Raw genomic sequence first — 72,089 nt, 5'->3', positions numbered from 1 at the left:
TTGTTTTGTTTCACTTGTTTGTTTGAAATTTGAACTTGAATTTGAACCTGCATATGTCTAGAACAAAAACTTCCATACAAAGCATTATGCAGTTCTATTTCCATTTCTTTCTTATACAATACATAAACAACCATATAAACATTTAATCAGTTTCTCATGAATTTCTCCCCCTGTTTGGCTTAACCAAACCAAAAAAAACAGAGTAAACAGAGAAATAACATGATACTTATGCAACAAAAACAACAAGCACTTAATAAGACTTTCATCATATAAGCATTAAAAATGTTCAGAAGCATACAAATACTACAACTATTACAAACTTTAAGTCTGAAATATAAATCAAAGTATTTATGCAGAACAAATTAAAATGCAGTGCCTAAAATGTAATGCATAACTAAAGTTCTTCAGGGTAGGGTATGTTCATCGCATCCAGTCGTTCAGATATAGATTCAAAACAAGCCTTCAGCTCTTGATAATCTCTTCTCTGAGTTTCTCTGATGTCATCTAGCTTTGCCAGAACAGATAGCTCAAAAGTAGAAAGAGGCTTGGGCTCTTCAGCACCTTCCTCTTCTTCAGTTTGAACTTCAGGTTGAGACGGCTCTGTAGTCTCAGCAGTAGGAACATCTTCCTTTGCTATCCAACCAGCATCTGTTTTCACTAGCTTCATCATTTTCAGAGCTCGATCCTTGATATCATGAACATCTCTGGTGACCTCTCTTGCTTCACCAGTTAAGGGAACTTTATAGAACACCAATACCTTGCTTATGAACACAGCATATGGACACTTGCAGTCCATTAACCTCCTTGTCTTTAGCATTATGTCTTCTACCACATATACCCAATCAACTTGAATGTTGTTCTTAAAAGCTGCGAGCAGTGCCATATCTTCTTCACTGATTTGTGCGTGATTGCTCCCCCTTGCTGCCAGAATCCAGACAATTACATAATGTAGGAGTCTATCTTCCATTCGTAGACCTCCAGCATTATATGTAATTTTCCTCTTTTCTTTTCTTTTGTATTCTTTATTAGCCTCCCAGGCTGAAACATCCCTCAGCATACTCATAAAAAACGTATCTTTACCTATTGAGAAATTTTTCATCTTTAATTCATTGAAGGTAGGTTTAATACCATTTCTGGTTAATCCACCAATCTTCAAAAATACATCAGCAGATAGAGTAACTTTTATTCCTTTAACTTCTGAAACCAAAGCACCATTTTCATCTCTTCCCAAATTTGAGTAAAAGACCCTAACAAGATCAGGGTAGTACAGTCCACTTAACCCAACAAATTTGCTAACTCCTTGACTAGATAACAGAGTAGGAAATGTAAAACCTTGCTCTATAAGCCAAGACGAGTAGAGTACCTTTGGAGCCACAATGTCTTTGCAAGCAAAAGACTCATTGAAAGTTTCCTCTTGAGACTTCCTTGTGAACCACGAATGAGAATATTCTTCTTCAAGTTCTGGACGAGAGGACTCTTGTTTCTTCTTTTTAGATGTACCTTGACCTTGAGTAGTAGGACGAGGGTAATCTCTGTTGGCTATGTGCTTTACACGCTTTCCTTTGCCAAGACTTTCCATGAATGGGGCTTAGGGTTAGGTTTTGAAATAGATTTTGAGATAGAAAAGGGAACCAGGGGTTTCGTTCGTTTTAGTTTGAAGTAAAAATGGAGAGAGTTTTGAATTAATTTGAATTCGAAACAGATTTAAAGAGGGTTTTTGAGTACAAAAAAAATAGGGGTTCGCGTCAGGTAATCGATTAACCCAGTTGGTAATCGATTATCTCGCAACTGAAACAGGGTAATTATGCAAGTGAGTGAGTGGTAATCGATTAACCCGATAGGTAATCGATTATCACAGTGAAATGTGTGCAGATACAGGGCATACTGTGTTTTGTGTGATTTCCTATTATGAGTGCACATACATCAAGTTTAAACCTATAAGTGCTTAGCAATTTCATGCATATTCACACAATCATACTTTAATTATGAGATTTAGGATAGATTGGACTCACTAATGATACCAAGATTGGTTCTTAGCTTGAGAAATCTTTCCTTTGGTAGAGGCTTTGTAAAGATGTCAGCAAGTTGATCTTCTGACATTATGAATTTGATGTCACAGTCTCCTTTCTCTACATGATCTCTGATAAAGTGATGTCTAACTTCAATGTGCTTAGTTCTTGAGTGTAGAATAGGATTCCTTGAAATGTTAATTGCACTTGTGTTGTCACACTTCAGTGGTATGTGATCAATCTTCAAACCAAAGTCTTGAAGTTGATGTTTAAACCAAATTGACTGAGCACAGTAGCTTCCAGCAGCTATATACTCAGCTTCAGCAGTTGAGAGTGCTACACAAGCTTGTTTCTTGCTCTGCCACGATATGAGACATTCTCCAAACGTGTGGCACGTTCCACTTGTACTTTTCCTATCCAATTTACAACCAGCAAAATCGGAGTCAGAGTAACCAGTTAAAGATGGAGAAGTACCTTTAGGATACCACAATCCAACATTGATTGTGCCTTTCAAATATTTCAGTATTTTCTTTACAGCCTTCAGATGTGATTCCTTTGGTTTTGATTGGAATCTAGCACATACACATACACTGTACATGATGTCAAGTCTGCTAGCTGTTAGATACAGAAGAGATCCAATGATCCCTCTATACATTGATTCTTCAACATCTTTTCCTGCAATATCACTATCTAGATAACAATTAGTAGACATAGGAGTATTTGATATCTTACAATTCTCCATATCAAATTTCTTTAACAGTTCTTTACTATATTTAGTTTGATGTAGAAAAATTCCATTTTCCATTTGTTTGACTTGTAGTCCTAGGAAGAAGCTTAATTCTCCCATCATAGACATATCAAACTCCTTCTGCATATTGGAAACAAATTCTCCACAAAGAGATTGGTTAGTTGATCCAAATATTATATCATCAACATAAATCTGAATCAGCAGAATATCTTTTGATTTTCTCTTTATGAAAAGAGTTTTATCAACATTACCTCTTTGAAAGTCATGAGTTAGTAGAAACTTACTTAGCCTTTCATACCATTTCCTTGGAGCTTGTTTCAGTCCATACAAAGCTTTCTTGAGCTTGTAAACATGCTTAGGTAATTTGCAGTCAACAAAACCAGGTGGTTGAGCTACATAAACTTCTTCATCAATTAGACCATTTAAAAATGCACTTTTCACATCCATTTGATATAGTTTGAAATCAAACACACAAGCAAATGCAAGTAAAAGCCTAACAGCTTCTAATCTAGCAACTGGAGCATATGTTTCACCAAAGTCTATACCTTCCTGTTGATTGTATCCTTTGGCTACTAATCTAGCTTTATTTTTAACTATAACACCTTCTTCATTTAGTTTGTTTCTGAAAACCCATTTTGTACCAATGATATTCATATTCTTATTGAAAGGAACTAAAATCCAAACATCATTTCTTTTGAATTGATTCAGTTCATCATGCATGGCCATTATCCAAAATTCATCTTTTAATGCATGTTCCACACATAATGGTTCAATTTGAGAAACAAATGCCATATCATCACTTAGAAGATTAAAAGAGTGTCTAGTAGAAACTCCCTTATTTATATCTCCAAGAATGTTATCCAGAGATAGATCTTTGGGTTTCCTCCATTCTTTGGGTAGTGATGTGTCTTCAGATGGTGTTTTCTGCTGTAGTTCCAGTTTTTCTTCTTCTTGTGTAATACTGTCACCTATCTCATCTTCATCATTAAGAGATTTTCCTTTTTCAAGGATGTTAGTTTCATCAAAGGTAACATGTATAGATTCTTCAACAGATAAGGTACTTTTGTTAAAGACTCTATATGCTTTGCTAATTGCAGAATATCCAATAAAAACTCCTTCATCAGCCTTAGCATCAAATTTTCCAAGAGTGTCTTTTCCATTATTCAGAACAAAACACTTACAGCCAAACACTTTAAAATGTGAAATGTCAGGCTTTCTTCCTTTGTAAAGCTCATATGGTGTTTTCTTTAACATAGGTCTAATCAAGATTCTATTTAGAACATAGCATGCAGTGTTTACTGCATCAGCCCAAAAGTATTTTGGTAAACCATTTTCATTTAACATGGCTCTTGCTAGCTCTATTAGAGATCTATTTTTCCTCTCTACAACTCCATTTTGTTGAGGAGTTCTAGGGACAGAAAAATTGTGATTAATACCATTTTCTTCACAAAAAGTTTGAAAAGATTCATTTTGAAATTCACCACCATGATCACTTCGCAAAGATTTAATTTTCAAGTCCTTTTCATTCTGAATTCTTTTTGAAATGATTCTAAAGGCTTTAAAAGCATTGTCTTTATGGGATATAAATGCAACCCATGTGAATCTGGAGTAGTCATCAATGAGAACTAAAGCATAAGTGTTTCCACCTAGACTTTTGGTTCTTGATGGTCCAAAGAGATCCATGTGCAAAAGTTCCAGCGGTCTAGAGGTTGACATAACTTTCTTTGATTTAAAAGAAGCTCTAGTCTGCTTTCCCTTTTGACATGCATCACAAAGTCCTTGTTTAGAGAACTTGATCTTTGGAAGACCACTAACAAGATCTTTAGATGCAAGTCTATTTAACTGATCTGCATTTATATGTGCAATGCGTCTATGCCATAACCATGTTACATTATCATGTGATGTGAGACAAGAATTGGATGATGAATGCTCTAAGTCTAAGATGTATATGTTATTGACTCTTTTTCCTATAAGCAGGACTTCATTTGATTCCTTATCACAAACCATACAGCATTGATTATTAAAAGAGATGTTGTAATTTTTGTCACAAAGCTGGCTAATACTAAGCAGGTTATATTTGAGACCTTCTACATACAGGACATTTTCAATGAGAGTATTGGAATTGTTACCAACACTGCCCGAGCCTAGTATTCTGCCTTTGTTGTTATCTCCATATGTTACAGATCCTCCTTCTTTTTCCTGTAATGAGATAAATTTGCTTTTATCTCCTGTCATGTGTCTTGAGCAGCCGCTGTCTAAGTACCACATTGATTGCTTTGCTCTCAAGCACACCTGCAACACAAGTTATTTAATTTGATTTTGGTACCCAATGGATCTTGGGTCCTGGAGAATCAGTGAGTACATAATCTAATTTCTTAATCCATTTATATTTTCCACTAGGAATGCCAAATTTCCTTATCATGCATCTGTAGTAGTTATGACCAGATTTCATACAATAGTTACATGAGTGGGAATTAATGGATTTCATAACATTAACATTCTGTTTTTCTTTATCCTTTGCTTTTAATGCAGCATACAATGTTTCACAGTTCTCACATGGTGACTTTAGTTTAGAGATATCTGAAAGTAGTTTCCTGTTATCATTCTCTAAATCAGAAATTTTATCTCTCATGTGTGTCATTTTCTTTTTGTAAACATTATTTGATTTTTCTAATTTCTTTGCTTCAGCATACAGTTCAGCAAATGCATTTTGCAATTCATCATACGAGTCAATAGATGAGTCAGAATCATATACCTCATAATCTGAATTATGTTTGGTCATGAGACAGAGATTTGCTTCCTGATCCTCATCACTATCACTTGAAGTTGTTGAGGCATTCTCTTCCCATGCTATGTATGCTTTCTTTTTCTTTGATCTGAACTTTTGTTTCGTCTCCTCATTCTTTTTCAGGCTTGGACAGTCAGCTCTCACGTGTCCAGCTTTTCCACATTCAAAACATTTGAACTTTGGAGATGAGTTTTCATTCTTCTTGAAGGATTTCTTCTGACTGGAGAATCTCTTATTGTTGTTCTTCCTTCTCATGAATTTTCTGAAATTCTTCACCATTAGATTTAATTCTTCTTGTTCAGAACTTTCATTGCTGCTATCCTCTTCATCACTTGAGGATTCTTTTACCTTTAAGGCCAGACCTTTTGCCTTTTTATCTTTTTGTTCTTCATCAGCAATCCTTGACAGATCCATCTCATATTCTCTTAGCTTTCCAAATAACTCAGCACTTGTCATCTGAGCTAAGTTCTTTGACTCTGTAATTGCTGTGACAGTTGGTTGCCATCTTCTGTTTAGTGACTTCAGGATTTTGACATTTACTTCTTCTTCCACGAAGTCTTTCCCTAATCCTTTTAGGTGATTTATTATGTGAATGAACCTCTTTTGCATATCCATGACAGTTTCACCTTGATTCATTATGAAGGTTTCATATTCCTGAATGAGTGTGTTCTTTCTAGCTCTTCTCACTTCTGGAGTTCCTTCATGTGTTACTTGGATTAAATCCCAAGCTTCCTTTGCTGTAGAACAAGCTGAAATTCTAAAAAATTCATCAGAATTTAGTGCAGAATGTATGATATTTAAAGCTTTTGCATCATTCTCTGCTCTTCTAATTTCACTTTGATCCCAGCTATCATATGGTTTCTCAATTTCTTTTCCTCCCTCTATCTTAGTGGGTATTTTGTAATCTGTGATTACAGCCTGCCAAATATTTCTATGAACAGATTCCATGAAAATTTTCATTCTAACTTTCCAAAAGGGATAGTTATCTCCACAAAACAATGGGGGTCTGTTTATAGAAGCACCTTCAGCAAACGGTAATTGATTACCAGCCATCTAACCTTTCTAAAGATCTAGTCTTGAATGTTTTACAAGATACAGCTCTGGTACCAATTGTTGGTCCCTACGGTTAGAATCTAGAAGGGGGGGTTGAATAGATTCTATGTTATTTTTCCTTTTCTTCTTTGCTTTCTAAATCTTTACCAAACAAATCTTGATTTAAAACAAACCTTTAAACATAAAAAGTAATTCAGAGTTATATATGCACAGCTTATCCAACAAGATTTGAATAACACAATTAATACAAGATATGTAAAGATTGAATTTATCAATTACCAAGAATCTTTAAAGTTCAGTTTCTGCAGATAATGTTTTTCTTCATACAACATTAATCATGAAACTTATACAGAATGTAAAGAGTGTAAGAGTTAAGAAAATCATGCACCAAGATATATACTGGTTCAGCCATCCAAAGGCCTACATCCAGTTTCAGATTTAGATACACCTCTAAATCCAGTCAAATCCACTATTGATATTCTTTACATGCACCCTGCACAAGCAATATCCAATCAATGAATTTAACAAGCAAATCTTGACACCTACAAGATTAACAAACCATTTCTTGACTCCACAAGAAACATATAACCCAAGAATATTGATCCCACAATATCCTACTTGAGAAAAACCTATCTCAAGATTTCTCTTTACACAACTCTTCCAGAGATTCTCTAATCTCAAGAGTTAAAACCATTCAAACAATAACAAAAGATCAGAAACGAGTACACCTGTTCGTGTAGATATGATCTTCAACAACGTAAACCAGTTTAGAATGAATTTTCTATATGAACTTCATCTTCTTGAATTGATCTTGCACACTTCTTTTTCCAAAAGTTGATTTTCAGCAGATATGTTCTTTCTTTCTTTTTCAGAAAATCTTTTTCTCTTTTGCAGTAATGTGTATTCTAAAAAAAAGTCTCTCTTGTTCGTGTAAGTATTTCTCTTTTTTTCCGTGTGTGAAAATTCTCTTTTAAAAGCTTCAGTTTTAATCTTATTTAAAGACAATTTTCATGTGCAAGGAAACAGTTATTTCAGTTATATTCATAACGGAGATAATCTATTACCTGTGATGGTAATCTATTACCACGAGTTAGAATAACTGAACTAATTGTTTCAGCTCCTGTTTTAATCTATTACCTAACATGGTAATCGATTAACACGATGCCAAAATAACACAAAACTCACATTTGGAACAGAGGTAATCGATTACTTTAAAGAGGTAATCGATTAACACGATCCTTTTTCCTCTTGAAATCATCAGAATCAGTTTGGTAATCTATTACCACACATGGTAATCGATTATTCCAGTATCAATCAGTTTTTCAACATGAGTCAGGTAATCTATTACCAGTTCAGGTAATTTATTCCTTAACTCAGAAAATTTCTGATGTTTTCAAGTTTTCATTTAAAGTCTCAAACACTCAGTAAATTAATACTTCATGTTCTCAACAATGAATGAAATAAGAAAAATGAGTATTATGATATTTTCACCTTCATGTTAATTACTAATTTTTAACACATAACAAACAAACACATACAAGCCTAATCTTTTAAACAATCAATACATTATCCTTTTGACATAGGCTTAAAATAAAAAGCAACATGAGCAAAACATCAAAACTAAAACTTCTAGGGAACATCTTCCAGATGTAGATTCTTCAATCTTCAACAAATACAGCCGTATTGAGTTCAGTGCGGTCGTATTGAAGTTTAGAAACTTCAATACGGCCGTATTGAGTTCAGTGCGGCCGTATTGTAGTTCAAAATGTTCAATACGGCCGTACTGAACTTTTGGGAGGCCGTATTGAGCTTCATTCCCTCCACTTCCTTATTTTGAGCTATTATAAGACCTCTAGACCTACAGAGAATCCTCCTAGGGCCTTCCATGAGTCCTTCTGGCTGACTTTCCTTCAGTCTTCAAGAGTCTTCAAGCTTTATTTCCTACCCGGACAATTTTAGGGGTCTACACTAGCGGAACTTGCCCTAATTTTTGCGCAGCCCCCTTAGTGAGTTTCCTACCAGGCTTTTGTCTTTGCAGCATTTGTGATTATTTTTCATTCCTTCATTGAAGGGGGATGCCCCTTGCACTGATTTCATTTGGACTTTTATCCACAAGTCATGCCTAATTTGCTTGATCTTTATGTGTTTTTTTTTATTGCGTATTAAGCCATTATTTCTAATGACGTCCTTATTTCAAATGTACTTGTTCATTTAAGGTTTGTTGACGAGGCTTAGAGTAGATAAGAGGAAGAAGAGAAACGAAGTAGAAAAATGTATGGCATTAAAATAGAATTTTTAATCTACACGTGCCCATTTAATGTAGCTTGAGGGCCCGGGCATGCCCCAAGTTCGTGATTTGTACACAAAGAAAAAGAAGGAGGTTGCCCCTTAGAGAGGCCTAAGTCATCTAACCGTAGAGTTAGTTCTCCACTTGCATGGATGTGGCGCTTCAGAAGATCTCGTGTAGTGGAAGGGCACTTCAGAAGATCTCGTGTAGAGGGAAGTCCTTTGGCTTCTTTCTCATGAAGGTGTTTCCAACCCATATCTTGAGACTTTCCTAAGAAGTAGGAATAGGTAGAGACGATGATAGAGCTTTCCATGGAGTCTTGCTTCTCAAGAGGAACATTCAAGCTGTCTATCGATTTTCAGCTCGAACAAACATTGCTTTTTTTTTTTTGCCTAGAACGCCCTTTGTGGGTTTTCATTCTAGCAACTTCTTAACAAATAATGTTTCTCTCTTGTTGAAATCACTTTTCGAGAAAACTCTATTCACTTGCCTCGGTGTTTGAGGGATTCCTCCTCAAGTTCTCTTTATTAACTCCTAGTCGTTTCTCCTATTCCGCTTGGATTTCATGGTTGCACGACACGACTTTATCCTTTTGGGGCAAGAGTTGGCGTCCTTACTTTCCATTACTTTCGACTAACGCACATAGGTTAATTTCCCTTTTTATTCCCATTTATTCTTTTACAAAGAAGGATATGATCTAAATGAATGTAATGCAGAATGAATAGAAAGTTAAGAATAATAAATATCAGTCTTATTGATTTGTTTATCTATGAATGCTTAAATAGACATTGATAGTATTAAGCGAGAATCTATATTAGATTCTAAGAAGAGTTACTTTAATAAACATATCAAAGCAAGGGCCCAACTATAATATTTTTAAAAATTGATTTGGGCTTTTCTTTAGAGCGCAGATACTGTCGTATATTAGGGCACTCACTTTTCTTAACTTTCTATACATACGGCAACCTAATCCTCCTTAGCTAATAAAATGAATGAAATTAATGAGCTAATCTAGAATGCATGTCATTTTTTTTGCCTAATTTTTATCATGTTTCTATTATCTAAAGAGGAATGATGCATGGTAAAGATGAGATTTATTTTGTTGATTTTTTTTTTTATAAAAAAGTAACTACCTATATGATGTTAATGGAATGCTGACATAAGAATGTACATAAAGGGTATAAAATTATTATTTTTTTTTATTATTATCTTTATTGTTTGCTTATTATAAAATTTCAATCCATCTTATTAGAATAAAATAATACAAACAAATGCACACACATATGCTCAATCAACGTACACCCACGAACGGTCATGATCAAATCCTTGGTCTGTGGTCCCTGTCAAGAAAAGTACGTTGTATAGGATGGTTCTAATCTCACTGGTCTTTAAGGCCCCCAAGGTGCCCCCATTATAGGGACTCAGAATCTCTGTCGCCGTCACCTGGCAAACTCTAAGGTCTGTCACAGTATTTCGGGCTAGAGTAACTGGTTATCACCTTGAGTGTGATTTTCGACAAGGCTCGCAGGCTCCAAGGCCAAACTTGGGCCGGTCGTACGTCAACCACTCCCTATGTTTAATACCCTCATGCCCCCGGGTGTAAGGGGAACTGTTGTGTGCAAAGGTTTGTGTACAATTTTATTTCAAACAAGTGCGAAATTTAAATAAACAAATAGATATCAAAGTCAAACAAAGAAAATAAACAAGGTAAAAAGGGAAAAATATTTAAATTATTATTCTTATTTTATTAACTTCATCATTTATTTGGGCCTGACCCTCTTAAAACTTCCCCAGTGGAGTCGCCATCTGTCGCAACCCGAAATTTTCCGATCTTGCGACCTAAGATTTAGACATCCTTTTAAAAGTCTTATTAATTAAGGAATGCTCGGACACCAGACTAATCCTTAATTAATGGTTTTGAAAATAGGTTCATGGAGTCACCACTAATATTTTACTCAAAACATTGGAAAAAGAAAGGTTTTTTTTTTAAAGATCCAACTATGGCCTTGATAACCAGAATTGGGTTCGGGAGTCGATTACGTGTAGGGAAGGTATTAAGCACCCCTACAACGCCCTCAATCGGTACCCTATGATGAAGTTAACATGATAAGAATTAATAAATTAAATATTAAGTCCCCTTTATTAATATTTATTTACATGATTAAAATATTATTAAGCAATTAACACTAAAATATCTATATTATGACGTTTATTATAACAAAAAAAGAGATAAAGATGAGAAATAAAAGGAAGAGAAGAAGATTGACTAAAATACCTCTTGAAAGAGCTTTATTGAATCTTCAAATATGGAGAAGGTGCTTTGTGGCGACCTTTCACGCTACAGTATGCCTCACAGATCTCAAGAAATACAATAAGGGGGAGAGAGAATATAGAGATGCGACACAAATCTCAAGAAATATAATAGAAGGGAGAGAAATAGAGAATTTTCGTGCTCAAAGGAGTCTTATTCGAAATTTCTCTGGCTGCCCTGAAAACTGTGCCTAAGGCTCCTATTTATAGGAAGAAGGGGACCAGAACGGTCCGTTCCAGGTTCGAAACGGCCCATTCTGGGCTAATCCAATATGGGTAAAATAAGACACTAGAACGGCCCGTTCCAAAACTGGAATGGCCCGTTCTAGTTTCAAATTTTACTTACACAAAGTTGTTCTGGAACGGCCCGTTCCAAACTAGGGGAACGGCCCGTTCCAGTTTTAGAACGGCCCGTTCTGGACAAGTTTATTATAGGTAAAATAAGAACCTGGAACGGCCCGTTCCAAAAGCGGAACGGCCCGTTCTAGGTTCAAATCTTGCATATATCAACCTGTTTTGGAACGACCCGTTTTGTTTTGGGAACAACCCGTTCTGGTCTTGGAACAGCCCGTTCTGGGTTGTCATCTCTTGTTGTTTCCATGCTTCGGGAGCTCGTTTCCTTCACAACGGAGGTCCATTTTCTTGTTTGTGTGCCCCCGGACAAAATTGGGTGTCTACAGGCCTACCTGAGCACCACTCCAAGATACCCTATGTGGGATCTTCAATTTTTAAAATAAATTTCTCTCCTCAAATCCTAAGTTAGCCATCATGCTATATTGCCACATCGCCCTCTCAGCATCCACACCATACCATAAATCTACTATATACATTACATCTAGTCAATGCATATAGAGATCAATACCATCAATCATGTGCAGCATATCAATACTTAACATCTTAACCAAAGAGCAACATACCAATGCCTAAAAATTTATATAATGATAGCATATCAATGCTTAACATCTCAACCAAGAACAACATACCAATGCTTAACAATTTATACAATAATAGCATATCAATGCTTAACATCTCAAGCAAGAACAACATACCAATGCTTAACAATTTATACAATAATAACATATCAATGCTAAACATCTCAAGCAAGAACAACATACCAATGCTTAACAATTTATACAATAATAGCATATCAATGCTTAACATCTTAACCAAGAAGAGCATACCAATGCTTAATAATTTATACAATAATAGCATATCAATGCTCCACAATTAATTCAACATAACAAATCAAACATATAAAGTTTACCAATGCTCTCACCATTTCAAGTGCACATGGATAGCATTCCAATACTTATTATCATCATCCTATAACATACAACATGCAATAGACACAATCATTCTATTCATGTTCACCAATTTCACCCATCATATAACATGTATCACATGCAATTTATCAAAATCACATATTTCTATACTGACAACCTTCACATAAAATAATCCATATGGAGTTCTACTACTCCAATCACTCTTATCCTTGTCTCATATGAAAGACAAGAACATTTTCTACAACTTTGATGAAGAACTCAGTTTCTAATTCCCTCATCTACCACGTTAAAAATTGTAAAAACCGCAATCGTTTCCTAAATGCTAACAACTTGACCTTTTCTCACTAATAAGGTCATGATTGGAACTCTAGACCTCCTTTTTAGGTGATTCTAACGCCATTGGAAAGCTAACATCCAAGGCTACAACTTTCATGCAAACCTCAAGACAAAATTTGGTCATTTATCGTCACCGCTGCAGCGCTCAAATCAGCACTTTAGCGTTGGATTTTGGCCAGCTCAGTTTCCTTTCCACGGTCATGGCTACAAGTTTCTGCCACTCCATTTTCTCCCATGGCCATGGCTGTGAATCCACGACCATGGCTACAAGTCTCTGCCACCACATTTTTTCCCACGGCCATGGCAGTGAATCCACAGCCATGGCTATGAGTTTCTGCCACTTCATTTTTCTCCCACGGCCATGGCTGTAAATCCACGACCATGGCTAAGTCTCAGAATTTCTAAAATTCCATGGTTTTCATCTTCGATCCTCTCCTTCTCTTCACCAATCTTCCCTCTAAATATGATCTTTACCTAATTTGTTCATACAGCCCAAAAACACACTATTCAACATGCATGTAGCCAAATTCAAAGAAAATTATTAATGTTCAACCTTTCATCAAGAAACTAGAACCCCAATGTTCAACATGAAAATCACTTCAGATTCATCCCCCCATTTAAAATTTTCAAAATCAAGTCTCAATTTGTTCAAACAACCTAACATGCGAATCAAAATCTCAAGCTTTCTAGTTTCCCTTACCTCAAAACAAAGTGAACGATGAACTCCGAGCTACTCCGAGGTTGAAGAAGAAGAAGAAGAGAAATGGTGATGCGAACCAACTCCAGGCTTCAAGCTTTTCTACCTTCTCCACTATCCAACACCTATGTGAATCCTTGAATTTGAGGTTCCACAACTGAAAAAAGTGAGTGGAAAGGGAAATAGAGAAGGAAAAGGAAAATGAGAGGGGATAGAAGAAAGGTTTAAGGGTCTCACACCTAGTATTGGAGGGTTGTAGTATTTGAAGGATAGTCAGTGAGTTAATCCCATAGGTGACTTAGTTAAGCTAAATATTATCGTGACAGACAGACCCACACCCAAACTATTTTACCTTAACATAGTACCATACTTCATTGTTTAAGTGACAAAGCCTAAGAAATTAAACTAAGTTCTCTATACTTGGCTCCCTTATAAGGTCTAACGTTGTACTAATCACTTTGGTTGTAGGAGATCTCCATAAGTTGATATGCATGACAACACATTAGTTATTTTTAACTGTTATATTGTAATTGAAGTTATCATGTTAAGACTGTTAAGACTATCACACATGTTGTAAGTTGTACTAGTTGTTGAAAGTTAAGATTGATGTCGATTCACTTGTTAAGTTGTTTGGTTATTTTAGTTGATTAAGAGAATTATATTGCTATGTTGAATGCCGGACACATTACTAAGTTGTTATTGTTGAAAATTGTTTGATAGTTAAGTTGTCAATTATACTTTTAAATTGTATGTTGATTATTTATTGTTGATATTTATATATGTATTCTTATGTAAGCTTGTTCTTTTTTCCTTGTGTTCGAAATTTCCACGATCATACTTGGTATGCGAGTAGGATAAGATTATATATGCTGATGGGAGCTTTGTTGAGTTGTCAGAGTTCGGAGGCAGCATGTTTTTATTGATCTTGTCAAAGGAGATATTTTTTTTAGACTTTGACTGGTAGTCTAGCCTTATTTGTAGTCTTTGGACTTGAATTGTGTATCTCTAACATATTCTATTATGCATGATTAGTCTATATTTTTACATGTTTTGCCTAGATGTTGTATATTTAGCTTCTGATAGTTGTTGTTTTCGTTGTAAGTGTAATGACCATAACAAGTCGTTACAAATTCTTAATTGAAGAGGATAAATACCAAAATACTTATGTTAATGATCTTGGTATATTATAAAAAGACAAACTTTAGTCATGATGATAATAATTTTGTTCTTGTCATGCATTCCAAAGATTTTAAATTTTGTAAAGGTGACTTAATCAACATCTATACATTAAATACGAATTTCTATTTTATAAGGAAATATTTTAAAGAATTTTTCTTCGACAAAAGAACTTTTAAAATTTTTTTAACTTCTTATTCAATTCAATTTTTATTTATCATAATTATTTATAAATTAACTTTAAATATTTTAAAATAAATTATTAATAATTAAAAATAATATTATATTATAATATAAATTATTTATCATAAATATAAAATATAATTTATATATTTTAAATACTTATTTATATAAATATTAAATATAATTTATATATTCAAATATAATATTATTTAATTTATATAATTTATTATAAATTTTAGTTATATATAATAAATATTTTATCCATACATTAATTATATAATATTGTTATACTTATTAAGATGTGTTAAAAGGTTTATAATAGTGTTCAGTTATAACTATGCCCATCAAGATTCAATGGATGGAAATAAATTATGTTCTTTTAATATTATTAAATATCTTGACTAGTCATCCAAGGTACTCAACATTATTTAATGGAATAACTTTTTAACAAATATTTTTTATACATCAAATTTAAAATTAAACATTTAACTACATGTTTAATGACACACACTATGTCATTTCTTATTTATGCTTCATGGCCTTTTGCATTATTGATTCTGTGTAATGTGAGACCAAAGACAGCAATTTTAATATCGAGATTTCTTCTGCTTATAAAATATTTTAAAATATAGTGATTGACATTTTCCCATCCTTGCTCAATTTCATTATCATTTTTCTTTTTAAAATATAAGGTCATGCAGAGTAGTATTTTCTTGCTCACCTACAAAAATGAAAATAGTATTTTCTTGCATACGTGAATTGGCATATTGTTATGCAACATACCAAAAATTTATACTGGAGTATTACTTTAGCATTATTTTTTATTTTTTTTATTAGTATTTTTTATGTTTACTATTACAGTTATTTTTATTTATTTTAGATTTTGATCCAAGATTAATATATATATATATATATATATACATATATAATTTGTGATATTATAAATATTAATTAACATTATTATTATTATTTTAAATATGTTAACATAATATCCAGATATTAAAATTATGAATAATTAAATTGTAAAATTGAGGAAGTATAAAAATTAAATTAAAGCATTTTATACTATATTTTAAAATAAATAATATTATTTAAAATAATATATGCCATATAAAATATTATTTATTAAAAAATAATTATTTATACTAAGATTAATTAGGCACTGTGTCTTTGTGTTGTTTTAAAATTAAAAAAAATAATAAAATAAGAGAATATACAATTAGCTTTATAATAGTGAGATTGTAATGATTCGTTATGATCCTTATATTTAACGATAAATAACTAGCAACAAAAAAAAATTACCAACTTAGAATTATATACCTACATATATGAGAATATGTACTATATAGCCTACATATAAAGGTAAATACAATTATTCAAATATATGCAATATAAATATAGTAATCTTGTAAATGTAAAATATACAACTAAAGTTGTCAATCAAACAACTCCTATATAAATTACTACTTTGCAAGTACCATCCCAAATATAAACAACACGTTATCCTCCCAATAGCCACCTCAACTGCAACACCTCATACCTATCTATGCTCTGCTTCTATACCATGTATGGTTATTGTAATTCAACCCACATGTAAACATGTAAAGGTAAGCTAGAGTTTAAAACATCAACATATACAAGATTTTACAACATTACTCATATTTTTCAACATCAACAAGAAGAAAATTGGAAGGTGAATTTAATCTTTTGTAAAACAGAAACGTGAACATTACATAAAACAGAGGGTGAAAGGATAAATATATTACAAATAGTGATAAAGGCTGATTTCTAAATAAGGTAGAAAATGATGCTCCATTATTTGAAATAAAACAATCCTAATTATAATTGATTTGCTGCACTAGATTTCCTTAATAGTGGCTTTGTTTTTGATTTGTAGCAATCTGTTTCCTTAATAATAGTTGATTTTGTTTGCTCTTTATCTATCAATTTAATCCCATTGATTGTGTCTTGCTTGATATTGTTAATACCCTCCCGCAAACGAGGCCGAGGTTAAAGGCAGAGTTTGGGACAAAAATGCATAAGTGTAGCCTTTGACATAGGTTTAGTAAAGAGATCTGCAACTTGATTATTGGTGGGGACGTGACGAGTGACAAGAAGTCCAAGAGCAACTCGTTCACGAACAAAATGATAGTGTAGTTCAATATGTTTGCTTTGGGCATGAAAGACAGGATTGATGGTGAGATGAAGAGCACTAATATTGTCGCAATAAAGAGTGGGAGGATAAGTAAGCGGGATGCGGAGGTCTTTCAAAAGGAATGTCAGCCATGTGAGTTCAGCTGCAGTATTAGCCATAGCCCTATATTCATCTTCGATGCTAGAGCGAGAGACGGTGGGTTGTTTCTTTGCGCACCACGATATGAGGTTGCCTCCAAGAAAAGTACAATAGCCAGTGGTAGAACGTCAAGTGGTAGGACAACCTGCCCAATCTGCATCTGAAAAGGCAAAAAGATCAAGTGTAGTGTTAGAAGTAAAATGTAAACCTACATTAATAGTGCCTTTGACATATCGCAAGATACGCCGAACCATTTTGAAATGCATAATAGTTGGAGCATGCATAAATTGAGACAAATAGTTAACATTGTATGAAAGGTCAGGACGGGTAAGAGTGAGGTATTGTAAAGCTCCAACAAGCCCACGGAAGTGACTTGGATCCTCAAGAAAAGTGTGATTTGATGTGAACTTGGTCTTGGATTCAAGAGGTGTGCTCATCGGTTTACAATCAACCATGTTAGCTCGTTCGAGGATAGTTAAAGCATAATGTGATTGAGATAAATGAAGGCCATCATTTGTTGGAAGTATCTCAATTCCTAGGAAGTGGTGAAGAGGCCCCAAGTCCTTCATGGAAAATTCATATTGTAAGAGATTAATAAAGTTAGAAACGAGGGTGGTGGAGGATCCTGTGAGAAGTATGTCATCAACATAGAGAAGAAGAATAATAGATCTAGAATTAGTGTGAGAAATAAATAAGGATGGGTTAGCCATACTACAAAAAAAATCATATTTAAGAAGAAATGAACTAAAGCGATCAAACCAGGCCCGAGGTGCTTGTTTGAGGCCATAAAGAGCCTTTTGGAGCTTGCATACATGGTTTGGGGAGTTAGGATCAGCCATTCCAGGAGGTTGTTCCATGTATATATTTTCAGAGAGAACACCATGTAAAAAGGCATTTTTGACATCAAGTTGTTGAATATGCCATTTCTGAACAAGAGCGACAGTGATGATTAATCGGATGGTTCCTGGCTTAATTATTGGAGAAAAGGCCTCAATATAATCCACTCCATCAACTTGGTGGTATCCTTTTGCAACAACTCGAGCTTTGAGGAGATCTAGAGATCCATCTGGTTTGAGTTTGGATTTAAAAACCCATTTAGAGCTAATGACATGCATATTAGAAGTTCGAGAAACTAGTTTCCAAGTTTGATTTTTGTGTAAAGCCTCAAGTTCTTCACCCATGGCAGCCTTCCACCCAGGATGGGATAACGCTGAACGAATGTTGTGTGGGTTGCGTGGGATGTTCTCAGACGAGGTAGAAAGTAATGCATATTTTGGATTAGGCTTTACTATTCCGCGTTGTGAACGAGTAACCATCGGATGCAAAGGTAGATCTTGTGATTGTTGGGTTTGTGTTGATGAGACGGGCTCATGTGAAGAAGGTGAGGTGGGAGACCTAAATTCGAGCACATGTTCAGATTGTGAAGGTTGTGTGGTGTACTCATGGTGCTCAACTTTAGGGTGTGGGGTTTGTTCCGGTTGAGTGATTGACTCATGTGTGGTGCCAAGTTGATCTAGAGAGGATGGTAGTGGATTGATAGAAGGGAGAGAAGCTGCAACAGGAAGGTGTGCAGTAGTAGAGTGTATCAAGGTTGTGGGTAGAGGACTTAAGCATGGTGAAGTAGATGGAGAGGCTGACAAATCTGCACAAGAGTCAGAGTTAGTGTGAGGTAACCAAGAGTCAAAAAATACTAATGACATGTTTTGTAGTAAGTGGAGCATTATTTTGGCTAGTAGTCTTCTTATATAGAAATATTAATTCATCAAAAATAACATGTCGAGAGATGAAAAATTTCTTACTAGGAGGATGAAAACACTTATATCCTTTATAATTCTCACTGTATCCAACAAAGACACAAAAAGTAGTTTTTGGATCAAATTTGTGGCATCGTGTGTCCCAGGTGTAAGGGAAACATTTAGACCCAAACACTCGAAGTGAAGTGTAGTCAGGGTGTGTTCCATGCAAAGCAAAATATGGAGTTTCAAAACTAAGGGAAGATGATGGAAGCCTATTAATCAAGTGGATAGCTGTAGTAAAAGCTTCAACCCATAGAAATAAAGGAGCACCACTATGAAAGAACATGGTCATACCTAGTTCGCGTATTATTCTATGTCGCCTGTCAACCATACCTGTTTGTTCTGGGGTGTATGGACAGGAAACTTGATGAACAGTACCAGTTAAAGTAAAATGGTTTGATAATTTGGAGTTGATAAATTCACCCCCTTAATTAGAATGAAAAATCTTTATCTCTTTGTTAAATTGTTTTTTAACATACTGTCCAAAGGATATGTAAGTAGGAAAAAAATTAGATTTTTGGTGTAAGGGAATAATCCACGTATACTTAGAGAAATCATCAACCAAACATGCATAATATCAAAATTTACCAATAGATAAAATTGGGGCAGGTCCCCACAAGTCACAATGTATTTTTTCAAAGATAGCAGAACTAGAGTGTTTAGAAGAAGAAAAAGGTAATTTATTAAGCTTTCCCAATTGACAACTATCACAAAGATGTTCATATTTTACTTTTCCTACTACATCAATTAACCCTTTATTCTTTAGCAATTGTAGAGCTATAGTTTGAGGATGTCCTAGGCGTTGATGCCAAGTGTCTGCTGATCTAGATTTGAAACGATGAGAGTAATGCAATTCAGGTGAGGGAGAAAGTACATATAGATCACCCTTGCGCCTCCCTGTGATCATTGGTTTCCCTGTTTCTCGTTCCTTAACACAAAAATCAACATTAGAAAATTCACAATTAACTGGAAATTGCTTAGTTAATTGACTTATAGAGACTAGATTCTTTGTTAAGGAAGGAACTAGTAAGACATCATGAAGGGGTAGAGTAACATTCCTTTGCTTGATGAATGAGTCTCCAGTACCAATAATTGGTGGAGAAGAACCATCACCAATAAGGACAAAATTTGTACTTGAATATTTTTAGATGTTATTAAGCATACTCGGTTTACTTGTCATATGATTGGAGGCTCCAGTGTCAGAGGTCCATTTTGTTTCAGCTATTGTGTTATCTAGGGTGAGTGCAGCTAGAGCTTGTGGTATATCATCAGATTGAGTTGGTTTCTTAGGCACCCACCAACATATTTTTGCTATATGACCCATCTTGCCACAATACTGACACTTCTCATTTTGATATAGCTCGCGTTCTATAGATGTCATACGATATTCTCCCGGTGGTGGGGGACGTGTTTGCTGAGTGGTCATGATAGAGTGAGTTCGAGTTTGATTACTTGGTGTTTGGGCATGAAATCCTCGCCTGACTGATGTGAAAGATTGAGAAATCCCACGATTTTGTGAGGAAGACTGGTGAGATATTTGTTGGTGTTGGCCATAGAAAGCCATGTGAGGAGTAAGTGAGTTTTGCATATTGGTGTGGCTAGAGAACCAACTACGTTGCTGATCAAGGCTCTGGAGTTGCGAGATTAGTTCAGAGTAAGATGGCCTAGGAGGCTTTAGCATTGTTGTTGTGAATGTTTCATAGTCAGGAACAAGGCTAGTGAGGAGATAGAAAACTTTTTTGTCTAGGATAGGTTTCCCAATAGCTGCTAAGTTATCACATAGGCCTTTAAAGATGCAAATGTGTTCTCCAACAGTGCGATCATCCTCTTTGCGGAGATATGTAATTTGTTGACGGAGCGTGAACTCACATTCTTGAGAATCTTCCGCGTATGCATCCTTAAGTGCATCCCAAACTGCATGGGACGTGTCTAGGCCAATAACGAGGCCAAAAGCTTCTTAAGAAAGTGTTTCGATTATCCATCCTCAGAGAAGACGATCTGCCTTGCACCAGGTGACAAATTTGTTAGTTAATTTTGTGGTAAATATTTCTGAGTTTGTAGTGTTATTGGAATCTGGAGTGGTGTATTGAGTAGGGCCAGGATCTTCATTTGTGAGATGTCCCACCAGATCTTGGCTTTCTGCAAGTGCTAAAGCTTGTTCATGCCACAATGGGTAGTTTGCTGGTGTGAGTTTGAGGATAATGAAATTACCAACATTGAGAGATAAGGATTGTAGACACCTAATTTCGTCCGGGGGCACACAAACAAGGAAATGGACCTCCGTTATGAAGGGAAGGATTCCGAAGCATGGAAACAACAAGACATGACATCAGAAGACCTCAAGCCTAAATAAGCTGGTTCTGATAGCCCAGAACGGCTGTTCCAAGACCAGAATGGGCTGTTCCCAAAACGGAATGACCCGTTCAAAAACAGGTTGTTATAAGCAAGATTCGAAGCTAGAACTGGCCGTTCCACTTTAGGAACGGGCCGTTCCAGATTCTTATTTTTACCTATAACAAACTTTCCCAGAATGAGCCGTTCTAAAACTGGAATGGGCCGTTCCAAATCATCAAATGGGCCTAAAACCCTAGTTTGGAACGGGCGGTTCCAGAACAGCTTTGTGTAAGTAAAATTTGAACCCAGAACGGGCCATTCCACTTTTGGAATAGGCCGTTCCAGTTTCTTATTTTACCCATAACGGACTAGTCCAGAACGGGCCGTTTTGAATCCGGAACGGGCCATTCTAGCCCCTTTCTAATGCCTATAAATAGAAGACTCGGGCACAGTTCTCGGGGCAGCTAGAGAAATTTCAAATAAGACTCCTTTGACCACGAAAATTCTCTATCTCTCTCCCTTTTATTGTATTTCTTGAGATTTGTGTCGCATCTCTATCTTCTTTCTCCCTCCTATTCTATTTCTTGAGATTTGTGAGACATACTGTAGTGTGAAAGGTCGCCACAAAGCACCTTCTCTATATTTGAAGATTCAATAAAGCTCGTTCAAGAGGTATTTTAATCAATCTTTTTCTCTTCCTTTTATTTCTCATCTTTATATTTTTTTTGTTATAATAAACGTCATAATGTTGATATTTTAGGGTTAATCGCTTAATTTATATTTTAAGCATGTAAATAAACATTAATAAAGGGGATTCAATACTTAATTTATTAATTCTTATCGTGTTAATTTCATCATACGGTATCAATTTAAGGCGTTGTAAGGGTTCTTAATACCTTCCCTACACGTAACCGACCCCCGAACCCAATTCTGGTTATCAAGGCCATTATTGGACTTTTAAAAACTTTTTCTTTTTCCAACGTTTTGAGTAAAACATTGGTGGCGACTCCATGAACCTATTTTCAAAACCATTAATTAAGGATTAGTCTGGTGTTCGGGCATTCCTTAATTGATGAGATTTTCAAAAGGATGTTTAAATCATAGGTCGCAAGATCGGAAATTTTCGGGTTACGACAGATGGCGACTCCACTAGGGACGTTTTAAGAGGGTCAGGCCCAAATAAATGATGAAGTTAATAAAATAAGAATAATAATTTAAATATCTTTCCCTTTTACCTTGTTTGTTTTCTTTGTTTGGCTTTGATATCTGTTTGTTTATTTAAATTCCACACATGTTTGGAATAAAAAATTGTACACAAACCTTTGCACACAATAGTTCCCCCTACACCCGGGGGCATGAGAGTATTAAACATAGGGAGTGGTTGACGTACGACCGGCCCAAGTTTGGTCGTGGAGCCTGCAAGCCTTGTCGGAAATCACACTCAAGGTGATAACCGGTTACTCTAGCCCGAAATACTATGACAGACCTTAGAGTTTTCCAGGTGACGGCGACAGAGATACTGGGTTCCTATAATGGGGGCACCTTGGGGACCTTAAGACCAAAGTGAGGATAATTAGAACCGTCCTATACAATGCACTTTTCTCGATAGGGACCACAGACTAAGGATTTGAACATGATCGTTCGTGGGTGTACGTTGATTGAGCATGTGTGTGTGCATTTGTTTGCATTATTTATTCTAATAAGAGTGGATTGGAATTTTAAAACAAGCAAACTAATAATAAAAATATAAAAAACTAAAGAAATTTATACCCCTTTTGTACATTCTTAGGCCATCATATCATAACATCATATAAGTAGTTTCCTTTCCAAAGAAGATATATGTAGCTTTAAAAAATATATATATTCGTATCATGCATCATATCCCATAGTTAATCAAAACATGATAAAGTTTAGGCAAAAAAAAATGGCATGCATTCTAGGTTAAGATTAGGTAGTAGCAACATGTAGAGAAAGTTAAGAAAAGTGAATGCTCTAATATACGAAAATATTTGCACTCCAAAGGAAAAAACCAAATCATTTTTAAAATAAAAAAAAAATAAGCCCTTGCTTTGATATGTTTATTGAAGTAAGTCTTCTTAGAATCCCATATAGATTCTCGCTTAATATTGTCAAAATCTATTTGAGCATTCATAGATAAATAAATCAATGAGACTAATATTTATCAATTCTCAACTTTCTTTACATTCTGCATTACATTCATTTAGAACATATTCTTCATTGTAAAAGAATAAATGAGAATAAAAAGGGAAATTAACCTATGTGCGTTAGTCGGAAGTAACGGAAAGTAAGTCACTAGTAGCCAAGTCCACACGATGGAACGGGGCACGCTCAATGGTGAAACTAGTTATTATCCAAGGGGAAAAGGGAAAGGAATGCCAAAATTAACTATCAAGACGTCAGGCCTTTTCCCATACAACAAGGATGAAGCCGTGTTGGGGGTCCGCGAGAATCCAAGCATCATCATCAAAGGACCCATCCAGCATTACAAAGGAGGAGGACAAATCTCAAACATGTAGGGCAAGTGGATAGAATTTTCTTATCAAGATAATTATAATATGAAAAAGGAGTATTATGTTTGAAGACATTGTTTGACAAAGCCCGCTAGGACGAAAACCTGCAAAGGGCGTCCTAGGCAAAAAATTAGGGTTCAAAAAAAAATATAATGAAAGTCAAAAGTCCCGATAGGATACGTACTATGCAAAAGTTAGGGATACAAAAAAGGTAATGTCTTCCAGAGTTGAAAGTTGAAAGGCAGCTCAGGTATCCTTTTCAAAAAAAAAGAGAAAAAAAAAAAAGAAACAAGACTCGATGAAAATTCTATGCCAAAACTCTATTGTCGCTCCTACATACAGTCACCTCCTTTTAAAGGCTATAGATACATCAAGAAAGTGGAGAACTAGCTCTATAAGTCTAATCACCCAGGCCTCTCTAAGGGGCAACCTCCTTCTACTTCTCTGTGTATGAATCATGAACTCAGGGCATGCCGAGGCCTTTGAGCTACATTAAAAGAGCACGTGTAAATAAAAAATATTATCTTTAATGCCATACATCTTTCTACTTCAATTCTTTTCCTCCTTCAACATTCTAAGCCTTGTCAACAAACCTTAAATGAACACACATATTTGAAATAGGGATGTCATTAAAAACAATGGCTTAATACACGATAAGGAACACATAAAGATCAATCAAATTTGACGTGACTTGTGGATAGAAGTCCAAACAAAATGAGTGCAAGGGGCATCCCTCTTTAATGAAGGAATGAAGAATGATCACAAATGTTGCAAAAAAAATAAAAGCCCGGCAAGAAACCCACTAAGGGGGCTGCGCAAAAGTTAGGGCAAGGTCCGCTAGGAGACTGATGAACAAAAAGGGTAACCTAGGCAAAAGCAAGGATCAAAAAGGAAATGTCTGCTAGGAAACACATCTCAAGTTACCTAGACAAAAGTCAGGACAAAGCAGCATCCCTAACTGAAAATTGAGAGGCATTTCGGGAAGATCATTTAATCAATAAGCAACCTCAAGTCATTGTTTAACTTTGAAAGGAATATTACGCTAATGCGGAAAATGGTTTCCTTACTTTGAATGTGCTTGTTCATCAGCCTAAACTCTAGCCAACCTCGGCCAGCCGTTCTGCTAAAATCAACAAAAAAATCCTTTTAAAACAAATCTTTTGAAAAATAAAAAAAAAATCCCTTTCTTTCTATTTTCTAGACCGATATGACATTAAGATAGTATTGAAAGATACACGGAATATGCACAGTGAACACTCATAGGGAAAAGTTGGAGGTGTCCTAGAACAGAGTCTAGGTACGCCTGATCTAAGAGCTAACATATCATATCTAGTACAGATGAGAGGGCTGAACTATACAAACCTCAACTTCAAGAAGCAACACTTGGAATGAATTCGACAGGACTAAAGGTTGACAATCCACACCGTCGATTAATGCGCATAGATCAATTTCTTGAAAGCAAAAAAAAAAAAATTGCATTTTAAGCGTTAGCGTCGAGACATCATTGCATAGCATGCATATGGCACAAGGATGCACAAAAAGGGTATATATATATATATAAAACAAAAAAAAAATTAAAAAATTCAATCCATTCCTGCCTTGCATTTTCATGTGCATCCATGCATCCATGCTTTATAATTGCCATGGGGCATCCACAACCATCCATTGACAATCAAAAAATCGATCAACAACAAACCGAAAAGACTCTGCATCACGCCTGGAGAGGCATCACAATACTTACACGACAGGGGCAACACCAGAATTCCCGTCACCCATCCACTTTGCCCACCAACACAAGGGAACATCAAACATCTCCTGCCCATCCACCTAGGGGCAGTCTTTCATCCCACAACACCAACAAGAAAAGCCAACAAGGAAACACAAATTCCAATTGACATCATTTGAACAAAAGACAAAAGCAGCCCAAATTAGAGGTATCACGACACACCTCCTGCCCAACATCCTTGGGGCAATATCTACCACAAGTCAAGCAAACCAATGAGGACACCGACAGTTTCCTCAAAATACAACAAAGGTTTGGAGAGACTATAGTCACATCCCAATTCGGTATACGACAAAGCTGTGAGGGAAAGGTCTGGAGATACTGTACTCGCATCCCAATCCGGTATACGACAAAGCCGTGAGGGAAAGGTCTGGAGAGACTGTACTCACATCCCAATCCGGTATACGACAAAGCCGTGAAGGAAAGGTCTGGAGAGACTGTACTCACATCCCAATCCAGTATACGACAAAAAGCCGTGAGGGAAAGGTCTGGAGAGACTGTACTCAAATCCCAATCCGGTATACGACAAAGCCGTGAGGGAAAGGTCTAGAGAGACTGTACTCGCATCCCAATCCGGTATACGACAAAGCTGTGAGGGAAAGGTCTGGAGAGACTGTACTCGCATCCCAATCTGGTATACGACAAAGCCGTGAGGGAAAGGTCTGGAGAGATTCTAGTCATCTTCCAATCTGGTATACGACAAAGCCGTGAGGGAACCTGAGCTACGAAAATACTCCCTCTTCAACAAGCTACAAATAAAAGAATGCATTATCACAAGAGAAACAATGAAGCATCTACTTGAAGATCGAAGATCAGGTGTATAGTTCGTCAGCCTTGTTACCCAATAGAGTACACAACCAACACTCAACTGTTCTAAAGGGCGAGGACACGAGCAAATACATCTATCCAAGAAAAGGAATGTAGAAACGCCAACACCAAAGGGACGAAGAGGAGACCCAGACGAAATGTCTACGTCTTTACTTGCCTTTAGAAAAGCAACACATAGCTATTCCAAAGGACAAGTAAAGAAGGGCAGCTATAGACACCTAATTTCGTTCGGAGGCGCACAAACAAGGAAATGGACCTCCGTTATGAAGGGAAGGAGCTTCTGAAGCATGGAAACAACAAGACATGACATCAAAAGACCTAAAGCCTAAATAAGCTGGTTCTAATAACCCAGAACGGGTTGTTCCAAGACCGGAATGGGTTGTTCCCAAAACGGAACGGCCCGTTCCGAAGTAGGTTGTTATAAGCAAGATTTGAACCCAGAAATAGCCGTTCCACTTTAGGAACGGGTCATTCCAGATTCTTATTTTTACCTATAACAAACTTCCCCAGAACGAATCGTTCTAAAACTGGAACGGGCCGTTCCAAATCATCAAATGGGCCTAAAACCCTAGCTTGGAACGGGCCGTTCTAGAACAGCTTTGTGTAAGTAAAATTCAAACCCAAAACGGGTCGTTCTGAATCTGGAACGGGTTGTTCTAGCCCCCTTCTGATGCTTATAAATAGAAGACTTAGGCACAATTCTCGGGGTGGCCAGAGGGATTTTAAATAAGACTCCTTTGAGCACGAAAATTCTCTATCTCTTTCCCTTCTATTGTATTTCTTGAGATTTGTGTCGCATCTGTATCTTCTCTCTCCCTCCTATTGTATTTTTTGAGATCTGTGAGGCATACTGTAGTGTGAAAGGTCGCCACAAAGCACTTTCTCCATATTTAAAGATTCAATAAAGCTTGTTCAAGAGGTATTTCAGTCAATCTTCTTCTCTTCCTTTTATTTATTATCTTTATCTCTTTTTTTGTTATAATAAACGTCATAATGTAGATATTTTAGGGTTAATCGCTTAATTTATATTTTAAGCATGTAAATAAACATTAATAAAGGGGATTCAATACTTAATTTATTAATTCTTATCGTGTTAATTTCATCATAGGGTACCGATTTAGGGTGTTGTAGGGGTGTTTAATACCTTCCCTACACGTAACTGACCCCCGAACCCAATTCTGGTTATCAAGGCCATTATTGGACTTTTAAAAGCCTTTTATTTTTCCAATGTTTTGAGTAAAATATTGGTGGTGACTCCATGAACCTATTTTCAAAACCATTAATTAAGGATTAGTCTGGTGTCTGGGCATTCCTTAATTGATGAGATTTTCAAAAGGATGTTTAAATCATAGGTCGCAAGATCAGAAAATTTTCGGGTTGCGACAATGATGTCATGGTGTTCACAAAGGCTCTTGATACCAAGAAGAAAATTGGAAGGTGAATTTAATCTTTTGTAAAACAGAAACGTGAACACTACATAAAACAGAGGGTGAGAGGATAAATATATTTCAAATAGTGATAAAGGCTGATTTCTAAATAAGGTAGCAAATGATGCTCCATTATTTGAAATAAAACAATCCTAATTATAATTGATTTGTTGCACCAGATTTCCTTAATAGTGGCTTATTTGTTTTTGATTTGTAGCAATCTGTTTCCTTAATAATAGTTGATTCTGGTTGCTCTTTATCTGTCAATTTAATCCCATTGATTGTGTCTTGCTTGATATTGTTAATACAACATTTCAACACATTCAACTCTATCAACTTTGCAACTTACATCTACTACAACACAAGGTCAACTTAAACAACACAACAATAACAACTCAATTTTCATTACATCAACATGCTTCATCATAAGTCAACACAATTAAATCAACACATCATATGCACAATACAATAATTATGTGTCATCACACATTTCAATTAAGAGATCTCCTATAAAATAGGGTGAGCAACTTAAATGGATTAACTCTACCAAACCAACAATATAGGGTGATCTTTTTGGCTTGCTAGATCAACAGTAAATTGGATCTAAATCCACAATACAACAACTTGGTTTTTCGAATGTCACCATTTAAATAAGGAAGTCTAGTACTATTGTCAAGGTAAAATAATTGGGTATGGGCCTACCATGACATTCGCTAGCTTAACTAAGTCTCCTATAAGATTAGCTCACCGACTACTCTCTAAATACTACATATTTCTAATACTTCATTAGGAACCAAGTTCCTGACTTTGTACTTTATTCGGTTGGTCACTTGTAATCAATATAATTCAACCTGACCCTAAACTAAGGTCACTTTATACATGTGTACCTTGACCTTGTGCATACATTATATCAACTAAGTCCTAGAGGAGATTCAACACAACTATTCACTTCAAGGGTTAACTTCCCAAGAAGGATTTTCAACAAAGTTAGGCTCTCAAAGCACCATAACACAATATCCGCACAATGGGATATGCAACTTTTAAAACCTCTGCTCTAGTCCTAGGTTGGTCATCACAACACAACAATTGTTGGAGAAAAAGATACATACTAGAAGGGGGTTGAATAGTGTATATCAAAAACTTGTGCTTTTTAAATGCAGTGAAGTACTAAAGACTTTGTCAGACAAAGTACTAAAGACTTTGACAGACAAAGTACTAGAAAGTAACAGACGAAAGAGCACAAACCTTTTATACTGGTTTGTCCCAAATACAGATAATACATCCAGTTCTCAATCCAACCAAATTGTCTTTCACTATCTTTTTCAAGATACAAGTATTCTTTCAACAAGCTATTTCTGGCTCACACTACAATATTTTTGTCTTTAGACCACATTTTTTTACTCACGGTCAAAAAAACATGGTTGCATCAATAAATACGCCACAATATTTTTTTTCAAAGACCATAACTGTGAGCTATTATCTTTAGACCACATTTTTAAAGCTGGGTATATAAAATAGACCATGAATTTTAAATCATAGATTTAATAGATTGTGATTAAATATATGTGGCAAATATGATTCGTGATTTATTTACATATGCAACATTTGTAAAATTGTGGTTGTCTAAGGCCACACTACTTGCTTGTGGCTTAAAAAATTAAAAAATATATATTTACGCATGACTTAAACGAGGCCGCAGGAGAGGTAAAAAAAATTTGTGCGCAAATATACATCATCGTTCTCTCTCAATCTCGCATTCATCTCACCATCATTCTCTCTCAATCTCGTGGTTCATCACCAACAATCATTCTCTTAATCTTGCATTCATCACCATCACTCCTAATCTTCATTATTCAGGTATGGATTCCTTTATCCTCCTAACAGTCCTATTTTCCCTCTTCTTCCTTTTCACATTACGTGGAGGTGGAGCCATGGTAGAGGTACTTGCATGGAAGTTGCTTTGCCTTGGCATGAAGGGCAATTCGCTCCTTGCAAATGGCATGGAGGACACCACCATTAGGATTTAGGTCAAATAGGAAGAGGGTGATAGAAAGGGAGGGAATGGGAATGGGTTTTGAGGAGAGGGGTTTGGGGGAGAGGGAATTCAACATTGTTTTGGCAGATGGAGAAGGGGCAAAGGAGGGGGGTTGAACTCCAAGTATTTACCTTAAATGCTCTTGCATGATCCTTCAAATTTTGTACACACTTGCAGGAACTAGCTTTGAGGGGAAAAACATCAAGCCAATCAAATTTTAGCGGGGGTGCATTTTACACTACAGTGAGTTTGTTAATTAAGCATTAGTAAATCATAATATTTTGCATGCATTTCTTTTAATGGTGACGACCATAAGTGCATTAGTGAACAATCTTGTTTGTTCAACTTAACTGGGCTAACTTGTAGTGGTAATGTTGTTTGCAAAGTAGGAGTGAAACTATTTTTTTGCTTTAATCTTTGTGTTCACTGAAATATAATGTCTAGGTCCTTGACCAACTTTATTTTTTATGAAGTAAAATCCATGTCAAATGAATCTGGCTCACTTCTCAAAATAATTAGTCACCAAAAAAATCTTGATAGAATGAAAATAATTCTTAATGTTCCAAAGGAAACCATTTAATCATATCTTTCCCTAGGTAAAAAACCCAATAAAGCATTGGCAAATTCTTGTGTAAACCATATGCATCCTTATGTTTTAAAATTTTCAGAATCTTGGAAGTGTCGCCCCTACCACAAATTCAAGGCTATCCTCTTAATCATGAACCTGTTGATTATATCAATGGCTTTGGTGCAACTGTTGGTATACCTTTTGATCTATCAATGGTATTGTCGCAACCCGAAAACTTCCGATCTCGCGACTAATGGTTTAGACATCCTTTTAAAAGGCTCATCAATTAAGGAATGCCCGGACACCAGACTAATCCTTAATTAATGGTTTTAAAAAATGAGTTCATGGAGTCGCCACCAATGTTTTACTCAAAATATTGGAAAAAGAAAAGGTTTTTAAAAATTCAATAATGGCCTTGATAACCAGAATTAGGTTCGGGGGTCGGTTACGTGTAGGGAAGGTATTAAGCACCCCTACAGTACCCTAAATCAGTACCCTATGATGAAGTTAACGTAATAAGAAATAATAAATTAAATATTAGATCCCCTTTTATTAATAACTATTTACATTCTTGAAATTTAAATTATGCAGTCAATCCTAAAATATCTACATGATTGCTTTTATTATAAACAATATTTATTAAAGATAAGAAATAAAATAAAGAGAAGAAAATTGACCGAAATACCTCTTGAATGAGCTCTATTGGATCTTCAAAAAGGTGCTTTGTTGCAACCCTTCACACTACAATGCCTCACAAAATCTCAAGAAATACAGAAGAGAGGGGAAGAGAGAAAAAGGGAGAAATTTCGAGCTATAGGAAGTCTGGACAAAATTTCAGAGTCCGGAGAAATGAGCCCTAGCTGTCTATTTATAGACTTCGGAAAGGGGTCCAGAACGGCCCGTTCCAAAATCAGAATGGCCGTTCTGGATATGGCCGTTGTGCGTTAATTTGGACCCTAGAATGGCCCGTTCTGAAATCAGAACGGCCCGTTCCGGGGAACCAGAACGGCCTGTTCTGGTTTCAAAATGGCTCGTTCTGGGGTACAAAATTAAGCCCCCCTTTGATTGGTTGGAATGGCCCGTTCTGAAATCAAAATGGCCCGTTCCGGGTAACTAGAACGGCTCATATTGATTTCAGAACGACCGTTCCGGGGTTCGAATTAAACCCCCTTTTGATAGGTTGGAACGGCCTGTTCTGATGTAGAACGGCCCGTTCCAATCTACACTTTTAGGCCTTTTAGAAGCCTCGGAACGGCCCGTTCCAATTCTAGAATGGCCCGTTCCAGACTTGGGAACGGCCCGTTCCGATTTTGGAACGGCCCGTTCCAGGCTACTAAAAATGGCTAATTTGGGCTTTTGGGCCCCTGACGTCCTATCTTGTTGTTTTGTGCCTCCCGGACGAAATTGGGTGTCTACAGCTGCCCCTCTTTACTTGTCCTTTGGAATAACTGTGTTGCTTTTCCAAAGGCAAGTAAAGACGTAGACATATCGTCCGGGTCTTCTCTTTGTCTCTTTGTGTGATGCTTCTACGTTGCTTCCCTTGGATAGATGTATTTGTTCGTATCCTCACCCTTTAGAGCAGGTGCGTACTCTATTGGGTAACAAGGCTGACAAACTGTACACCTGATCTTCAGTCTTCAAGTAGAAGCTCTATTGTTTCTCTTGTGATAGTGAGGTGAAAATTCGGATCTTCACTCTTGTTTTGACAATAGATACCTTCACGTTGTTTCCTTCGGATAGGCGGTGTTCCCTATATCCTTGCCCCATGGAGCAACTGAGTGTTGGATTGTATGCTCTATTAGGTGCCAAGGATGGTGAACCGAAACATCTAGGCTTCAAGGTCCATGTGAATGCCCTATGTCGCTTGCTATGTCCAAATCTTCTCCTTTACTTCAGTAGTGTAGATGCCCCACACCATTTCCTTCGGGTAGACGGTGTTTACCCGTATCCTTGTCCCTAAAAGCAATTGAGTGTTGGTTTATATTCTCCATCGGGTGATAAGGATGGTAAACCGAAACATCTAGGCTTCTGGTCTTGATGTAGATGCTTCCTACTACTTCTGCATGTTTCATGGTAGTGTGTTTCTTTATTTGTAGCTTGTTAAAGAGGAAGTATGTTCTGAGCTCAGCCTCTCCAGGCTGGACTGATATTTAGGGCTTCAGCTGGCCCACTGCTAATTTTGGGGTCTAGCAACCCTTACCGATCTTGTACTAGTTTTAGGGATCTAGCAACCCTTACCGATCTTGTACTAGTTTTAGGGATCTAGCAACCCTTACTGATCTTGTACTAGTTTTAGGGATCTAGCAACCCTTACTGATCTTGTACTAGTTTTGGGGATCTAGCAACCCTTACCGATCTTGTACTAGTTTTAGGGATCTAGCAACCCTTACTGATCTTGTACTAGTTTTGGGGATCTAGCAACCCTTTTCTGATCTTGTACTAGTTTTGGGGATCTAGCAACCCTTACTGATCTTGTACTAGTTTTGGGGATCTAGCAACCCTTACCGATCTTGTACTAGTTTTGAGGATCTAGCGACCTTTACTGATCTTGTACTAGTTTTAGGGATCTAGCAACCCTTTTCTGATCTTGTACTTGATATCTTCTTGTTGGTGTTGTGAGATGAAAGACTGCCCCCAGGTTGATGGGCAGGAGATGTTTGATGTGCCCCTGTGTTGGTGGGCAGAGAAGTAGATGAATGACACAAATTCTGATGTTGCCCCCTGCCATGTGAGTATTCTGATGCCTCTCCAGGCGTCTTCTTGTTGTAGGTTTTTTTTCACTTCTTTGTTTAGCTTCGGCTTTTTCACATTTGAAGCTTGCCTTTTTTCTGCTATTTTTTAAATGCTTCGGCTTTTCAACATGTACGAAGCTTGCTTTTTTTGTCTATGGCTGGTCATTGTAAAGGATTTACTTGACCCTGTTTGATCTTTTGTTGTGAGGGAAGAGTTTTGCCCCTTCACACGTGGCTCCTTTCTTGATTACTTTCTTTAGAGATTTTATTCATGATGCATGCATGGATTGAAAATGTTTGCAACTTACTGCCTTTTTGGATAATTCCCTTTTGATGTGAAAAGTTATTTATTTCATGTGTGCGCTTTTTTGTATGCCATACATATGTGTTTAAGCTTTTTAGAAATCTATTGGTATCAGGTGGCTTCCCTTTACTCCCTTTTTTTTTTTGTTTTTGTTTTTTTTGTTTTTTTGTTTTTTTTTTTGTTTTTTTTACTGGGTTGTTTTGATTTTTTCTCTTTAATACCAAACACGTCATTTAAAGATAAAGGTTGAAAGAACTGAGAAGAATGATATTTTATTGCAAATAAAAAAATTTCAAGTAGGGTTACAAGAGGAGGTTTGAAAAAAATTGACTGAGGTTGGCCGGTGTCTGGGCTTGAGCAATCATGACTTTAAGAAACGAAGCTTGGCATCCTCCTAGTCGTCTGGTCAATACCACTTCAAGTAATTTCTTGACTTCTATAGAAGGTGATAGGGCTTCTAGGTCGTCCGTTCGTCTTGCTTTAATGCCTCCCTTTTTTTTTTTTGCGCTTAGGCATAGAACTTCTTAACGACATCAGAGTTTACTGGGTAGGCGAGTTCTTCACCATCCATGTTAGTGAGGATCAATGCTCCTCCAGAAAAGGCTCGCTTGACCACGTATGGGCCTTCATAGTTTGGTGCCCATTTCCCTATCTTATCCTTCTGTGCTGGTTGAAGTTTCCTGAGTACTAGATCTCCCTCTTCAAATGGTCGTTGTTGGACTCTCTTGTCGAAGGCACTCTTGATTCTCCTTTGGTATGTTTGCCCGTGACAAATGGCGTCTAACCTTTTCTCTTCTATGAGATTTAATTGGTCAAATCTGGTTTGAACCCATTCGGTTTCTAGGAGCTTTGCCTCCGTGAGTAATCTCAAAGAAGGAATTTCCACTTCAACAGGCAAGACTGCCTCCATTTCGTATACTAAGGAAAAAGGGGTGGCGCCCGTCGATGTGCGAACGGATGTTCTGTACCCATGCAATGCATAAGGTAGCATCTCATGCCAATCTTTATATGTAACGACCATTTTTTGAACGATCTTCTTGATATTCTTGTTGGCTGCCTCAACTGCCCCATTTATTTTTGGCCTATAAGGGGAGGAGTTATGATGTTGAATCTTGAAAGAGTCACATAATTCAGTCATCATCTTGTTGTTGAGGTTGGACCCATTGTCTGTTATAATTTTTTCAGGTATTCCATAACGACATATTATGTTTTCTCTGACAAAATTGACCACCACTTTACGGGTTACATGTGCGTATGACGTGGCTTCGACCCATTTGGTGAAGTAATCAATAGCCACAAGAATGAATTTATGTCCATTTGAGGCCTTGGGTTCAATAGGTCCAATGACGTCCATGCCCCACATCGAGAAAGGCCAGGGTGAGGCCATTACATTGAGCTCACTTGGTGGGACTTGGATATTATCAGCATATATTTGGCATTTGTGGCACTTCCTAGCATACATGATGCAATCCTTCTCCATAGTGGACCAGAAGTATCCTGCCCTCATGATCTTTCTGGCCATGACCTGTCCAGCTATATGGGTACCGAAGGTTCCTTCGTGGACTTCTTTCATTAATGATTGAGACTCCTTCTGACCAATACATCTTAACAGGATGGAATCAAAACTCTTCTTGTACAGAATGTTCTCATGTAATACGAATCCGATAGCCCTTCGTCTGATTGTTTTCTTGTCATTGTCAGATGCCCCGACTGGGTATTTCCCTTCTTTGATGTATTGATGGATGTCAAAATACCAAGGATGGCCATCTTTCTCTTCTTCCAGTGTGCAACAATGAGCTTGTGTCTCATGTCGTCTGATTCTGATGACCGATATTTCACATCCCTCTTTTATAGCAAACATGGAAGCTAGTGTGGCCAGCGCATCTGCTAATTGATTCCCCTCTCTTGGGGTATGCTCAAAGTTAATGGATTCAAATTGAGACATCAAATCCTGAACGCATGCACGATAGGGGATTAATTTGTAGTCCTTCGTTTCCCATTCATCTCGTAGCTGGTATATCATCAGAGCTGAATCGCCGTAGACTTCTAGTTCGGTGACTTTGTTATCAAGCACAGCCTATAGACCCAGTATACAAGCTTCATATTCAGCCATGTTGTTGGTGCATTCAAAGTCCAACCTTGCCGTCACCGGGATATGTTTTCCTTGGGACGATATCAGTATGGCTCCTATTCCGTGCCCCATTATATTGGAGGCCCCGTCGAAGAACATCAACCAGGATTCATTTTGACTTTGCTTTTTTGGCTCATCCTTCAAGGTCAATATTTCTTCATCGGGGAATTCCTCCTTGACCATGTATTCGTCCTTGATTGGTCCGTTTGCTAAATGATCGGCCAGGACACTACCTTTGATTGCCTTTTGCGAGACATATACAATATCATATTCTGATAGCAGAACTTGCCATCTGGCAATTCTCCCAACCAGAACAGACTTTTCAAGCAGGTACTTGATAGGATCCATTTTGGATATTAGCTGGGTGGTATGTCTCAGCATGTACTGTCTTAGCCGCCGGGTGGCCCACACCAAGGTGCAACATGTTTTCTCTAAAGGAGAATACCGAGCTTCGTAATCAGTAAATTTCTTGCTCAAGTAATAGATAGCTCTTTCTTGATTACCAGTCTTGTTTAACTGTCCTAGCATACATCCCATGGAATCTTCCAAGACCGTGAGGTATAGGATGAGAGGTTCTCCTTCAATAGGAGGCATCAATATTGGTGGATTGATGAGACATTGCTTAATCTTATCGAAAGCAATTTGGCATTCCTCATTCCATTCCACGGGTTGATTCTTTTGGAGCAGCTTAAAGATGGGAGCGCATGTGTCAGTCAATTGAGATATGAAACGAGCTATATAATTTACCCTACCAAGAAATCCCCTGACTTCCTTTTCTGTCCTAGGGGGCGGAATTTCGATTATGGCTCTGGCTTTGTCTGGATCCACTTCTATCCATTTTTCACTAACGATGAACCTAAGGAGTTTTCCTGATCGGACTCCAAAAGTACATTTGGTAGGATTTAGCTTTAACTTGTACTTACGAAGCCGATTGAACAGTTTTCTTAGGTGGATAAGATGATCATTTTCATCTTTTGACTTAGCAATCATGTCATCTACATACACCTCTACCTCTTTGTGGATCATGTCATGGAATAGGGTTACCATTGCTCTTTGATAGGTTGCCCCTGCGTTTCTCAAACCGAAAGGCATCACCCGGTAACAGAAGGTGCCCCAAGGAGTGATGAAAGAAGTCTTCTCTTGATCTTCGATGGCCATCTTGATCTGGTTATATCCCGAATATCCGTCCATAAATGAGAAAATAGTGTTCGTAGATGTGTTGTCTACGAGCACGTCAATGTGTGGTAGTGGGAAGTCGTCTTTGGGACTGGCTCGATTTAGATCTCGATAGTCCACACAAACTCGCATCTTCCCGTTCTTCTTTAGTACAGGCACTATGTTCGCAAGCCATTCAGGATACCGAGATACAACCAAAAACCCAGCATCTAGTTGTTTTTGAACTTCTTCCTTTATTTTGAGAGACCACTCAGGTTTAATCCTTCGAAGTTTTTGCTTTACTGGAGGAATCCCGTTTTTTATGGGCAATTTGTGTTCAACGATTTCGCGGTCTAATCCTGGCATGTCATGATAAGACCAAGCGAAGACATCGACATATTCCTTCAAGAGGTCGATCAATTGATTCTTGACCTCCTTTGCCATCCTCGTGCCAATTGATATTTCCTTTCTATCCTCTTCTTGCCCTAGATTAATCTGCTCAACTTCTTCTTGATAGGGTTGGATTATACGATTCTCTTGGTCCATCAACCTTTGTATTTCGGGGGATAGATTCTCCTCATGCTCAAGAGATACATCACACGAGTTTAGATTTTGCTCAACTTCGTTTCCTTTGGTCATGTTCACTAGGTTCTGTATTTAGGTTTATGATTTTAATGCATGGATGGCGAAAAGAAGAAAATAAAGAGAGAAAATAGGATAGACACAACTTCTAAATGACGTATTTTATTATAAAAGAAAAATTCACTACAGCCCTTTATTGTAGAAACTCACAACCTTGGGCAGAGTTGTGAGTTAAAAACAGTGAAATAATAAAACTCATGATGAAGAAAACATGAATCCCTAATGGACATCCCTATTCAGGCGGTCTTCCAACAACACTGTTTCACGGGCTTTAGTCTTCGTGCTTGGGAAGCGGCTGCTTGTCGATACTAGGCGTGTCCGTGTCAAACTTTAACCACCCGACGTCAATTAGGCCTTGGACTCGAAGCTTGAGGGCCCTGCATCGTTCCACAGAATGCCCCGGGGAACCGGAGTGATAATCACATCGCTCTTCGGGGTTGTACCATGTAGGAAAGGGGGGATTGAATCTTTTCAGCGGCGGAAGTCGTACCAGCATCGAGGCTTCCAAGAGTTTAGGAAGTAGTTCTGTATAGGTGGTAGGAATCTTATCCACTGCTTTCTCTTTCCACGGTTCAGATTGGGACGTGCCTCGATTGTTGGGGGTGCCAGTAGTTATAGTAACAACGTTAACTCCTTCTTCCTTTTTCTTCCCGTAGGACTTCTTAGGATCGTAGCTTGCCGATGCCCTTCCTAATCTCCCGTTCTTCAAGCCTTGTTCGACCCTTTCACCTATGGTGACTATGTCGACGAAAAGGGTCGAGGTATTCCCTATCATCTTATCATAATAGGGGCCGGTTAAAGAGTTGATGAACAAGGTCACCATCTCCTTGTCGGAAAGCGAGGGCTCTACTTGTGCTGCCAGCTCCCTCCACCTCTATGCATAAGCTTTGAAAGGTTCATCCCCCTTCTTGCTTAACCCTTGCAAGTCAGATCTGTCAAGGACAAGATCAATATTGTATTTGTATCGTTGCAAGAAGGCGTCAGCGAGCTGCTTCCATGTTTGGATCCTTCCTCCCTCCAGCTGCATGTACCAGTTGAGGGCCGCATCCGATAAGCTTTCCTGAAAACAGTGTATCAGGAGCTTCTCGTTGTTCACATGGGCGGCCATCTTCCAGCAGTACATCGTCAGATGCCTTTTGGGGCAACTGGATCCCATATACTTTTAGAAGTCGGGACTTTTGAACTTGGGTGGAAATTGGATATCCTGTACCAAGCACATTTCAGCGGCCTCCTAAATGTCAAAGCTATGACCTTCCACCGCTCTTAACCTCTCTTCCAAAGCATTTAGGTGGTCCTTGGACACGTCTCCTACGTGACTAGCACTGTAGTCATCATGTTGGAGCTTGCTCATAGTTTCGCACATTCGAGCCATTTGCTCCTTGAGCTGCTTAAGCTCTTCATTCCATTAGTGCCTCTATAGCTTGTCTTTTTTGGGTCCTCGTGAGTACGGAGTGTTGAGAAGCCACCTTCGAGGGATAATAATGGATTTCTATTATGCTTGTTTATAGATCTATTGAAGGAGATTACTGACAGGATGACGCTTGCCCTTATGAAGGTAGGTGTCCCTTTTCGTAATATCTTACGACATGACAAAAGTTACACCAAACCTTAGAAGGTCGGTCATCATCGGTGCCCCTTTTCGTAATATTTTACGATATGACAAAGGTTGCACTGATTTTTGTCGAGTATTCCTACCAGTTCTAATATATGTATAGCATATAAGCGCCTCATTATATTTTTTGTTTATATTTTTAGACAAAAGAAAGGGATTATGACAAAAGGCAGACGAACTATTTTATTTATTTATTTATATACAAACAACTATACAACAATCATATGCTCAAACAATTATACATCCACGAGCGGTATAAATCCATGGTCTATGGTCCCTGTCGAGAAAAGTGCACTGTATAGGACGATTCTAATCTCACTGGTTTTAAGACCCCCAAGGTGCCCCCATTATAGGGACCCAGTATCTCTGTCGCCGTCACCTGGCAAACTCTAAGGTCTGTCGCAGTATTTCGGGCTAGAGTAACTGGTTATCACCTTGAGTGTGATTTTCGACAAGGCTCGCAGGCTCTAAGGCCAAACATGGGCCGGTCGTACGTCAACCACTCTCTATGTTTATTACCCTCATGCCCCCGGGTGTAGGGGGAACTGTTGTGTGCAAAGGTTTGTGTACAATTTTTATTTCAAACAAATGCTGAATTTAAACAGGCAAACAAATATTAAAGCCAACAAATAAATCAAACAAAGTAAAGGGGAAAAATATTTAAATTTTTATTTTTATTTTATTAACTTCATCGATTAAATGGGCCTGACCCTCTTAAAACTTTCCTAGTGGGGTCGCCATCTGTCGCAACCCGAAAATTTCCGATCTCGCGACTAATGGTTTAGACATCCTTTTAAAAGGCTCATCAATTAAGGAATGCCCGGACACGAGACTAATCCTTAATTAATGGTTTTAAAAAATGAGTTCATGGAGTCGCCACCAATGTTTTACTCAAAACATTGGAAAAAGAAAAGGTTTTTAAAAATTCAATAATGGCCTTGATAACCAGAATTGGGTTCGGGGGTCGGTTACGTGTAGGGAAGGTATTAAGCACCTCTACAGCGCCCTAAATCGGTACCCTATGATGAAGTTAACATAATAAGAAATAATAAATTAAATATTAGATCCCCTTTTATTAATAACTATTTACATTCTTGAAATTTAAATTATGCAGTCAATCCTAAAATATCTACATGATTGCTTTTATTATAAACAATATTTATTAAAGATAAGAAATAAAATAAAGAGAAGAAAATTGACCGAAATACCTCTTGAATGAGCTCTATTGGATCTTCAAAAAGGTGCTTTGTGGCAACCCTTCACACTACAATGCCTCACAAAATCTCAAGAAATACAGAAGAGAGGGGAAGAGAGAAAAAGGGAGAAATTTCGAGTTGTAGGAAGTCTGGACGAAATTTCGGAGTCCGGAGAAATGAGCCCCAACTGTCTATTTATAGACTTCGGAAAGGGGTCCAGAACGGCCCGTTCCAAAATCGGAACGGCCGTTCTGGATATGGCCGTTGTGCGTTAATTTGGACCCTAGAATGGCCCGTTTTGAAATCAGAACGGCCCGTTCCGGGGAACTAGAACGGCCCGTTCTGGGGTACAAAATTAAGCCCCCCTTTGATTGGTTGGAACGACCCGTTCTGAAATCAAAACGGCCCGTTCCGTGTAACCAGAACGGCCCGTATTGATTTCAGAACGGTCGTTCCGGGGTTCGAATTAAACCCCCTTTTGATAGGTTGGAACGGCCCGTTTTGGTTTAGAACGGCCTGTTCCAATCTACACTTTTAGGCCTTTTAGAAGCCTCAGATCGGCCCATTCCGATTTTGGAACGGCCCGTTCCGGACTACTAAAAATGGCTAATTTGGGCTTTTGGGCCCCTGACGTCCTATCTTGTTGTTTTGTGCTTCCTAGACGAAATTGGGTGTCTACAGGTATGTATAATATAAGTTGAGGTTGTTGAAATCCCGAAACTCCTTCTTCTTCTTTTTTCATATGTAAATCCATTACATGTATTGTTGTGAAAACTAGTTGTGCCTTTTCTAATTGTGATAAAGATTAGGACTTGAAAAAGAAGGAAAAGGAACACCAAGCCAAGGAGGCTGAATTGAGAAGAAAGGAACAAGTATGTAATGCAATTTGATAAAATCCTTTTTGTACACTTTATTATTAAGACTTGAGAGTGTTTCCATTTTTGATACCTACATACTACAGAGGTTGGAACCTAGAACAATCCTATTTTTTTGTTGTCTTGAGATTTCTTTTCTCTTTTCTGCTCTCCCCCTCTATTGTCCATGATATAATCTCGATACCCTTGCATAAGAATTATTTTATCCTGAAAAGCTAGTATGGACAGTGGAATATATATATATATATATATATATATAAATTACTGGAAAAAGTATTTCTAGTCTAGACAAATGATAAATGTGTAAACTTTATATTGAGTTATTGACTCAACCATCCATCTGGTTAAATGTTCCAAAATTTTATTTAATTTATTTCTAACCTTTTTTAAATGAATAATTGATTCTTTGTTGTTACTATATTAATTTTTATAGTTCAAACATTATGAGGTATCTGAAATTGTTATGATTAAATGGTATGTTGATCCTTGAATTATGAATCTTCTTATTTGTTATTTTCTACAAATTATGGTGGTTTTTGTTCTATCTTTAGAATTTGTGTGTCGAAATTTGTTTTTAGTTAGCTTTGTATGTGTGAAGACTTCTCTACTAATTCCTATTTACTACATATACCTGGAAATTCGCCTGTATTTTTATATCTATTAATCTATTATTTTATCTAAATGCACGAAGTCAAACGGAAAGAAAAAGCTATTAAATGAGGTAATTTACATTTTATTTATATTTGTACTTGAAGATTGGTCGAGTTTATCCAAGAATCGCAATAGGTGCAAGAATAGAAAAGAATGGGTGGTTTAGAGAAGAAAAAATGAGTTCTATTATAAGAACAATGAATAAACAAGGAGAACTTGAATTCTCCTTTAAGAGAGTTTCCCGTTTGCAATTGAGTTCTAGGATGTTCTCTCTCAATATTGTTTGCCTACCTACTTTGCAATTGACCTCTCCTATTTAACCCCCCAATTAACTAATGAAAGGCCTACTTTTTGAGCATCTAACTGCCTTAACTGTCCTCATTGGTTTTATTCCTTCTAATGATCACTTTCCACGTCTTCCTTATTCGGATGTCTAACAATTTTTTTAATAAATTTGCTTGTTTCCTTGGCTGTTTTTGTTTGTGTTCGCATTCAATTGAATGATGGAAGAGTGCTACTATTTGAGAAATCTATAGATGTTCTATTGCATGTAACACTCCACCCATTCTACTTGTGCGAACGGTAATCCAAAAATGTTGTAGTGTCAATTTAAGTAGTCTTTGACTTACCTCTACAAATAACTATCCAAGTATTCTTTCAACAAGCCTCTCTAGGCTAAATCACCAAGTATTCTTTTCAACCAAGCCTCTCTAAGCTCAACCCATGCAAATGAATTTGAAAAGAGTTACAAAGATAGCTTCGTTTCTTCTAGACATGATGCTATGAAACTTATGCACAACTAGTATACAAAGAACTATGTATAAAATTTACAATGAAGAGCTTTTTCGTAGTATTTAAGCTTTTTGTGACTCAGTATGTTTCTCAATATGCACTTCTCAATGAATGCTTTTCTTTTTTATTTATATCACTTCTTTCTCTATCTCATATAATGATCTTTTTCATTTGAAGGCTTAATCCTTTTATAGTAGCTTCAGAGAAGATGACCGTTATAGCAACTTTGAGTTGAACTTTTCAATTTTCTTCTTGAGTTGCTTTGTCTATCTTTCTTTGTTGATCTTAGAGATTATCGTTAATGTATTTAATGCAAACATTAAATGCCTTTTAGTAAGGCATGTATCTCTTATATGATATTGTAGACTGTTTATTATCATTTCCTTCTAAAATGAGCATGGCAAAAGCAATCTCTGCGTAGAGCAGTTAAGGTTAGAGTAGAGCAATCTTTTGCAGAGTCTTTTCCATGATATTTAGGATTTTTTCTTTTTCTTTTTTCAAAAATTTTGACTTTTCCTTCTTTAATAAACTCCGAGAGTTTGAAAGCTTCTTTCTTGTTCGATATGTTAAGAAATAACACATTAAATGAAATTTAATGTTAGACTCATTTTGGAAGTATTTGATTTAATGTCCTAAGATAGAATGTATGCTTCGTCTGATTTCCTTTATCTTATAGATGACATTGTATTTTCCATATTTCATCTAATATGATATATTTTTGAAGAATGTTGACTTTGCTTAAAGAAAATCTTTTGTTTATCATCGTTAAAACTTAAGGGATTGTTCGTTGTCTTAACACAAGATTTTTGATTTAACAAACACCATGCCTAAATGCTTAAAATATTCTCAACATTCATCATCTCAACAACATAATAACATCATGCATATAACAATTTTAACACAAATATAAAACCACATGACCTACAACTCATCTTAACTTTCAACTAACAACTCCCAACACAATCATCACATACAACATCACCACTACAACTTATTCATCATCATTTAGTCATCTAACAACTCAATCAACAAGTATTCAACAATTCATCAAATCAAATGAAATGTCTTCCTTAAGTAATCAACGCTAAACACCATCCAGGCAAGGAACTCTTTCCCTTGCCCACACCTGATGCTACACAACCCACACCTAATATGGATAAGGTAGAGGCCTTGAGACCTCACGCCTAGTGTGGAAAAATCCCACACCCAACCTCATCTCAGGTAGAGAATCTTGACTTGACCACACTAGGCACCACTCAACCTTGGGCTCGATGTTACCAAGTCAAAGGCCTCTTAGTGCTCTCACACTTGACACCATTCAAACCACACTCACCACCATCCCAACCCAAGATGAGCCTCTCTCCTCACATCTAGCGTCACTAATCCTACACTTGATGTGATTGAGATAGAAAGACTCATGTTGGAATGACGTTCGATGCCACAAAAGTGCACCCGGTGCGATGAGCAATCTGCACTTATGCAGATCATGAATTTTGCTAAATCCACTTGAAACTCAACCACAATCATACATGCAACACAAAATAATGATCATACTCAACACAAGAAACTCAAAAACCAACATGCAACACCAATTGATAGCAAATCATCATATTCTTCATCATGAACCTAAAACCCCAACTCTCATAACAACCCACTCCAATTTTATCCACACAACCTCGAACTTAAGAAGGATTCCTACAACATACAACTCATACATTTTATCAACCATTTAAAAACTCTATCAAGAGCAATAATCTAGCTTCTCTTACCTCGACGTAGGACAGAATTGGGGTAAACAAGGAGAAAATGAGACTCTACACACTTCACAGATTGGATTCAGGATTTCCACAACCTGAATCACAAAAAACAACTTAAATTTAGTTAGGGAAGAAAATAAATCTACAAGAAGAGTAGATTCATGAGAAAAGAAGTCCACAGATCATAGTCTATCTCTCTAGAATTTTATCTTTCTAAAAGTTTGAGAATTTGAGTTTATGAGGTTCTATTCTAAATAGAAACCTTATATACTCTTCCTCTCAAGATCAAAGTGTATCTCTACTCAAAAAACCCCAACACTATTGAAACTCCTAAGGGATTCTCAGACTTCAGAGTCTCTAAACACTAAAAATGGTTTAACTTAACAACATAAAATGACTAAAATAATTATAACACTCTACAACTTACAATGTTACAAAGATAGTTATTTATATTGATTGGAAGATAAAAGAATCCCAAAAATATGGACACTAGAGCAACATAACACCCTAAGTTTAAGTTTAAAATGAGAATTCATTCAATTATCATTGAGTCCGACTAGTGGGACATGATATGTTAAGGGTGGAAGTGCTAGGCTTTCCAAGTTTGAGCCTAACCTTAGTTAAAAATACACAACTTGAGTTTGATCTATTTATTTTTCATGTCTTTTTTAAAAGCTTGAGTTTGATCTATAAACTTGTTTAAGATCTTACTTTGTAAAAATTTAACATTATTATAAAAATAAAAAGAATTATGTTAAATTTTATAAAAATTAAATCAAACTAGTTTATACCACATAAACATATTTTTAAGATATAACATGACATTCATGATAATAACTTATTTTAAAAAAGTTGGTAATAAGATCATTAAATAGTATATAAATTTATTTTTAATAAACTTCTACATTTCACTTTTTATATAAATCTACATACTTAATATTTTAAAGGATAAATAAATATGATTTTAATATTGTACCATCCGAGTCATCATACTGCTAATCCAAGGCTATGTTTTGGGATTTGGGAGACACTCTATGACGTATGGTTTGAAGGCGCAGTACCTAAGAGTTAGTCAAACTTGATATGATCCCAAACATGAACTTGACATGTAATAAGAGACTCCTTAGCTTGAAAGTTAGGTTATATTTAATAAATGTTCTAGGTTGAGATAACAATTCGAATTTTCTAGAGGCAGTCCAACATATCAAAACAAATGCATTATAACAAATTTGATATGTTAATTGTAATTATTTATTTATCTTTATTTAGACAAGCTAGTTTGTAAAGCTTAATAGATGTTTCAAATAGTTTTTTTTTACATTATGTTTTAAATAACTTAAGGCCCAATTTTTTTTTAATTAAATACACTTTAATAAAAGTTTCAGTTTGACCTATATTCTATAAAAGTCTTGTTTAATTTGAGCCACTAAACTATAAACACTTATCAAATGATCTGACTTATTTTTATCACTTCCTATAATTAAAGTTGTACCTCCATAACATAAAATATTTTACGACCATCTTACAAATAAAATAAATATAAAATTATTATGAAATTATTTTTCGGGTTGAAAACCTATTATAGTATTTGTAAAATCATTAAGATTTATTAGTTTAGTGGTCGAGGTTGGAGTGTAGATTGAAAAATTTCTACTATTGTAAGGTAGAATTATCCACTAATAATGTATCAAAAAAATTCTCTAACTAGAGGTGGAATAAAAGTGATCAGAGATTCGAATCAATCCGAAAAATTAATGAATCCAAGTAAAAAATTTTAGATTAGTTCAAATCACTAGTTCATATTGGATTTAAAAATGTAAGTCTAGTAAATTTATGTTGAATTATGAATAACGAATTTGATATTAAAAATCTAATTCAATTAAATCAATTACTACATATTAAACTTTTTTTTATATATTTTATAAAGATTTAAAATTTATCAGACAAATTTTTTACTCATTCATAATATTATAACACTTCAATCTATAATTCATAGTCTACACACATTTCTATAATTCTATACTTTTACTTTCTCAATTTATGACTAAAAATTTAAGTGTATACATGTTATAATATTGAAATGAATATAGCTTTAACTTTTTTTTTTTTGAATTTGTTCCTGGAGTATCCACCGCCGACAGCAGTGACTAATCTCCTCGCTACGTTGGAGGCACCTCAAAGGGTGGGATAGCTTGTCCCAAGATTTAACGCGGCTGCATACACAAGGCAAGATTCGAACCCCTGACCTTGTTTAACTTTAAGTTTTTTATTTTCAATTTCTAGTTTTAAATAATAAATTTGACAATTCAATCCAAATCATTCTAATTATAATCAGAGCGGTTCAATTTAAATTATAAAAAAAATAGAAAAATTCAACTTTCAAACCCATCAAATTAAATTTAATAAAAAAAAAAAACACAAATCCAATTCAATGATGTCTGTCTACCAACCAACGACACTAATAACTTGTACAATCTCCGAGACGCTCGTAACACAAACAGGGGGAGAGAACAGAGAAAAGTATATAAATCGAATCGAAAAAGCACGAGAAAGAACATCGTATCCGGGTAACACGAATGGCGCAACTTGGAGTCCCATTCAAGTTACAACAATGCAAACTCTCTCATATTCAACAAACTCACCCACACACTCGCTATTCCTTCTCTCACTCTCTCTCTCCTCTTCCCACCTTCACCACCAAACCTTCTCGCCATGCCCACCCCTTGTCCACGCTTCGTTCCCGCACTCTCGTCGCACGCTGCAGCTCCAACAAATCAGGTACTTGCTCCGTTTAAGTTCGCTTCCGCCTTTTCTCAAACACCTTGTCGTCGCTCATTATCACTTTAAACTTCACACGTCCTCTGTTAGATATAATGTCGCAATTGGAGCTTGGGAAACCCGACCCCAAGGGGAAACCCCACAAACGAGTCAACGGTATATTCTGGATCATTCTCCTCAACATTGCTGTATTCGTTGCTGACCACTTTTTTCAGGTAACTCTCTCTATCTCTCTTTTTTCTATGTAAAGGTTGGATAATTTATCTCATAAGCGCTTATAAGAGAAAAATGTTAGAAGGAAAAGTCAAATAATCTTGTAAATAGCTAAATTAGTTTGTGGGCTTATTTGGATAAACTTCTGTAAAAGTACTTATAGGAGAAAAGTTAGGAAGGAAAAAAGAAATAAGTTTCACTGGAGCTTGAAATTAGCTTGTGCATAAACTAAATCGTAGAAGTTCCGTTGTTGGTTTCTTTTAAATCTTATTTTTAACTGATGCATAAATAAGTTAATTTTAGCTTATAGAAAAGTTTATTTTAATTTTCATTCTTAGAAATGCTTTTGGAAAACTTAACCAAATAGAACTTATGTAGAAGCTAATATGTAGAAGTTTTCTCCTTTTAACCTATCTAAAAACTTGTTTTTAATTTATGTATAAGTTAGTTTTGGCTTATGAAGAAGTTTATTTCATTTTTTTTATCTTTTATACTTTTAAAAATACTTACGGGAAAGTTTATCCAAACATGACTTAATATAAAATCACTTCACAATCTCTCTCTTTTTCCCGTTTTGTGCCCATTTCTTTTTTATTTTGTCCGTGATGAAAGTAAAGGAGAGAGGTAAAACCAAAAAAAAAATGTTTTTGCACATTGCTTGGTGGGGGTGTGAAATGAATGGAAATAAGAGAGGTAGACAGAAGAGAAAAGAAATAGAGTTAAAAACATGGTAGAAGATATAATGGAAAAGAGATGACTAAGAAAAATAGGAATGTGAAATGAATTGAAGAGAAAGAGAAAATAAAAATCTTATTATTGTGGGTAAAAGAGGAGCTCTTTTTCAAGTGGTGTAAGAAAATTGACATGGCATAATCAGGGTTGTTTCAGTGTTTCTGGCATGATGTATGGTTTTATATCATTTCTGCAAGGTTAATGGGATCAAGGCTTTGTACTTATTCCACAATTGGCCTGCTTGGTACCAGTTTGTCACAGCTACATTTTGTCATGCTAATTGGTGAGTGCACTCCTCTCTTGATTCTTTTTCGTAAAGTTTGATGTGTATTATTTTCTAATCAGAGTTTATTTTCATCTCAATAATCTGAGTAATAACGGTTGGCCTGAAAGATCAATTGAAATTACTGAAGGTAAAATTCAAGTTTTGATTGAAGAGTAACACCAAAAGCACTTAAAGAATCTCATCTAAGTTTTTTCCTTTCTAGATTTGCGTTGCACATAATCAAGGAAGTATAGACACCTACAAATAGTAGTCTAGTCATGGCTTATATGTCTCGGACACTTTGAATACTCTTAGCTGCATTTATGAATATTTTTACTTTAGTATTTTAATATTTTATATGAATAAAGATGAGAATATCCCAATTTAGATGAATTATGGCATTTTGTTATTTCTACAATGATCACTTTGGAAACATAAGTTCTCTCTTTTGATTTATGATTCTGATTTGAATTGATTTAATGTTATATAACTTTGTCGAGAGTCTCATGATTTTTAAAATGTTATACCACGTATGTGTTTTGTGTAGCATATGAACTTTTTTATTTTTTGATAAGGCAGTATATGAACTTTTTATCACAGAATTCTCTAGTGGAAAGCTGAAAGCTCTCTCTCTCTCTGTCTCTCTCTCTTTTTGTTTGGTGAACTACTTTCTCATTATCTCATGTTACAATATGACTAATGCCTTAACTTTTTCAGGAAGCATCTTTCTAGCAACCTTTTCTTCTTGTACATTTTTGGTAAGGCTGTAATACGATCACTCTTTCTGGTTAGTGAGCAGTTACAGAATTGATGCTCAAGCATTTGTTATTTTGTTGTTTCCACAACAGGAAAGCTTGTTGAAGAAGAGGAAGGGAACTTTGCTTTGTGGCTCTCTTACATTCTTACTGGTGTAGGAGCAAACCTTGTTTCATGGCTGGTTTTACCAAGAAATACGGTTTCTGTTGGAGCTTCTGGTGCTGTTTTTGGGTTGTTTACTATTAGTGTCCTTGTAAAGGTACCTGGAATTATATTCTGGAGTTCATCTGTTTGTGGTATTTCTCCAAGTTTTTACAGTTTTTCTTTTACTTGATACAGATGTCCTGGGATTGGAGGAAGATCCTTGAAGTGCTTATATTGGGTCAGTTTGTAATAGAAAAGGTGGGGACATGAACAACAAATGATTATGCAACTTATTTTCTAAAAGTTATTATTTGCTAAAATAATTTGAAAACAAGACCTTTTTTAGATTTATATCTTAGAGATCAGAGATATTGGAACCTAACATCATGTTGTTACTTTTGCAATGTGCATCCAATATCATGATTTATCATGCTACATAAATGATTTCCTGTGCGTGTTGATGTCTTTCTTGTTTTTAATTGATCATTTATTTATTTGTTTTGATAAGATAAAACCTCATCTTTTGGATTCATTATTTATTATATGGGTCATGCCTGAACAACTAGTAGTATCAGACCGGGTGTTCTGTTTAATTGATCTGTTCTTTGCGAGCGTCTTAGGTCATGGAAGCAGCCCAAGCTTCAACATCATTATCAGGAACCTTTCGTGGAGGCTATGCATTACAGAGTGTAAATCATATTGCACATCTTTCAGGTGCTCTTGTTGGTGTGCTTTTGGTTTGGCTACTTAGCAAAGTTCCTTCTGATCCTTCAGACCAATAATCCACGCAGCTCAACAAAACAAGCCAAACTACTAGTGTACCTTTGCTAGACCAATATTTCAAATCACAATTTTCCTATTTCTGTTGATACTGGGCGTCCAAATAACATCAATATATCAGTTGTAGGGGCATTGTCTTGTTAAGAACGCTCACTGTAGCTTTGTTGTTACAGACACCTTCGTATTGAGAAGGATTCTGTTTAAACCCAAAAGTTTATTGAATGTCTATGGAATTGTATATAGCGAGGAATATTGTTGCTCACATAAATTTTATGCTCATAGTTTATGCTATTACATATTTTAAAAATAAATGTAATATCAGTTAAGGTCCAGTTGGGCAAATGCATATAACTGTATTACTTATGCCAAAGTGAAGGGTATATATACTGATGTGTGTAATATTATTGTCCATCCACATGTAATGGGGTTTAGCCGTCACGTAAGTTCGAGCAATAGTCAGAACTAACACGCAACATCGCGTAAATTGATTCTGCTTCTTTTTACCTATCATAAAAAATTATTTCTAATTACTTGTCATTTTAAACATTCAAGATGACATCAGTAATTGTCATTTTTTTTATTATATCCTTATATATATAAACAAAAAAGAATGGCATATAAAATGTTACAGTCAGATATGAGTTAAATAACATTAAAAAAATTACAAATAATTTTAAAGAAAAGGGGAAATCAATTACTTCTCTTAATTCATGTATTATGTATCACTTAAACAATCCTAACTTTACACAACTCAAAGAAAGACATAAGTAATAACTATTCTTTGAACGTATAATTTGTAGTTTGATCTCTGTTGTCTATGTTTTTTTAAGGTTAAATTTCAACATAAGGTAAGATCTGACTAGTGCACGGTCCATAATTGCAGTACTCTATTAATGCAAATTGAGGCAAGTGTGAAAGTTGGGTCGGATGCTACCTGTATTTCCTTAGAGATCGGGAATTACTTGGACCAAGAATAAAATAAAAAGAAGCGATAAGGAGTTACAGCATAAAAAACAAGCCTTTTGATGTATTGCGTGGGAAATATAAGGAGTATTTTGTTAACAAAAGATGAACAGTTTGTGTTGACATATGAATGTAATTACATTAAGATATTCCGCACTTCACCCTCCATCCCCAAACCCCTTTAGTTTAAGAATACTGCTGTACATGAATTTGCAAGTTGGTATGTACCATGCTGTCCTTGAAACTGTTTGCACATAATGGAAAATCCTTCACCAAATCTACAAATTTGAGAATGACACTTGAATTTTGTGGTGAGCAATGGAGTCTCCAAATCACCATCTCTAAGGAGCCTTCTATTTCTTCTAGCTGTCAAAGCTGAACCCTTCTGGTCAGTGGAAGACATAGAAGGAATCTGTAAGAAAGGAGCATTACTAGGTGGCTTTTGGTAAATTTTCTCTGAACTTTTAGCATGTATATTGTCCTCTTCCTCTATTGAATTGGTCATGTGCTCAGTTTTTACTCTACTCAGTAGTGTGTTTGCCTCTTCTTTCAATCCAGCAAAACACCAAGCTTCTGCAACAAGCAAAATGGTTGATTTCTTGGGTTGAACGTGAAACTCTTCCATTATTTGGAGTATTCCTTCTGATTTCCATGGCTGCTTCGCTTCTGCATATCCCCAAATTAGTGTCTCAAAGGTCTTCAAATTTGGAGAAACCCCAAATTCACACATCTTGTCAAAAACCCTGATGGCATTGTCCATTCTGCCAACACTGCACCATCCACTTATGACATTTGTAAATATAACAACATTTGGGTGGACACCTGAGTTAGTCATGGCAGTTAAAAGTTCTTCAGCTTTTTCCATTTCTTGTGCTCTCACATATCCTTTAGCAAGAATACTATAAGCATGAGCATCCGGCTTTACACCAGATTTTAACATGTTATTGTAGATTTCCTTGCACTTTTCTAAGAATCCAGCTTGGCTCCATGCGTTCATTATAGTACTATATGTTATCACATCAGGTTGAATATGAAATTCTTCCATCAACTTTAGCACCTAATATGGATGTTCACCATGAGTAACAACGCAGAATGTATACATTCTTTCAGCCAAAAAATTATTAGACAATTGCATAATACTCCCACCATCCCACAATAACCGCATTTTAAGATTTCTACATGTAGATTAAGGCTACACAATAAATGTATCACTTTTTGATACAATTTTACTAAAATAACCTACACTATCAATAAATAAATTACTTTTAATCGTAGTAGTTGAATAATTTATAAAAGATAAATTAGAAAAAAGTTAATTAATATTACATTCGAAAGTGAGAACATCATTCATTTTGAGACATTTTCCAAATTCTAAAACTGAAGTCATTGTAAAACGGAAGGAGTACATGACACACTAATTTAACAAACATCTAACTCAACAAGACTGAAAAACCAGAGGTATAAAACAATAAAGCCAAATTATCAAATTATATATAGTCCTTAGTAGATTTCAACTTATAATTCCTCTGCCATATAGCAAATTGTAAACAAATATGACAAACTGAATCACACATGATTCTAAAATTGTTTAATCAAGAACTAATGCAATTGCACCAAGAAGATGGAGGCATGTTTATACACTGGAAATATGGATAAAAAGGCTGGCAATTGGTAAATTCTTGAAGATTCCTACATAGAGTTGCATTTTACAATATTCAAAAATACCATGGCTAGTCTCTAGTTTTCTTTTACCATGGCTTCTTGCTTTACTGTATATTAATTATAAAATAGATGTCAAGAGTGTATGAAGTAAAGAGGTCTGTGATTGATTTTATGTCAAAAGGAGTCTAAAAATTTAGTCAAATAATTAACAGACCTTCATCAACAGTTCCTAAACCAAGTATGTTAATAAAATAAAAGGTTCAGGCAACAATAATAGGTTCAGGCTTACCTCATCGACACCATCTCGATCCATTATGTCCACAAAACCATTAACCAGCAAATTAAGTACAATAAGATTGGGCTGCAGCCCCAGATCCTTCATCCTGTATACGAACCTTAGAGCTTCCTTTACCTTACCTTCTCTACAATATCCACTAATGATGATGGTGCAAGTTCTATCATTAGGTTCTAAACCATTCCTCTGCATCTCTAAAATCATTGCTTCAGCCTGAGCAGTCTTCCCATTCTGAGCATAAGCGGTTGCTATCGTGTTGAATGTAACAACATCTGGTTGCATTCCAGAAGCAGACATCTTATTCACCACATTCCATGCCTCAGAGATGTTTTTCAGTTTACACCATGCTCTGATAAGCATATTGTATGTCTTGATATTGGGTTTCAAATTTCCTTCCGTTGACATAAGATCTAGCAACTTCATTGACTCATCAGGATTACCTGCAATCCCATACCCTTTTATCAATGTGTTATAAGTACTAGTACTAAGTTTTACTCCACTTTCTTTCATTTTCTGAACAACTTTCATGGCATCCTCCATGTTCCCGGATTCAGCAAATGCATTTACAAGAGCATTAAAAAATATTGAATCAGGCTTCATCTGTTTTTCTTCCACCTGTGAAACAATGGAATGTATAGGCTCGAAGCGTTTCTGAGTGGTCAAGGCATTTAACAGTGTTGTATATGCTGCTAAAGATGGTTGGTGCCCTCCTTCAAACAGATTTTCAAAAATGATAACAGCTTCCTGAGGCTTTCCACTCTTGATCAGAATATTCATTATTTTTGTTCTCGAGCGCACGACTCGGCAACCATTTTTACCCTTGCAGAAAGTGCAGCTGGGTTGAGTGTTTGAATTTGTAGCCTTAGTAATTTTATTCATGTGATTCTTGCCATCAAAATGATCCCCCTACAAATTATATAGCAAAAGATGGTTCATTTTTAGCAGTACTACTTCTCCTGAACTTGATGTAGACTAGATTTAGACATGTTATATACAACAGTAGGCATACAATTACTCAGCAAATGAAAAATTATGATTCAGTGGTTAAAAAAGATGGAAAATAGCATGTTTCCATTTCATTACAAGCAAATTACAACTACCAAAAGCAACTGATAATCATTAAAGAAGGTATTGAATAATCTTTATCAACATGGTAGATAACAAACATTGCATGAGTTTATGACTTGCTACCCATTGCTAAAGACAAATCACCCTAAAGTCTTAAACAGTATAGAAAATTTAAAATCAAATATAATAATAATTATTATTTGAATATAAAGTTATAAACTAAAAGAGATGTAAATATATATTAAATTAAATAGTACCACTACCTAGTAATAGGTTACAAATGAAATATGATACATTTCAATGCTACTGATAACCTAAAAGCATCACACTCAAACTTATTTTCTAAACAGTTATTAGAGTTCTGTATCAATGAAATCTCCATTCCTTTTGAGAATCTGTGGGTCACGTCAATTGACATTTTCTGGAAATGTTGTATCACTGATTTAATGTCCTTCTGTAAAAGTAGGTAATAATTAACACTTCTAAGTTTCCTAGTCTGCAAGAACGTTGAAATTTTATTGTTTCTTTTTTTAAGAATAAAAATATTGCAGCCATCTTCAATTGTTTTTCACATTTTCCACAAACCAGTCAGACAACTATGTTGTATCTCTGAGCTATAGTATCGTGAATGTTCAATAAGATTGTTAGTTACACTAATATTAAGCCAAACATTCACACCAAAGTGAACAACTGACATATGTAGCATGAGTTACAAGTTTCATTCTTTTGGCTAAACTACAAGGAACCACCTTCAACCAAGTGCAGAAAACTCTTCTGTTGGTTTAAAATTCAATGGCTTGACTCCTTGGACCTACTTTTGCATATGTGCAAGTGGTTCAATTTAGGGGTGACAAATGAATGGATTGGATAATTTTTTTAGTGGATCATAATAAATTGGATAAAAATAATCTATTAATCCATTTAGATCCATTAAAAATTCACATAAAAATCCAATCCATCAAATCCATTTAAAGCAAAAAATTCATCCAATCCACCCATTAACAATTTTTTCATGGATGGATATCCAATCCATCCATAAAAGTAGTGTTTTAAAAATTAAATAATCTTATTTTTGAAATATTTTATTTCTCTCTTTTTTCTTTATAAGTCATTATACTCTTATATAGTTTTTTAAAATTTGCAAGACTTTTCTTTTTAATGTCAAAATAGTCTTTTAAAATTACAATTTAATAAAAATTTTATATTATAATCCAATGGGTTTTGAAAAAGTAGTGGATGGATCACTAACCATCCATAAAATTAAATGGATGGATTAGATCTAATCCATTATTTATTTTTGGGATTGGATGGATTTATTTATGGATGGATCGGTTGGATGATGGATAAATGGATTGATTTTCCACCCCGAGTTCAATTTACACTACTCAGTACAGTTTAATAAATTCAGGGAGTAGAGTTGCTTAATTGTGAACCACAAGGATTTCTCTGTAACTGACTTATGAACCATTTTAGCATTAGATTTTCTTCTAATGTGGTATACAACACTCACATTCAGATTTTGAATTTCTGGGAAATAGTTGTAACATTGAAAAAAAATGGAAATAGTATGACAATGAAATATCTGTAGTTCCCCTAAAATTATAATTGAAAGCTCTCAGATTTAGATCCAACTAGGCAGGAACATGAATCAAAAGCTGTAAAGCAGTAAAATGACAGCATTCATGTGATCAATTAGGTAAATTAACCTTGACAGCTGCTGATTGAAACAACCCTCTCTTCATATTATTTCCTGATTCGTTTCCACTTCTAGTTCCAGAATCAGCTTCATCATAGTCAGATTTTCCCATTTTCTCCTATGAATTGGCGTTTCTCAACCTCAATCACTTGACTATGAAACAAGCACCATTGAAATGCTAACATTTATTTTCTATTACATGCTCCCTCCTAAGATACCACAGACAGAAAACACCTGAAAAGCTGATAGAATGTGAGAATGAGATGCCAAACAATTTACAATCATAAATAGAAAAAGGGCAACATAGAAATGCCATAAATACATGAAATTACACACATTTTAATATCCCTTCTTCAATGCAATATTTTACTTTTTCTCCTAAAAACATGGGCTTTAAATTATAATTTATAGCACTACATGGATTCTTGATTTTCATTTAATTTAATAACTTCACACAAAGAACAAAAACATAAAAAAAAAAAAAAATTTGTCTAAACATGCTTTCTTTCTTTGGATGTTTATGCCCTTTTTTGCTTGAGCATACAACAATAAGAGAGCGTAATAACACTAGAAATCAAAACAGAAAAAGAAGGAAAGATTCCAAAGACAAAAACCGTAACTGGAGATGACCCATAAAAGAATAGGCAAAGTGGAGAGCGTTGAAATTTAGAAGATCGCAATTAAGAAGGAAATGTTGGGTTTTTTACCTGCTGTATGAATGTGCATTAGGCAATGGTACGAGAGTGGGGTTATGTAATGACATAAGGATACATGTTCGAGTGTAATTGGAGTACAGGTGGCATCATTGTGTCCAAAGAAAAAACAGAAAGAAAATGAAAGATATGCATGATTGCAAATTATCCACTCAAAAAATCATATCCAGAAGCAAAGGTGGGATAAGGAGCAAGTGTATGTTCATGATTCTCTTCTATGGAATCAAATGTAAAATCTTTTTCTCTTGGACAAAGTTTTGGGATGTCATGTCTATTATTGTAATAATTTTTTGGCTTAAATATATTTTTAGTCTCTTAAATTTAGGATAAATTTATTTTTGTCTCTCAAATTTAAAATTGTTATTTTTAGTCCTTTTAATTTAAAAAAATCTTATTTTAATTCTTATATTTAAATTTTGTTAAGAAATTTATCAAATATTATTACATAAAATTTAATTTTAATCTTTAATTAGTCACTTTCAAATATGTTATTAGTGATTTAAGGGGCTAAAACAAGATTTTTGAGAATTACAGGAACTAAAAATAGCAGTTTTAAATTTGAGGTACCAAAAATAAATGTCTTAAATTTGAAGGATTAAAAATATATTTAAGCTTAATTTTTTTTATTAATTTAATTTTTTAAAAATAAATCAAAAAATAATATTTTATTTAAAGTAAATTAAATTCTACTTAAATTAATTTATGATATAGATAAAAAATTCGAAGTGAAATCATGATGACATGTTCAAAATAGATTGTTGTTTTATCTTGAAATGCAAGAAAATTTTGAAGAAATTAGAGAAAATAAACTCACAAGATGAGTTATCTACTTTTTGGGTGAAGAAAGTTACTTTAGAAGTTTAAAATACCGAAGTGATTTCAAATGTTAAAACAATAAAGCTTAACTATATTATTAATATAAGGTAAATTGCCAAAGAATCTTTTGATTATGTTGTTAGTCAGCTGAAAGTTTATATTTTGAACTTGAAACTTCTTAGTTTAAGATAGTTGTTAAAGGAAATGAATGGAAATTATTCATTTACTCCTTTTTAGTGTATTTTTGCAATTTGCTTTATAATCTCATGTTATATTTCCGAGTTAACACGATACTTCCTTTTCATCAACTATCTTTTGCATTGATATATTTATATTTCAGCTTAATAAGTTCATCAAAGTCCTCCTTCTATATTAACTTTATTGTCTTACTTTTTCATATATTTTAGTCCTAACTTAACTTTGGTAATGAGCAAGATACTCTGGTAATGAATCATTTTTGGATTATCATTATTCTTTTAGTGAGTTGGACCTATACTTAATGCTCTCAATTTTTAGACTTAGATATTATATTTTGCTTAGAGGAAGATAGAACTGTGAAAGAAATAGTAAGAAATAAAGAAAAAGGAGAGAAATAATAATAAATAGAAAATAGTAGAATTTTAAAGTGTTTGGATAAATAGAAGTAAAAGAAAAAAAATTGAGTTTTCTTTTCATTAATTTGATCGAATAGAAAAGTGGAAAGAAATAAAATAAATTTTTTTATAAAAACATTTTTACCCCATATATATATATATAATATATTATGTGAAAGTAATTAAAAATAATTAGGTTAAAGTTGTAATTTTCAATTGGATCCACATTTTTATTTCTTATTTCTCCATTTTCTTCTCATTTTAGAAAAGATTTCTTTTAAGGTGAGAGTTACATATTTGTTTTCTCTCTTCTCTACTCTTCTTATAAAGCAAACAAAATAAAACTATTTTTTTCTCTCCTACTCTCTTCTCATTTTCTCTTTTCCCTACTCTATGGCAAAGACATAGCCAAGAGACCCACCACTAGCTATAGGACCATAGTTAGGAAGATGAAAGATGATTGGATTTGTGCTAAGGTTAGTGAGCCTAAGCTTCTCTTGAGTTGGGTTATTACTTAAAGCCATATACTTCTTTTTATTTTTGGACCTTGTATTATGAGCCTAGTAGTATATGAGTGTGGGTCTTGTTTGGGCTTGTATTTTAGGTCTTGTATTTTGGGCCTTGTAGATTAGGATTTTTTGGCCTCGTATTTCTTGGGCCAAATAGTAAGATGTGTCTGTTTGATGGGTAATAAGAGTAAATAGTTGTCATTTGGGCCATAGATACACATTTAAATTTGAATTGGTAGTTGTAGATACCTAATTTTGTCCAGGGTATCCAAACCAAGGACAAAGGTCTACTAGAACGAGACAAACAGCCTTGGAGGACCCAAGGTGTTGTGCAACATTTTTGTTTTGATAATATCTCTCATTACAAACCTAATTTGGACGATCCAACCGTTGAAGTTAAAGATCAATGTATTGAAAAGATATCATCAAAATTGTAGCATGATCCTACGATTAACGAATTCTCTAGAAGTCTCACACTGCATCTAAAAAAGAGCATCATGTATGGACCATAAGGGTCCAATAGAGCACTTAAACAGACCAAGATAGCTTTGAAAGGCCTAGAAAACTCAGAAACCTAATCTGGGGCGCGGAACAACCATTCCCAATATTGGAACAACTCGTTTCAAAACCGCAACGCTTAATTCCCCTTTCCAAAAAAGCTTCGCGTTGGGTAGCGTTTTTGTTCTAATAATATCTCTTGCTACAAACCTAATATTGATAATCCGATTGTTGAAGTTAAAGATCAATTTATTGAGAAGATATCATCAAAATTTTAGCATGATCCAACGATTAACGAGTTCTCTAGAGGTCTCGCACTACAGCTAGATAATAGGAGTCTTATATTAGACAACATTTTTGTTCTAATAGTATCTCTCACTCCAAACCATATTTCAACAATCCAACAGTTAAAACTGAAGATCAATATATTATGAGGGTGTCATAAAAGAATCAATATGATATGACGGTTAATGAGTTCTCTAAAGGTCCTACATAGTGCCTAGAAAAAGATTATATTTTTGTAAGATTTAGTCCCACATCGAACAACTCTCTTATATTTTTGCCTCCTAGATGGCTATATAAGAAACCCTCTGGCCAAGGGATGAGACATACCTCAAGCTGCATAGCTTCCCCCCTCTCTATATAAATCTCTGAGTGATAATGGGGCCTTTTATAGAGCGAAGAGCTGTCAAAACACGTCCCACATGCATTTGGAAAGATTCCCTTATAAAAAGTTTGTTTCGGAGGATCTAAATTCATCTCTTTTATTTATTATTTTATTTATTTTATTTTATTATTTTATTTATTAGTTTATTTATTATTTTATTTTATTTTATTTATTATTTTTTTTCTTATATGCAATAAATAAATAAATAACCATGTAGATAATAGCTATTTTTGTCCTGTAAATAATTAATAAAAGGGATAAATATTCAAATTATTATTTATTATTATGCTAAATTCGTTATATGGTACTAAATTAGGGCATTGTAGGGTGCCTAATACATTTCCTATGCGTAATTGACCCGTGAACCTAATTCTGGTTGTCAAGGCCATAATTAACTTTTGAAAACTTTTTCTTTTTTTTGATGTTTTGAGTAAAATATCGGTGGTAGCTCCTAAAAACCTTTATTTTTTCCAAAAAAGCCATTGATTAATGATTAGTTTGGTTTTCAAGCATTCCCTAACTGATGAGATTTTCAAAATAGAAGTTCAAATCATTAGTGGGCAAGATCAGAATTTTTTGAGTTCTAATAGATAGCGACTCCGCTGGGGAAGCTTAAAGAGGGTTAGACCAAATAAATGATGAATTTAGCAAAATAAAAATAATAATTCAAATATTTACCCCTTTTATTTTCGTTGTAAATATTTGTTTATCTGTTTTAAAATGGCTTTAATATCTATTATTTGTTTAAATTCTCGCACTTGTTTGAAATAAACAACTTTACACAAACTCTTGCACATAATAGTTCCCTTTATACTCGGAGCATAAATGAGTAAACATAGGAAGTGGTTGACATACGACCGACCCAAGAATGGCTTTGAGCTTGTGAGTCTTGTCGAAAATCACACTTATGGTGATACTAGTTACTTTAGCCCAAAATACTGCGTCAGACCTTAGTATCTGTCTGGTGATGGCGACAGAGGTATTGGGTCCCTATAATGGGCCACCTTGGGAGCCTTGAAAAACTAGTGAGGACAATTAGAACCTTCCTATACAAAACACTTTCTTTGACAGGGATCTTAGACCATGAATTTGAACGTGACCGTTTGTAGGTCTATGTTGTGTAAGCATATGTACGTTGTGAGAGCATATGTTTGTTGCATTCATTGTGTGCTTTTGTTTGTTTTAAATGGATAAGGATTGTAGGCAAGCAAATGGATAATAAAGGAATAAAAAAATAAAGAAATTTATACCCTTTTGTACATTCTTAGGTTATCATCCCATTAACATCATATAGGTAGTTTTTTTTTCTTATAAAAATGATGAATAAAAAAGAGCCCTATCTTTATCATGCATCATCACTCCCTAGATAACAAAAAAATGATAAACCATAGGTAAAAAAATTTCATACATTTTTAGGCTAGCTCATTACTCTGTCATGCATTTATTTTCCTTATATTATAGAAGGATTAGGTAGTGTTAAGAAAGGTGGATTTTATAACATACGACAGTATGTAAGCTCTAAAGAAAGGTCCAAAATGATTTTGAAAATACTATGGTTGGACCTTTGTTTGATATGTTTGTTAAAACAAGCCTTCTTGGAACCTAACCTACATTATTTGCAAAAAACAAATTCCACTATTGTCGCAACCCGAAAATTTCCGATCTTACGACTTATGGTTTAGACATCCTTTTAAAAGTCTCATTAATTAAGGAATACCCGGACACCAGACTAATCCTTAATTAATGGTTTTGAAAATAGGTTCATGGAGACCCCACCAATATTTTACTCAAAATATTGGAAAAAGAAAAGGTTTTTAAAGATCCAATAATGGCCTTGATAACCAAAATTGGGTTCGGGGGTCGATTACGTGTAGGGAAGGTATTAAGCACCCCTACAACGCCCTAAATCGGTACCCTATGATGAAGATAACGTAATAAGAATTAATAGATTAAATATTAAATCTCCTTTAATAATGTTTATTTACATACTTAAAATATAAATTAAGCAATTACCCTAAAATATCTACATTATGACGTTTATTATAATAAAAAAGGAAATAAAAAATGAGGAATAAAAAGAAGAAAAGAAGATTGAATGAAATACCTCTTGAACAAGCTTTATTGAATCTTCAAATATGGAAAAGGTGCTTTGTGGCGACCTTTCACACTACAATATGCCTCACAGATCTCAAGAAATACAATAGGAGAGAGAGAGAATATAGAGATGCGACACAAATCTCAAGAAATATAATAAAAGGGAGAGAGATAGAGAATTTTCGTGCTCAAAGGAGTCTTATTCGAAATTTCTCTAGCCGCCTTTGAAAACTGTGCCCAAGGCTCCTATTTATAGGAATCAGAAGGGGACCAGAACGGCCCGTTCTGGATTCGGAACGACCCGTTCTGGGCTAATCCGTTATGGGTAAAATAAGACATTGGAACGGCCTGTTCCAAAAGTGAAACGGCCCGTTCTGGTTTTGAATTTTACTTACACAAAGTTGTTCTAGAACGGCATGTTCCAAACTAGGGGAACGGCCCGTTCCAGTTCTAGAACGGCCCGTTCTGGGCAAGTTTATTATATGTAAAAATAAGAACCTGGAACGGCCCGTTCCAAAAGCGGAACGGCCTGTTCTGGGTCCAAATCTTGCATATATCAACCTGTTTTGGAACGGCCCGTTCCATTTTGGGAACAGCCCATTCTGGTCTTGGAACAGCTCGTTCTGGGCTGTCATCTCTTGTTGTTTCCATGCTTCGGGAGCTCCTTTCCTTCACAAGGGAGGTCCATTTCCTTGTTTCGATCTTCAAGTAGATGCTCCATTGTTTATCTTGTGATAGTGCGTTCTTTGTAGCTTGTTAAAGAGGGAGTATATTCTGAGCTCAGCCTCTCCAGGATGGACTGATATTTAGGGCTTCAGCCAGCCCACTCTAAAGGTAGGTAACCCTCTTTGTTGTTGTAGTATTTTCGTAGCCTCTCCAGGCCTTTCCCTCACGGCTTTGTCGTATACCGGATTGGGATGCAAGTACAGTCTCTCCAGACCTTTCCCTCACGGTTTTGTCGTATACCGGATTGGGATGCGAGTACAATCTCTCCAGACCTTTCCCTCATGACTTTGTCGTATACCGGATTGGGATGCGAATACAGTCTCTCCAGACCTTTCCCTCACGGCTTTGTCGTATACCGGATTGGGATGCGAGTACAGTCTCTCCAGACCTTAGTATTTTCGTAGCCTCTCCAGGCCGTAGTATTTTGGTAGCCTCTCCAGGCCGTAGTATTTTCGTAGCCTCTCCAGGCCGTAGTATTTTTGTAGCCTCTATAGGCCGTAGTATTTTCGTAGCCTCTCCAGGCCGTAGTATTTTCGTAGCCTCTTCAGGCCGTAGTATTTTCGTAGCCTCTCCAGGCCGTAATATTTTCATAGCCTCTACAGGCCGTAGTATTTTCATAGCCTCCACAGGCCGTAGTATTTTCATAGCCTCTTCAGGCCGTCTGCTAGTGATGATGATGTGATTGCCCCTCGACGAGGATTGTTGGTAAGTGGTGCCCTTGTGTTGGTGGGCAAAGGAGTAGATGGTTGACATAGATTCTGGTGTTGCCCCTGCCACGTGAGTATTATGATGTCTTTCCAGGCGTTGCTTGTGATAGATTTTTTTTGAAATTCATTTTTGTTTAGCTTTGGCTCTTTCATGTTTGAAGCTTTCCTTTTTTTGCTATTTTTCTAAATGCTTCGGCTTTTTTTCAACATGTATGAAGCTTGCCTTTTTTTGTTTTTATCTTTTGCTATCATCATTGGTGGAGGGATCATATGATGATGTTATTTGTTGAATCTTTATTGATGAGTATTATTTTGGAAGCCACTTCTGGCTTTGGTAGGAAAACATTCCTGGTCTTGGCATTTTCATGGATCTTCCATCATTCGGTTGAGAAGCGAGGCACGATGACCTCTTCATGCTTACAGACTTGCTTGTTTGGTCGATTCTATTCTATTCCACTGTTGATATGTCTTTTCTTAGTGGGCACATAGAATCACTTGGGGTTGCCATTTGACCCCGCTTCGACTCATGCTTGGTTATTGAGCTTTTACGAGTGTTTTGTCCTGATGAGTCCTTCTAACTCATAGCAAGCAGAATGTATGGATGCATGGATGCAATGAAAATGCAAGACAAGAATGATTCTTTTATTTATTCCATTTTTTTTGTGTAATGCCCTTCCATATGACCTTACCTCATATGCATGCAATATAGTTTATGCTCATGTGTTTTGTTCCTAAATATGCAATTCAATTTTTTTGTCGGGAAATTAACATATACGTGTTAAGGTTAATGTTGACGATTTCTTTCCATCCATGCCAATCTTAATTATTGTCGGGATATGTTCTTTTGAGCCCAAGCTTCAGTGTCTCCTTGACTATCCAGTCGATGTGTGGTCAAGCGTCCCTAACCTCTGTTTGAGGACATCTCGGCCTTCCCTCTGTGAGTATTCACTGTGCATTTTCCGTGTATCTTTCGAATTTATCTTAATGCCATATAGGTCAAGAGGAAAGAGAGGAAGAGGATATATATTTTTTTGCAGAAGTTTTGTTAGAAAGGATTTTTTTTTCAAAAATGATTTTAGAAGAATGGCTGGTCTAGGTAGGCTAGTGATTTAGGCTGATGAACAAGCACATTCAAAGTGAGGAAATCATTTTCCACGTTGGCTTATTATTTCCTTCAAAGTTAAGCGATGACTTGGGATTTCATATTGATTAAATGATCTTCCCGAGCCGCCTTTCGGTTTTCAGCTCGTGATGCTGCTTTGTCCTAACTTTTGCCTAGGTACTTGAGATGTGTTCCCTAGCAGACATTTTCTTTCGATCCTCCCTTTTGCCTAGGTTACTCTTTTTTGTTTGTGAGTCTCCTAGAGGACCTTGCCCTAATTTTTGCGCAGCCCCCTTAGTGGGTTTCCTGCCAGACTTTTGTCTTTGCAGTATTTGTGATCATCTTTCATTCCTTCATTAAAGGGGGATGCCTCTTGTGCTGATTTCATTTGGACTTTTATCCACAAGTCATGCCCAATTTGATTGATCTGTATGTGTTTTTTATTGCGTATTAAGCCATTGTTTCTGATGACGTCCTTATTTCAAATTTACTTGTTCATTTAAGGTTTGTTGACGAGGCTTAGAGTAGATAAAAGGGAGAAGAGAAATGGAGTAGAAAAGTGTATGGCATTAAAATAGAATTTTCAATTTACACGTGCCCCTTTAACAAAGCTCGAAGGCCCGGGCATGCCCCGAGTTCGTGATTCATACACCGAGAGATTAACCGAGGTTGCCCCTTAGAGAGGCATGGTTGACGATTGGTTGAACTACGTTAAGAACGCATTCCCACTTGCTTGAATGTGGGTGTTTCGACTTCGGAGTGAAACCTTTATGAATTCTTGCTTTCTAAAGGGAATACTCGAGCCACCTTTCGATTCTAACTCAGATAGACATTTCTTATTTTTATACGTCCCTAACTTTTGCATAGGACGTATCCTATCGGGATTTTGATTCTTTTTCTTCACCCTAATTTTTGCCTAAGACGCCCTTTACGGGTTTTCATCCTAACGGGTTTTTGTATGCAATGCCTTTATTCTTCAATTGGGTTTTGTCTTGTAATTCCCTAAAAGGCAAGGATTCGTCCATTCTTGATCATTCCTCTTATCCCGGCAATTGTTGTTTCCACATGGGAAAGTCTCGATGTTTGAATTGTCAATTTGGGCGTGTGATGCCCCCAATTACTGATAAGTGTTCCCCGATTTGATGTGTCAGGTTCGCATTTGATTACAGTAATTTCCATTATTCGACTAACACGCACAAATTAGATTTCCCTTTTTATTCTTATTTATTATTTACAAGGAAGGCATATTATCTATATGAAACGTAAAGTAGGATGCAAAGACACATGAGAATTTCAACGGATATCATTCTCATTGATTTTTGTTTAGAGAACATTCTTTTGCATACTATTATGTGTGCCTTCCATTTCTAATGAATGTATGCTAATGCACTATCCTAGGAGATGCATGATATTTATTTTCTGCCTAAATTTTATCATGTTTTTGACTAAGGGTTATGATGCATGATTTTTTTGCTATATATATATATATTTTTTTGAAATAAACTACCCTATATGATGCTTTAGAGTTAGGGTATACAGAAGGGAGTTAAATTTTCATCATATTTTTTTATTAATATCTATTTGTTTGTAATTCTTATCCATTTCAAAAAAATAAACACAAACAAATGCAACACACATATGCTCAAACAAATGTACACCCGCGAACAGTCACGTTTAAATCCTTGGTCTGTGGTCCCTGCAAGAAAAGTGCATTGTATAGGAAAGTTCTAATCTCACTGGTCTTAAGGCCCCCAAGGTGCCCCCATTATATGGACCCAGTATCTCTGTCGTCGTCACCTGGCAAACTCTAAGGTTTGTCACAGTATTTCGGGTTAGAGTAACCGGTTATCACCTTGAGTGTGATTTCTGACAAGGCTCGCAGGCTCCAAGGCCAAACTTGGGCCGGTCGTACGTCAACCACTCCCTATGTTTAATACCCACATGCCCCCGCGTGTAGGGGGAACTGTTGTGTGCAAAGGTTTGTGTACAATTTTTATTCAAAAAGATGTAGAATCTAAACAGCCAAACAGATATTAAAGCCAAACAAATAAAGCAAACAAAGTAAAGGGGAAAAATATTTAAGTTATTATTTTTATTTATTAACTTCATCAATTAAATGGGCCTGACCCTCTTAAAACGTCCCCAGTGGAGTTGCCATCTGTCGTAACCTGAAAATTTCTGATCTTACGACTTATGGTTTAGACATCCTTTTAAAAGTCTCATTAATTAAGGAATGCCCGGACACCAGACTAATCCTTAATTAATGGTTTTGAAAATAGGTTCATGGAGTCGCCACCAATATTTTACTCAAAATATTGGAAAAAGAAAAGGTTTTTAAAGATCCAATAATGGCCTTGATAACCAAAATTGGGTTCGGGGGTCGATTACGTGTAGGGAAGGTATTAAGCACCCCTACAACGCCCTAAATCGGTACCCTATGATGAAGATAACGTAATAAGAATTAATAGATTAAATATTAAATCCCCTTTAATAATGTTTATTTACATACTTAAAATATAAATTAAGCAATTACCCTAAAATATCTACATTATGACATTTATTATAATAAAAAAGGAAATAAAAAATGAGGAATAAAAAGAAGAAAAGAAGATTGAATGAAATACCTCTTGAACAAGCTTTATTGAATCTTCAAATATGGAAAAGGTGCTTTGTGGCGACCTTTCACACTATAGTATGCCTCACAGATCTCAAGAAATACAATAGGAGAGAGAAAGAATATAGAGATGCGACACAAATTTCAAGAAATATAATAAAAGGGAGAGAGATAGAGAATTTTCGTGCTCAAAGGAGTCTTATTCGAAATTTCTCTGGCCGCCTTTGAAAACTGTGCCCAAGGCTCCTATTTATAGGAATCAGAAGGGGACCAGAACGGCCCGTTCCGAATTCAGAACGGCCCGTTCTGGGCTAATCCGTTATGGGTAAAATAAGACACTGGAACAACCCGTTCCAAAAGTGGAACGGCCCGTTCTGGTTTCAAATTTTACTTACGCAAAGTTGTTCTGGAACGGCCCGTTCCAAACTAGGGGAACGACCCGTTCCAGTTCTAGAACGGCCCGTTCTGGGCAAGTTTATTATATGTAAAAATAAGAACCTGGAACGGCCCGTTCCAAAAGCGGAATGGCTCGTTCTGGGTCCAAATCTTGCATATATCAACCTGTTTTGGAACGGCCCGTTCCATTTTGGGAACAGCCCATTCTGGTCTTGGAACAGCTCGTTCTAGGCTGTCATCTCTTGTTGTTTCCATGCTTCGGGAGCTCCTTTCCTTCATAACGGAGGTCCATTTCCTTGTTTGTGTGCCCCCGGACAAAATTGGGTGTCTACAACCATGACAAAAGGCAACAAAAAAAAAACATAACAAAAAAACAAGAAAAAGAACAAAAAAGTGCAGACTTGGGCACTAATAAGACATGTTTCACGCAGACATCGGCCACCTTAAGGTCTCTTTAGAATCTTTTATGATACTATCAAAATTCATTTGAGCATTCACTGATAAACAAATCAATGAGACTGATATTTATCAATTCTTAACTCTCCTTGCATGGCATTCATTTAGATTATTATTCCTTCCTTTTAAATGAATAAATAAGAATAAAAAAGGAAAATTGACCTATGCATGTTAATCACGGAAAGTAAGCTACTAGCAATCAAGCTCGCACTTCAGAGCAGGGCACGCTTAATGGTTAAAGCAGCTACAATCCAAGTGGGAAACGGGGAAGGAACGCCGAAACAGTTAACTATCAAGATGCCAAAGCCTTTCCCCATATGACAAGGATAAAGTCGTGTTGTGGGTCTATGAAATCCAAGCGTCATCATCAAAGGACCCATTTAACATCACCAGGATAGAAGGAACAACTAGGAGTGAACAGATTTGTTAGAAAAGAATGGCACAATCCAAGAGGGGGGGTGAATTGGATTCTATGACCCTTTAAAAAATTTCAGAGTATTTAGGATCTTTATTTCACTTAAACTTTTCTAAGACTGAATTTTCAATGAAGTTTATTCAAAGACTTGCTTATAGAAAAATGAATGCTATATGCTTTCTTGATTACAAAATAATGAGGTTCAAATGTAATGCTCTAATTCAGATTAAACCATCAATATTCACACACACATGTTAATCAAGAATTATCTTCTTTAATGTTCAACCAAGATATTACTCAAAGTAAAAGATAAAGGTAGAAGAAGATTGCACAAGTCTTTTATACTGGTTCAGCCACTCCACATGTGACCTACATCCAGTCCTCAATCAGCACCTGATCAAGATTTGTTCCACTATCTCAATGAAGAAGGTTTACAAGCATACCACACATGCATATACTTCAACACTAAAGATAACCACTTTCTTGACCCCAAGAAAGCACCCCTTGTAGAAACCCACTACAAGAAACCTTACCACTTGAGAAACCCTTCTCAAGATTTTACAAGTATTCACAAAGAATAAAGGAACGAATTCACCTGGAATTCAGAAGCAAATCTTAATCTTCCCCTTTCAAGAATGTGATGATGATGATGATCCTCTTTCAAAGTTTTTCACAAACGTTTTTCTTCTTGGATTCACAAAGAAAACTCTCCAAGATTGTCACAAAGACTCCACAAAAACGCTTTTCTAAATTTGATTATCAGTTCTAACTCTTGTTTGAAGTTTCTAAAAGTTCAAACTATTTATAAAAGTTTCAGACTCAGATAATCGATTATTTTAAAGAATAATCGATTATTTTGTTCTTCAGGTTTTCTGGAAACCAACCAAGAACAATATAATCGATTATTTTGCTAGATAATCGATTATTCTAGAGAGTCATTTCTGGGATAATCGATTATTTGGCAAATAATCGATTATTGCAGCAAGGCATCCCATTTTGCCTGTTGCTGGAATAATCGATTATATTTAATGATAATCGATTATTTTGAGTTAGTTTTCAAAACTTCGTTTCAAGTCTCAAAATAACTTTTTAGCCCTTTTAACTCATCATCATACACTCTCTAATTAGTTTAGATATAGATTTAGCTTATGCACACATCACACACAACACATAAAATCATTCAAAACAATTTATACACTAATTCCTATTACATAGCACTTTCTTTGACTTTGTTTTTGTCTTCTAAGTTGTTGTTGTTTGTTGTTGTCCTTGACACACATTTTGTGATCATCAAAACTCCTTTAAGCTTTACAGATAATCTTGACCTCATCAAGTTCAGGCTTCTCTAAGCTCAACAATCTCCCCCTTTTTGATGATGACAACCAATCTAGGCTTCAACCATTTGTGCTTCTAATTTCAACATACAAATCCTGTAAAAACATACACACACACAAGCACAATACCTGCAAAACAACAACCATATACACACAACAACCTTTCTCCCCCTTTGGCATTATCAAAAACAAACCAAGCTATGTTTTACACAATATAAGCCATATGCACATTCCTTAAGTACTCATAATCATACCAAAAACAAGTATAACACATCATAGGTATTAGACTCAATCCTTGTGAACAACACCATCTCAGCCAGAGTTATTTGATCAATCAAAAATTACAAGATACAAAATACAACTCAGAATTTTACAACCCAAAACATCAACAATATATCAACAATCATTCATGCTCAAAACAGAGCATTCTAATCAGCAATCAACCAAGCTCATTAAAAACATTACAATTAAAAACAGAACATCAACACATATGCTCAAAAATAGAGCATCAATGCACCAGCCATCCAAATCACAATTTGGTATCACAATCAAACCATCATATCAGCAATATAAACTTCAAATTTCACCAGAATTAATTGTTCAACAGCACAAAGCAGATAAATTGTTCCAGACTTAAACTATTACAACCAAATTGAAAATGATAGTTCAAAACAGAATTTAAAAACCTAATTAAAACTAAGCATCAGAACAGAACAAAAATCAATCTTCATCTTCAGGTATGCCTATGTGAGTCTTGAGCAGCTTCACCTCATGATCAAGATCATCAAACCTGTCAAGAATACCAGAAAATAAAGATTCATGCCTTCGAGACATTTCCATCACCGCATCAAGTTTATTTAGCATGATTTTCTCAAAAGGTGAGAATGGTTTTGGCTCAGCTTCTAGTTCTCTACGAGGTTCAGCTTCCACATGTGGTAGCTGATCCTCATCATGTGACGGAACACCGTCTTCATCGGTTGTCGGCTCAGGGGTTGGAGGTACATCTCCTTTAAACACCCATTTATCTTCCTGTTTAAGCATCCCCATATGATGCAAGGAAGATTTTTCAATCTTGTTCGAAGCATGTAAAACTATTTTCCTTTCCCCTGTCAAGTCCACACCTGCATTTTCAAAAATCTTTGACAACAACAGAGCATACGGAATTGGTCCATCTTCCTTCCGTCTAGCTTTCCACATACAATCATTAACGACTGACACCCAATCAATCTTAATTTTCTTCTTAATCACATGCACAAGTAAAATGTCATCTCTTGACATTTGAGCATGATTATGTAAGCGAGGTTTCAACATCCAAGCAATGATAAAAGAAATTAAGCGGGAATTCTTTTTCATACCTCCCACCAGAAACTTTTCATAGTTGGTATTCACCAGGTTCCTCTGACAGTCCCGGAAGGTTGTCAGCTCTTCAAAATCCCCAAAATTAAAGGGTTGGGGTTTCTCTCGTCCTGAGCCACTCAGCCCCGCAACAACCTTCAATGTTGGCCCGTCCAACTTAATCATTTTTCCTTTCATCACCGATTGCATGATTCCCTCATTGCTTGTGGAAAAACAAAGGAATAACCTGATCAATTCAGGGTAATAGGGACCCTCCATTTCCAAAAACTTTCCTAGTTCTTGGTGCTCTAGAAGGGTTGGGAAACTGAAACCTTCATTTTTAAACCACTCAAGCTTAAGAGTCTTCGAAGGAATGATTCTTCGCCCAGCATACCACTCAAAGTAGTATTCTTGAGTCTTCTCATCCGGGAACCACTTTGAAATCAGTTTCCCTAAGGGTAGAGGGCGTTTGCTCCCCCTCACTTCAAGCTTCTTAGGTCTCTTTGATGAAGATGCCATGAGTGGGTATTGAAGAAGAAGAAGAATGAGAGAAAATGAGAGAGTTGAGAGAGTTAGGGTTTGTGGGTTTGAGAGAAAATGAGAAAAATGAGAGAAGGAGAGGTTTTGAGAGGTTTTGCCCTAACAACTTCTGAGTGGGAGAGTTATAAGAGGTTTTAAGGGTTTGGCGCGTATTTAACCGTTCAAATGCTTTAGAAATTTTAAGCGTCGCCCAGTTAATCGATTATTTATGCAAATAATTGATTATTTGCATCAGCAAAATCCCTTTGAAAACATAATCTGATATGAATAATCGATTATTTTCAAGACAATCGATTATTACAGAGAGTAGTTTCTCCTAACTTTGCCCAGATAATCGATTATTTGCAAGATAATCAATTATTCCAGTGGCCTTTCAGATTCCTCTTCTCAGATAGTCGATTATTTCCCTAGATAATCGATTATTACAGTGACTCTTCAGATTCTTCTTACCAGATAATCGATTATTCCCCAAATAATCAATTATTCCAGTGGCTTTTTGAATTCTTCATCTCCCAGATAATCGATTATTACCCAAATAATCGATTATTATCATAGGTTTACTTAAAATAATCGATTATATTTTAAGATAATCGATTATTCCAGAGAAGGTTTGCTTCTCAGAAATTTTATCCTTTCAAATTACACCAAGTTTAATTTGCCACTTGAATACTCTCTTCTATGTATTAATGTATCACACATTTCTAACTATCACTCTCAAAGCATAATCAATTCAAACATGATTCATTGATTATTCCTAATTCAATTCTTAATTGGTTGAATCTTTCCCTTGGTAGAGGTTTTGTAAATATATCAGCTAATTGTTTGCTAGTCTCTACAAACTCTACAACACAATCATTCCTTTGAACATGATCTCTCAAAAAGTGGTGTCTTATCTCAATATGTTTTGTCC

At 35.8% G+C, this 72,089-nt stretch overlaps 2 protein-coding genes across 5 annotated transcripts; one reads left to right on the top strand and one right to left on the bottom strand.

Annotated features, from left to right (window-relative positions):
- Nucleotides 1-46,755: 46,755 nt before the first annotated feature.
- On the top strand, nucleotides 46,756-50,389 carry LOC109813009 (Rhomboid-related intramembrane serine protease family protein). The gene is made up of 7 exons (XM_020377107.3): nucleotides 46,756-47,090; nucleotides 47,181-47,305; nucleotides 48,233-48,318; nucleotides 49,018-49,058; nucleotides 49,149-49,315; nucleotides 49,396-49,458; nucleotides 49,821-50,389. Exons 1-7 carry the CDS (start codon nucleotides 46,889-46,891, stop codon nucleotides 49,980-49,982), a joined length of 846 nt encoding a protein of 281 aa, XP_020232696.1. The 5' UTR covers nucleotides 46,756-46,888; the 3' UTR covers nucleotides 49,983-50,389.
- Nucleotides 50,390-50,979: 590 nt separating this feature from the next.
- Nucleotides 50,980-56,405, bottom strand: LOC109812997 (uncharacterized). 4 transcript variants are annotated; one of them, XM_083064529.1, is made up of 4 exons: nucleotides 56,285-56,405; nucleotides 55,675-55,898; nucleotides 52,895-53,806; nucleotides 50,980-51,991 (listed from the first exon to the last, which is right to left on the bottom strand). In XM_083064529.1, the coding sequence occupies exons 2-4, from the start codon at nucleotides 55,774-55,776 to the stop codon at nucleotides 51,125-51,127; spliced, it is 1,881 nt and encodes a 626-aa protein (XP_082920655.1). In that variant the 5' UTR covers nucleotides 55,777-55,898; nucleotides 56,285-56,405; the 3' UTR covers nucleotides 50,980-51,124. The 4 variants fall into 4 exon arrangements, with proteins under 4 accessions (XP_082920655.1, XP_020232685.1, XP_020232687.1 ...); XM_020377096.3 differs by having other exon boundaries at nucleotides 50,980-52,000; nucleotides 56,285-56,404; XM_020377098.2 differs by having other exon boundaries at nucleotides 50,980-52,000; nucleotides 56,372-56,390.
- Between the last annotated feature and the right edge of the window lie 15,684 nt (nucleotides 56,406-72,089).

This window comes from Cajanus cajan, chromosome 9 (assembly GCF_000230855.2).
Source record: "Cajanus cajan strain Asha chromosome 9, NIPB_CcT2T_4, whole genome shotgun sequence".
Taxonomy (NCBI): Eukaryota; Viridiplantae; Streptophyta; class Magnoliopsida; order Fabales; family Fabaceae; genus Cajanus; species Cajanus cajan.
This window is presented reverse-complemented; position numbering and strand designations above follow the sequence as displayed.

Excerpts from the sequence above, each read along its gene's own strand:
- LOC109813009 (XM_020377107.3), top strand. The coding sequence starts at position 46,889 with ATGGCGCAACTTGGAGTCCCATTCAAGTTACAACAATGCAAACTCTCT. Across the intron at positions 47,091-47,180 it reads CTGCAGCTCCAACAAATCAG|ATATAATGTCGCAATTGGAG; the intron begins GTACTTGCTCCG and ends GTCCTCTGTTAG. Across the intron at positions 49,316-49,395 it reads CTATTAGTGTCCTTGTAAAG|ATGTCCTGGGATTGGAGGAA; the intron begins GTACCTGGAATT and ends TACTTGATACAG.
- LOC109812997 (XM_020377096.3), bottom strand. The coding sequence starts at position 55,776 with ATGGGAAAATCTGACTATGATGAAGCTGATTCTGGAACTAGAAGTGGA. Across the intron at positions 53,807-55,674 it reads TTCAATCAGCAGCTGTCAAG|GGGGATCATTTTGATGGCAA; the intron begins GTTAATTTACCT and ends TATAATTTGTAG. Across the intron at positions 52,001-52,894 it reads ATCGAGATGGTGTCGATGAG|GTGCTAAAGTTGATGGAAGA; the intron begins GTAAGCCTGAAC and ends CATCCATATTAG.